At 38.3% G+C, this 55,451-nt stretch overlaps 2 protein-coding genes across 2 annotated transcripts; both read left to right on the top strand.

Annotated features, from left to right (window-relative positions):
- The first annotated feature begins 7,178 nt into the window (after positions 1 to 7,178).
- C22AH2orf66 (chromosome 22a C2orf66 homolog) lies at positions 7,179 to 13,036 on the top strand. Its single transcript, XM_003253878.2, has 3 exons — positions 7,179 to 8,233; positions 9,826 to 10,025; positions 12,051 to 13,036. Exons 1-2 carry the CDS (start codon positions 8,060 to 8,062, stop codon positions 10,003 to 10,005), a joined length of 354 nt encoding a protein of 117 aa, XP_003253926.1. The 5' UTR covers positions 7,179 to 8,059; the 3' UTR covers positions 10,006 to 10,025; positions 12,051 to 13,036.
- Positions 13,037 to 17,189: 4,153 nt separating this feature from the next.
- GTF3C3 (general transcription factor IIIC subunit 3) lies at positions 17,190 to 54,151 on the top strand. Its single transcript, XM_030803007.1, has 18 exons — positions 17,190 to 17,477; positions 19,075 to 19,186; positions 24,105 to 24,301; positions 25,778 to 25,901; positions 27,162 to 27,353; positions 27,868 to 28,033; positions 31,947 to 32,094; positions 32,609 to 32,681; positions 37,117 to 37,220; positions 38,727 to 38,898; positions 41,154 to 41,356; positions 41,674 to 41,775; positions 42,523 to 42,658; positions 44,633 to 44,870; positions 45,835 to 46,025; positions 47,739 to 47,863; positions 51,697 to 51,849; positions 53,727 to 54,151. The coding sequence occupies exons 1-18, from the start codon at positions 17,376 to 17,378 to the stop codon at positions 53,847 to 53,849; spliced, it is 2,661 nt and encodes an 886-aa protein (XP_030658867.1). The 5' UTR covers positions 17,190 to 17,375; the 3' UTR covers positions 53,850 to 54,151.
- The last annotated feature ends 1,300 nt before the right edge of the window (positions 54,152 to 55,451 follow it).

The raw sequence follows: 55,451 nt of genomic DNA, 5'->3' as shown, positions 1-55,451 counted from the left end.
AACATGGTGAAACCCTGTCTCTACTAAAAATGCAAAAAATTAGCCAGGCATGGTGGCAGGTGCCTGTGGTCCCAGCTACTTGGGAGGCTGAGGCAGGAGAATGGCGTGAACCCGGGAGGTGGAGCTTGAAGTGAGCCAAGATCTTGCCACTGCACTCCAGCCTGGGCAAAAGAGCAGGACTCCGTCTCACAAACAACAACAAAAAAGAAGACAATACGTGCACTGCTGAACATAGACCCTTGTCAGTAATTCTGCTTTTGCCCTTTGCCTTGTGATCTTTGCTGGACCCTTATCAGGAGTTTCTGATTTTGCCCTTGTCCTATTTCCTCAGAAGCATGTGATCTTTGTTCTCCTTTTTGCCCTTTGAAGCATGTGATCTTTGCGACCTACTCCGTCTTCTTGCACCCCCTCCCCTTTTGAAACCCTTAATAAAACTTGCTGGCTTTAAGGCTCAGGTAGGCATCATGGTCCTACCGATACGTGATGTCACCTCCAGCAGCCTAGCTGTAAAATTCCTCTCTTTGTACTCTTTCTCTTTATTTCTCAGCCAGCCAACACTTACGCAAAATAGAAAGAACCTACGCTGAAATATGGGGGCAGGTTCCCCCGATACTCAGGCTTTTAGAATTGGCTCACACTCTGGCCCTATTACATAAAAACGGCTGTAACATATTTTAAACAGAGGAAGATCTTTTATCCTTTTTAATATACCCCTCTAACATTTTTTTCTGACTTTTATTTTAGAGTCATATGCTGGTTTGTTACCTGGGTATATTGCATAATGCAGAGGTTTGGGATATGAATGATCCCATCACCCAGGTACTGAGCATAGTACCCTGCAGTTAGTTTTTCAACCCTTGCCCTCCTCCCTCTCTCCTTCCTTCTAATAGTCCCCAGTTTCTATTACTGCCATCTTTACTTTGCCATTTTTTAAAAAACAAAACTGATGATAGCAAAGAATATGACAGATTTCTCCATAGTGAATAACTACAGAATTCTGAGGGTCAACTTTATACTTACACTTAGTATAGATGCTGCTGAAAAGGACAAATGGTTCACCCTACTGCGGAGGTTTTTGAGAATGTCCTGTGTGTTTTTAACCAACTTCGTTTGACTCTAAGCCCCTATACCAATGGGGGAGAAGGGAAATTCAACTTCAATGGTTTCTGCTCCTTCCGTCACCTCCTCTGGGTCTCATAGAATCTGGAAGATTTTTGTGCACCCAGAATATGAGGGGTGAGCCCTTATTCTCCTGTTTGTCATAGTCACTATGGCTCCCTTGACCCACAGCTCTTTGCTTCTGTTCTGTTTATCACAAGAGGTTTATTTCTTCCTCCTTCTCTTTATTCCACCTTCAAACTGAAATCTGTCTGCTGTCACACACACAAAAAGCAGTTATTGCTATGAGCAGAAAGCTGCTTGGCCTGCTCTATTAATCATATGAGCAACCTTTCCCTTATTTTTGAAGTCCTCATCATCATTGAGGAGGCACTCTATAAATAATAATTTTCCTATTCACTTAGGCCAAGGAGAAGAAAAAAGAGATTAAATGTTATGTCCCTGTTCATGACACAGCTAACGAGCTGTATCAGCTCTGGTTTTTTTTCCTTAGTAGAGACAAGAAGGGTTTGAAAAGGTTATATAGTCCAATAGATGGTTTAAAAATTCCTCCCTACCTTGTTTAATTAGCATGCTTTCCCCACAATTAGCCTATGTTTGCATTTATATTATATTTCAATTTGTAATTCAATCAACATATATTTGTTGGATTTCTTTCATGTGTGTGGTTCTGTGCTGAGTACTCTATTTTCTTTTCAAATTCCACTTGAAAAATGCTAGCAAAGAATTTCATTCAGATGCCTCTGGGTGCAGAAGCACCTTTTTGCCTGCTACCACACCCTTTTGTCCCAACTGCTACTTTTACAAATGCACTACTTAATGAAGAGGCCAAATTAGATAATTTGGACCAGAAACTAATGGTTTGAGAACCTAAAATATTGTGGGTTTTTTTTTCTCTCTCTCTCTCAATTGAACCTATTAACCAAATAGTTATAAAATATCTACTTAGTGCTGTGTTGATACATTTTGAAGGAAATGTCATAATCAACTTTATCAATAGTACCTTCTGCTCTTTAAAAAAGAAATCTGAAATTAAGAAACTGGCCAGGCATGGTGGCTCATGCCTGAAATCCCAGAACTTTGTGAGGCTCAGGCAGGAGAATGACTTGAGGCCAGGAGTTTGAGACCAGCCTGGGCAACATAGTGAGACGTGGTTCTACAAAAAAAGAAAAAAGAAAAAAAGAGAGCCAGCCATGTTGATGTGTGCCTGTAGTCCTAGCTACTTGGGAGGTTAGGGTGGAAGGATCACTTGAGCCTAGGAGGTGGAGGCTGCAGTGAGCTGTGATTGTACCACTGCACTCCAGCCTGGGTGACAGAGTACGACCCTATCTCTTAAAAAAAGAAACAAAGGAATTAATTTTTTTTAACTTAAACATATAATTCTATGTTCTGTTAATCATCAGGGAAACTCCAGTGTTAAGGAACAAGACTATAGTATGTATATGTTGCCTTTGATCCATTGGTTCCTTTGAGAAACTATAAATATTTCTTAAAAATTTAAGAAGCTCTTAAAAGAACAAATGAGCTATGTTTTTATACAAATGGAACTATCAATTGTTCATAGATAAATGGCTATGAAAATCTGTTGTAATTTAGTCAGCCAGTATTTCCTGTTTTAAAAGTGCTTGCATATTGGGCTCAGTATTGGGCACTGGGAATGTGAGGGTGAGCACTGTCTAAGGAGTTAATAGTGTCGTGACTTTTTACTATAATCTCAGTAAAAAAATTTTTTTTGATATGTTTTTTATTATACTATAAGTTCTGGGGTACATGTGCAGAACATGCAGGTTTGTTATATAGGTATACACGTGCCATGTTGGTTTGCTGCACTCATCAACTTGTCATCTACATTAGGTATTTCTCCTAGTGCTATCTCTCCCCCAGCCCCTCAACCCCTGATAGGCCCCAGTGTGTGATGTTCCCCTCCCTGTGTCCATGTGTTCTCATTGTTCAACTCCCACTTATGAGTGAGAACATGTGGTGTTTGGTTTTCTGTTCCTGTGTTAGTTTGCCAAGAATGATGGTTTCCAGTTTCATCCATGTCCCTGCAAAGGACATGAACTCATCCTTTGTTATGGCTGCATAGTATTCCATGGTGTATATGTGCCATGTTTTCTTTATCCAGTCTATCATTGATGGGCATTTGGGTTGGTTCCAAGTCTTTGCTATTGTGAATAGGGCTGCAGTAAACATATGTGTGCATGTGTCTTTATGACAGCATGATTTATAATTCTTTGGGTGTATACCCAGTAATGGGATTGCTGGGTCAAATGGTATTTCTAGTTCTAGATCCTTGAGGAATTTCCACACTGTCTGCCACAATGGTTGAACTAATTTACACTCTCACCAACAGTGTAAAAGCATTCCAATTTCTCCACATCCTCTCCAGCATATGTTGTTTCCTTTTTAATGATTGCCATTCTAACTGGTGTGAGATGGTATCTCATTGTGGTTTTGATTTGCATTTCTCTAGTGACCAGTGATGATGAGCATTTTTTCATGTTTGTAGGCTGCATAAACGTCTTCTTCTGAGAAGTGTCTGTTCATATCCTTCACCACTTTTTGATGGGGTTGTTTGTTTTTTTTTCTTGTAAATTTGTTTAAGTTCTTTGTAGATTCTGGATATTAGCCCTTTGTCAGATGGATTGATTGCAAAAATTTTCTACCATTCTGTAGGCTGCCTGTTCACTCTGATGACAGTTTCTTTTGCTGTGCAGAAGCTCTTTAGCGTAATTAGATCCCATTTGCCAATTTTGGCTTTTGTTGCCATTGCTTTTGGTGTTTTAGTCCTGAAGTCTTTGCCCATGCCTATGTCCTGAATGGTGTTGCCTAGGTTTTCTTCTAGGGTTTTTATAGTTTTAGGGCTTATGTTTAAGTCTTTAATCCATCTTGAGTTAATATTTGTATAAGGTGTAAGGAAAGGATCCAGTTTCAGCTTTCTGCATATGGCTAGCCAGTCTTCCCAGCACCATTTATTAAATAGGGAGGTCTTTCCCCATTGCTTGTTTTTGTCGAGTTGGTCAAAGATCAGATGGTTGTAGATGTGTGGTGTTATTTCTGAGGCCTCTGTTCTGTTCCATTGGTCTATATATTTGTTTTGGTACCAGTACCATGCTGTTTTGATTACTGTAGCCTTGTAGTATAGTTTGAAGTCAGGTAGCATGATGCCTTCAGCTTTGTTCTTTTTTTTTTTCTTCTTTTTTGTTGTTTTTTTGGCTATGTGGGCTCTTTTTTGGTTCCGTATGAAATTTACAGTAGTTGTTTCCAGTTCTGTGAAGAAAGTCAACGGTAGCTTGATGGGAATAGCATTGAATCTATAAATTACTTTCGGCAGTATGGCCATTTTCACTATACTGATTCTTCCTGTCCATGAGCATGGAATGTTTTTCCATTTGTTTGTGTCCTCTCTTATTTCCTTGAGCAGTGGTTTGTAGTTCTCCTTTAAGAGGTCCTTCATATCCCTTATAAGTTGTATTCCAACGTATTTTATTCTCTTTGTAGCAATTTTGAATGGGAGTTCACTCATGATTTGGCTCTTTGTCTGTTATTGGTGTATAAGAATGCTTGTGATTTTTGCACATTGATTTTTGTATGAAGCAACTTTGCTGAAGTTGCTTATCAGCTTAAGGAGATTTTGGGCTGAGACAATGGGGTTTTCTAAATGTACAATCATGTCATCTGCAAACAGAGACAATTAGACTTCCTCTTTTCCTAATTGAATACCCTTTATTTCTTTCTCTTGCCTGATTGCCCTGGCCAGAACTTCCAATACTATGTTGAATAGGAGTGGTGAGAGAGGGCATCCTTGTCTTGTGCTGGTTTTCAAAGGGAATGCTTCCAGGTTTTGCCCATTCAGTATGTTATTGACTGTGGGTTTGTCATAAATAGCTCTTATTATTTTGAGATACGTTCCATCAATACCTGGTTTATTGAGAGCTTTTAGCATGATGAGCTGTTGAATTTTGTTGAAGGCCTTTTCTGCATCTATTGAGACAAATCATGTTGTGGTTTTTGTCATTGGTTCTGTTTATGTGATGGATTACATTTATTGGTTTGCGTATGTTGAACCTCAGTAAAAATTTAATATTTCAATATTATTAGATACTTTAAAGTCCTGGGGTTTAAAGAGAGTGATGTAATACAATTCCAGGGTGTTCATTTACTCACCTAACCATTGACATTTAAACGAACAAGCTCTCGCATTTTAACAACTACAACACTTTTCCTTGACTCTACTTTTTACTCTAGTAACTACCTTCTTTCTTTTCACAGCTGCATTTCCAAGAGCTTGCTATACTCACTCGTTTTCCTCTCCATCCACTCCTTTATAATCTGACTTTCTACTAAAACAGTTCAAATGCTCTATAGACCTAATTTTATCCAATGTGTCCCTTCTTGAAACACTTTCTTCTGTTGCTTCCATACTTTGCTGATTTTCCCTCACCTTCGGGGTGTCTTTTGTAGATTCCTGTATGTGGCTGTTACATGTTAAAATTTCTCAAAGCTCAAGTTTGTGGCCCCCTTTTTTCCTCATATTCTAACCTTTACTGAGGTTATCTCATTCACTTCTATGCCAACAACTCCCAAATTTACATTTCCTTCCCAGATTTCTCCTTTGAGCTCCAGATCTGTGTATCCTATTGCATACTCTCCATCCCCACCAGGAAATCTCAAAGCCTCCTCTAACTCAACACATTCCAAACGGAATGATGATCTTCACTCCTCCATGCCTGGGTTTGATATCTTGGTGAATGACACTGTAACCCACTCACCTGCATAACCCATGGACCTAGCAATTGGTTTTGAAACTCCCATCTCCTTAGCCCTCCGCCCCATAGTACCCAGTACATTAACAATCCCTTATAAATCTCTCTCAGATCTACCCATAATCTCTGCATCTGTGCTAACACTACCCTAATCCAAGTTAACATCTTTTCCTGCCTGGACTACTGTGTAACCACCTAACTGGCTTTGCGCAGCCCTCTTTTCCAGCTCAGTCTGTCCTCCCCACTGCAACCAGAATAACCTTTTAAAAATGCAAGTATGATCAAGCTGCTTAGATGCCTAAAACCCTTTAATCAGTTAGCATTACTTGTAGCCAAAAAATCATAATCTGACTACCTCTCTGGCCCCATCTTGCGTCAGGCTCCCCACTTGCTCCCTCTACGCCTGGCATAATTTCAGTACCTTTAAAGTGCCCCATTCCTAGCACAGCTGTTCACCTTGTTTGACACACTTCTCCCTCTGTCCTCCTCAGGTTACCTAGGTAACTCCTATTCAATTGACCGGATGTAAGGTTATTTCCTCACAGAAGCCTTCCTTGGCTCTCAGACTGAATCAAATTCCCTTTTTCTATACTTTCATAGCACTCGCTATTTCATAGAAATGATTGTTCACTTATATGTACACATTTGGTTGTATAACTATTTGATTAATGTTTATCTTGTCTGCTACTCTATTTAATGAGGGCAAGGACTGTATTTATTATTATCACCATTTCATCCTCAAAGCCTATTGCAGTGCCTGGCACATAGTAGGCACTTTCTAAAAGTCTGCTGAATGATTAAACAGAGGAAATGAACCAATGAAGGGCAGAGGTCATAGTAATTTGCCCAGGGTCAAGATGGCAAGACTGAGACTATAGCCAGGTTTGCTAATTTCCAGTCCAGATCACCAGCCTTCTGAACAAATATCTTGTCCTAAATTTTGTTCTAAATCATTGGAACCAAAGCAATGTCACAACTCAAGTCCAATTTCTTGCCCTACCATTTTCTACAGATGGCATTTATTCAGCAAGGGAATGTTGTAGGTATAGTAATTTTTCTTTTTTCCATGAAACATGTGTTATCTTCTTGCTCTATTTTGAACAGATATTATGATAAACGATGCCACCATTTAAAACTTGTAAAGCTTCTTGAGATTCTCAGAAAAAAGTACAAGGTATAGGTCCAAAAGAGTAATTTTGTCTCTCACAAAAGAATTTTCTGTTCAAAAAATGCTGTTAACTTGAAAAAGTCGTATGTCCAAAAGAATATTCTAATAGGTGGGATAATCATCATCATATTTCCAGCTATCATCCATCATATTTCCAGGTATATCCCTTCCCTTAAAAGTAAAAAGGGAGAAAATCACTTTGCTGTGTGGAAGTGCTTTGTGTGTTTTATAAAATCCACATAAAATGTTCAGTGGTTCAAGGAGTTGCTGCCACATTTCTAAGGCAAATAAGCTTATCCCTGAAGAAGCTTGAAGATCTGACTCTCAGGAGTCTTTGTGCTCTGGATGAAAAAGGAATCATGATTTTTTAACTCCCCTGCTCACGTCAGTGACTTCCACTGGCACCCAATCCATTGGTTATAAGTACCCAAGAATTGCCTTGCCAATTATAGGCAGGATAACCTAGGAGGACCAGCCAAAACCAAACTCCTGGTAAGCTTTATTAGCCTTTTCTATGATGTGTCTCGGTTTCCATTTCACACCTTGGAGTGGAAGACAATCTCTACTCACACTGGTGTGGTATGTGTCTGTCTGTCTCAGATGTGTGTGTAAGGTGTATTTCTCAGCTCAGGGTATCTGAAGTAATTTTCTTTTCTTTAAGACTGCTGTCTTAAGGCTTAAAAGTAATTTAAGGTTTTATTTTTTGTTATTTTAAGAATTGCAGTTTCTTTGGAGACAACAAAGTACTTTTTTTCCAAAGATGAAAAAGGCATATTCAGACTTTCTATGTTAAGTTCCATAATTGTTTTGCTTATCACTGTATAACATTCTCATTATCATGGGCTACTTTAAGCTAATCAGTTGGATTTTGGGGTCCTCATTTAGAAGTCAATCTGGAAAAAAGATGGCTGTAAAACTTAGATAAACCAGTATGCTATTTCTCCTTCCTTGTCTGCCTTTACAGATGTTTCCTCTCTCTCTCTCTCTTCCCTGACTATCTCTTTCAATGATCATTGACAGCTCCCCCATCCCCTGTTTCACTCAGCTTCACTCCACCATGACCAGAGCACCTCTCCTGCTACTATGTGTTGCCCTGGTGCTGCTTGGGCATGTGAATGGAGCCACACTAAGAAATGAGGACAAATGGAAGCCACTCAACAACCCCAGAAACAGAGATCTGGTAAGAACACACCTGGGGCCTGGGTTTCAGGGTAGAACTAATGCCTCTTTGGATTTATGCACAGCATTCTGTTTTCCAGAACATAGTGGAAGGGGGGCTACCAAGGGTTGAGAAAATTCTCCAACAGGATTGGACCAGAGTTTTACTACCCTAGTGGTTGGCAACCTATTGTTTCTCTGGCCAGTTTACATTTGTTTCTGTAAAGAGAAACAAATTTATATTTATAAACAATCTTATACACACATAGTACAATTCATTTGTAACTGATCTTATATACACATTGACTTTGTAGCCTTGATTTCTAATACATACAAAAAGTCAAGAGTGTAACAGGGAATTGCTCATGCATAGCTTAAATTGAACTGATGATAAAACAAGTTATCATATAACTAGCAATTGCCAAGCTCAATTGCAAAAATTGAAAGTTGACCCCGCATGGGTATCAATTTACTGGACATATTTTCAACATATAGTTATCTATAAAATAGAATTCAAAATATCAGTAAACATTCTCTTTTTAAAAAATGCCAAATACAATAAACATGCTGACATGACTATTTTGAAATATGGTTTTTCTAAAGTGAATGATGTGAAATATAACAACATAGGATTAAAATAAACTGAGATAAGAGACCAGCAGGATTTGTTTTCTGGTCACAGCTGCTGACCAAAACAGGATCTGGTCCAGACAGGATAAAGTGAAAACACTGGGTGAAACCAGCAGATGGCGACAAAAGTGGTCCCGACCTGCTCTCATTGCTCTTAGGATATGATACTCCCCTCAGTGCCATGACAGTTTACAAATGTCATGGCAATTACCTGGAAGCTACCACTCCTTTCCACGGCAATGACCCAAAAGTTACCATCTCTTTCCTAGAAAGCTTAAATAACTCCCTTCTATTTGCATTAACCCATCCCTTAATTTGTATATATTCAAAAGTGGATAAAAGCACAGTTGATAAGAGCCCATATGTTGTCAGCTCTGGGCGCACTACCTGTGAGTTAGCCTTGTTCTGGCAGGAGCAGTACCTTTCAATAAAAGATTGTTACCACAACCAGCCTGCCCTTAAATTCTTTTCTGGGCAAAGCTAAAAACCCTCCTGGGCTAAGCGCCAGTTTTGGAGTTTGCCTGTCCTGCATCAAAGCAAGTAGCACTTTGCACATCTTCTGTGTTCATTTCCTAATAAATCTGAAAAGAAACTATTGCAGAAGGCAGCGACAGAGATCTCATAATAAGGAAGAGGAGATATTGAGCTGCTTATTATGGAGTTCATTTTCACCTTTGACCTTAGTATTCAGAGATAGTTCACAATGAATCTTTCCACTGTGGTGCTGTTCCATAGTCTTCCTTCAGTTTTCACTAAGAATGGTGAATTATTCGGTTAGGGTTGAAATGTCAGAAAGAAGGTACAGAAGAGGGGAGGAGAAGTAGCTGAAGCATGTACTTGTATTTCTGGATTTTGATTTCCAACTTCTTGCCTCTTAGATTAGCCTTAAAGTCAATTCAGGGGAAAAATAGAGGGAAAAAAAATCACCTTTATTTTTGGTGTTTCATTTATATCTGGCATTGACCATTTTCTTTCTCTCTTTAGTTTTTCAGAAGCCTTCAGGCATATTTTAAGGGCAGAGGTCTTGATCTTGGAACATTTCCAAATCCTTTCCCCACAAATGAAAATCCTAGACCTCTCTCTTTCCAGTCAGAACTTATTGCTTCTGCATCTGCAGATTATGAAGAGCAGAAAAACTCCTTTCACAACTATCTCAAAGGCTGAAAAGTTTCTTCTGAGCTCAGGTAAAAGTTGGCTCTTTATTCTGGATCTGTCCAAACATACAAGTCAGCCATAAAGTAGATATTTTGAAAGTATTTATTTGAAAAAATAATTTTATTTCATCATAGAAATAAGTGCTCAGTTCTGCTTATACTCATCACTGTTAAGTATTTGGATTTGGTTCAGGTATTTTACAGTCTTGTTTTAAAAAGAAATGACAGTTTTTATTTTTTAAGCATAGTTATCCAGGCAGAGACATATTAAAATAATAGAATTATCTCTTAATAGGATTATTAAATTAATAACATGGCCACACTCTTACCTGTATCTTTTTCCAGACCAAGTGATATAGCTAAGTTATGTGGAAAATCTACATAAAGAAATATGTCAAATTGAGTTGTTGGATTAGATGGGAATTAAAAGTTAAAAGTATGGTTCTTTGGGGGATAAAGTATTATGCATATATTTGAGCTTGAACTTCCTCACCTATAGGAAGAAAAGGTTGACTATTAGTAAGGATGGCATTTTTCTCATAGAAAAAAATTAAAAATTTATTAAGATTTGAATTTCATTACTTTTTTTGTTGTTGTTGAGGTAGAGTCTCACTCTGTCGCCCAGGCTGGAGTGCAATGGTGCGATCTTGGCTCACTGCAAACTCCACCTACTGAGTTCAAAGGACTCTCCTGCCTCAGCCTCCTGAGTAGCTGGGATTACAGGTGTCTGCCACCACACTCAGATAATTTTTGTATTTTTTTTTAGTAGAGATGGGGTTTCACCATATTGGCCAGGCTGGTCTCAAACTCCTGACCTTGTGATCCACCCACCTCAGCCTCCCAAAGTGCTGGGATTACAGGCATGAGCCACCATGCCCAGCGAATTTCATTACTCTTATTACTTAGCATTCCTATCAAACCAACACCTACCATTTAAAAAGAACAAGTATGATTGGCTGGGCGCGGTGGCTCACAACTGTAATCCCAACACTTTGGGAGGCCAAGGCGGGAGGATCACGAGGTCAGGAAATCGAGACCATCCTGGCTAACACGGTGAAACCCTGTCTCTACTAAAAATGCAAAGAATTAGACGGGCATGGTGGCCAGCGCCTGTAGTCCCAGCTACTTGGGAGGCTGAGGCAGGAGAATGGCGTGAACCTGGGAGGTGAAGCTTGCAGTGAGCTGAGAGCGCGCCACTGCACTCCAGCCTGGGCGACAGAGCGAGACTCCGTCTCAAAAAAAAAAAAAAAAAAAAAAAAAAAAAAAGGACAAGTATGGTGCATTCCAAGCAAATACATTATGATTTCAATCCATTAGCTTTTTGTTTAGCTGAATAATAAAGGGAATGGAATCATAATTAAAATCTTTTCCCATTCTCCCACAAGTGTAATTTTGAAATTCTGAGGAAGCATGCCTTGTGCTTCGCAGTGTTTGTGAAAGGGTTTTCATTATTAGTTCTTTTAAATGTGATGATCAAAAATAATGATTGCTATTCTAAAAAGAACGTATAACTTACCATGTGGAATATGCCCTTGGATATTGTTCTAAAATGAGAAAATAAAATAGAAGAAACAGTAAGATGTTAATGAAGTTTTCTCTTGACTATTATTTACACTTAGGCCTCAGGGTATCAGAAAATAGTTATTAATACCATACTACCTCTCTTAGTAAAAGGCAGATAAATTGCTTGTAAGCCTCAGCTTCTTCATCTGTAAATTGCAGATACTAGTTTCTACCTTACAGAAAGCACCATAGAAAATATCAAATAAATACTTTCATGTGAGCATGGAATGAGGTAATATTTAAGGGCAGGAAACTGATAAAGCACCCAGTTGGTGGTATCGTAAAAGAACAGGAATTATTTACCTTTATGAAAAAAAAACAAAGCTTCTGATTTGGAGTATATTTCATAATTATGACCTCTGTGTTCCTTACATCTCTGGTGAGAAAATGAAGAAAAAAAGTTTTCATTAAAATATGTTGATTTGGGGGTCTTTGTGTTGATTGTGTAGTCTTCAGTTTCTATTTAATTATAACATTGTCTTGTTCTTTCAGGTGTCTGGCTATTTTAAAACTACAGATGAAGCTTCTCATTAGAAAAATTCAACCATTGTCACAGCTAAACTTTCGTGGAGTTTCTTTCCCCCCTCACTTTTATTTTTCAGTTTGTAATGATTTTATTCCACATTTCCATATTTACATATAAATCGCTGGAACTATGATTTCTATGCATATTTATGGAGTTTTTTTTCCTGTATAACCATAAATATTGATGTAGAGCACTGCATGTATTTGTAGGAGTTACAAAAACATCACAAACTGAAAAAAGATTATAATCTAAATTAGATGTTTCTTTAAGCTTCTTTTTAAAACTTGTCTTTTATATTTATTATCTTTTATCAACCAATATATTTTTTTAAACGGACATGCTCACTTTTAGTATAGTAAAATTCATTATATGTGATAGGGGGTTGGGTTTAAAATTTGTCTTCCTTTCCTAAAAAGAAGATGCATTCCCATGTTCAGCATACACTACTAAAAGACTTCACAGTTTTAGTTTCATAAGAAATGAGGGCAAGTGATAAACAGCCACAATTAAGTTAAAATGGAAGCAAACAACAACAAACATGGGATTCTAGAAGTTGTCAGCGCCTCCGAAGATGCTCTTTGCCAGAGTATTCAGAGGTGGACATTGTGCCACATCAAATATTCTAGCAATGCCCCACCCCTTGCTCTCATACACAACCTCCTCAGGAAGGAAAAGTAGAAACAGGTGATTTCCTCTCTAACCAGCCCCTGCCTCCTTACTCAAGCTCATGCTGTTATTCTGATTCCCATATTCACATTTGGAATAGCTGCTTTTCCTGTATCTTTATAGATAGCTGCATCATCTTCTCTGTGATTCCTGCAAAAGGAATGTTGCACTAAAATGCAACATTGTCCTAACATTAGTCTGTGCATTTCAAAATATTTTAATGTGGCTTTTTTTGGTCGATTATTGATATTGCATATGAAGAATAAAATATTTGTGCAAGAACAGATTTTGTGTCTGGTTTAAGATGTTCTATTGTAATTAGTCATATATGTGTCTGTTTCCCCTGAAGAGTCGTGAGGTCTTTGTGAGCAGAGACCATATCTAATTCACCTTTATTTCCCCAGCACCTAGTACAATGCCTAGCATGGAGCAAGTGTTCAATAGATACTTGTTGAATTGAAATAAACACGTGCTATTCATCCAGTCTTCACACAGTAATGGAAGCTGCTTTTAGTTAATGTCAAAACTTTTTTTCTTGCCACTTAAAAAATGTAAGTAATTCTTGATGAGCTATTCTTCAGAAAAGCATAGCTTATTCATATAAATGGTAGAGTGGTAGGGAGTTTTTCACCTCTGTCGAGTTCCAAGTACTAGTGGCTGGTTTTCCCTTTCTTACTACTATCCCTGCTCTGGGTGTTAAGACCTCCACAAAGGGAATGCTCATCAGTTTCAGGGCATTGAAAAGGAAGGGCGTCCACATGGGGCATTTAGCTATGAGCTTGCAAAGTTTTGGGGCACAGGCATTCATCCTTCAGCTGGATTATTATTATTTTTTGTTTTGTTTTGAGACGGAGTCTCACTCTGTCATCCAGGCTGGAGTGTAGTGGCACAATCTAGGTTCACTGCAACCTCTGCCTCCTGGGCTCAAGCGATTCTCATGCCTCAGCCTCCCTAGTAGCTGAGATTACAGGCGCCCGCCACCATGCCTGGCTAATTTTTGTATTTTTAGTAGAGACAGGGTTTCACCATGTTGGTCGGGCTGGTCTCAAACTCCTGACCTCGTGATCTGCCCACCTCGGCCTCCCAAAGTGCTGTCATTACAGGCGTTAGCCACCGCGCCAGGCCTGCCCTATCATTTCGACAATCAAAACCTCCCGGGGGCCAGGCGTGGTGGCTCACGCCTGTAATCCCAGCACTTTGGGAGGCTGAGGTGGGCGGATCACCTGAGGTCAGGAGTTTGAGACCAGCCTGGCCAAAATGGTGAAACCCTGTCTCCTGTAAAAATACAAAAATGAGCCGGGCATGGTGGCTCGCGCCTGTAGTCCCAGCTACTTGGGAGGCTGAGGCAGGAGAATCACTTGAACTCTGGAGGCGGAGGTTGTGGTGAGCCTAGATCACGCCACCACACTCCAGCTTGGCGACAGAGCAAGACTCCGTCTCAAACAAACAAAACCCCCAAAACCTCCCTACACACATTTCTAAAATTCACTAGTGAAATGATTTTGCTCTTGGATGAGAACTAATGCCAGAACATAGATGAAGTGTATGTAGTGTTTGCTCCAATGCAAATAAATGTTCTGCAGGTGTTTTAGGCTCTGGAGGAGTCTCTCGTACTTCTCTATATAGGTCCTCGGCAATCTCTCAACACTGAGAGGAGCCTCTGCTCCTCTTCAGTGAGTACCCCATTCCCCAGCACTTGGCTTATTGTCCTCTGTCCCAGATCTAGGGTGGCCAAGAACTGTTAAGAGTGTGAGCTTTTATCCTACTTGTAAGCTACACACTAGTTTTCTACACTTCTATAAAACTTGGCAGATACATGAGACACCTTATGTCTGAGACAACTGACTTTCTTACTGATGACATGGCAGGTAGCGACATGAGTTTTACATTCACGTCAGTTTTCCTTACTCCCCAAGCATCAACGGGGCCATGTGAATGTGGGTCCAGGGGTATGCAGTGCACAAGTGGGTTTGTGCCAAAGCTGAGGAACTCCAAACTTAGGAAATCCCCACTCTTCTAATGGGACTGCTAGCAAACACGCCCAAACTCTGCCCAGAGGGAAACATTTATTATACTGTTTGGAAAACAAATTTGCTCCCTGCCCCAGAAGGAGACAATAGCTCCACCATTCAAGGCTGTTTGATTTGAAAACAGCCTTGAAAAGCTAGCCTAGAACAAAGCTATCACAAGCTTTTTCAGAACAATGAAAAGGCCATGGAAAAATAGTCTCCCACATAGGGTCACAGCCCATCCTGGCTCTTTTCCCTGGCAAGAAGAAAGAATGTATGCTTTTAATTATATGATTGTGGTAAAAATTCAATGTTTTGCTTCCTTCAGACTTTCCATTTTGATTTTCCAAACAAGCCTGAATGTATTTTTATTATGGCCGCAACCATTCCACTTCATCTCAGGGTAATGTGGATACCTCTGACTCATCAGGTGACAAATCTCTTCCAAAGAAGTGGGGGAAAGAAAAACAGAAAGATCGAAATTTCAAGGTATGTTGCAACAGTCTGACCTCTAAAATAACTTTCATGTCATTAAGGTGTTCCATAGTCCAAAAAAAACCCCCAAAAAACAAAACAAAACACACACACAAAACAAACAAAAAACTACCCTTCTACCCCTTGTTCACTGCTTCCTGTTCTTCATAACATGAATCTATATCTCCAGAATTGTTATTCTCATATTCCAGATAGCCAACAATAAACAAGGTAGTCTAAGTCATTTGGGTCTTAGGAGAGTATTCTCCTTACAGGTAACCATCCTTCTCACTTGATTTCTTTTCTTTTCCCCTAGGAGAGTTAGGACTGAAGATTCCTAAATTCCTCTTAGACACAGTTCCTCCACTGTCTGGAAAAACTTGGGGGAGAATTTCCCTGTAAGTGGCTTAAGTGGATTACTTTAACACAGTCTACCCTGCTCACCTTCCGTATTTTATACCCAGGTAGGACTCTGAGGATCCTTCCTCATGAGAAAGGGGAAGACTTCTAGCTGCGAGATATTTTTTTTTCTCACTTGGCAGTCCTGCCCTTGCAGGTCCTGGCCCCTCATTCTCCCATTCTTTTGCTGTTTATCTCACCAGGATTGTCATAAAGATGGCTAGGTGATACTCTCCCTGTAACTTGTCTTTAACCTTAGCTTCATATTGAGCTTCATTCCCTTACTCCAGCTCCCTTGCCCAAGGTTCCAAAGGCACTTTCAATTCCATCCAATATAATTCACAAATGTGTTTTCAGCACAAATTATTAGGCCACACAGTAGGGTTTACAATGATGCATCAGTTAGGGCTGTTGCCAAGATGTTTACAGCTAGTGTCTCTAGAATTGGACAAATAGATAATTATAATACAAGGGAAAATATAAATCACAGGAGTGTGTAGAAGTTGAAAAACCATACCATTCAGAGGAGGCAGTATATTATAGTTTCAAGCATAGGACCTGGAGTCAGAAACCAGGATTCAAATCCTGGCTCTGCTACTTATTAGATAGAGACAATAGCGTTAGGAATAACATCCACTTAGAAGGAAGGATTATTTTGAGATATGTATGTAATATGTATAAAACAGTAGATGGCCTATGTATTTATTATATAGTAAATGGGCAACAATGTGTAGTAACCATATCAAGTATTTGGTTCTTTCTGAAAGTTTGCTGTTAGGAAAGGAAGAAAACTTGGGTGGGAGAGGTGGAACAGGAAGCCCAGGTGAACGTATTAACAGACTGAGACGGTGCTTGAGGAAAGGGAGAGTTTGAGGATTCCAGGTGGGAGCAGGGCACGGGGCGGTGGGAGCGGGGAGGAAAAACTGGCGGGAGTGAAATTTAAAGCATACATTGGGGGAGGATTTTAGCTTTCTGTAGCAGGGGAGAACTGGAAAGTGAAACATGCACATGGCAGAGCAAATGGTTAAATTAAGAAAAAAATATCACACAGCAGCGACCAAATTAATTTAAAGAACCTTCAGAAAAGCAAATGGATTGGGAGAGGCCGGGCGTGGTGGCTCACACCTGTAATTCCAGCACTTTGGGAGGCCGAGGCGGGAGGATCACGAGGTCAGGAGATCGAGACCATCCTGGCTAAGGTGAAACCCCGTCTCTACTATAAATACAAAAAATTAGCCGGGCGTGGTGGCGGGCGCCTGTAGTCCCAGCTTCTCGGGAAGCTGAGGCAGGAGAATCGCTTGAACCCGGGAGACGGAGGTTGCAGTGAGCCGAGATCGCGCCACTGCACTCCAGCCTCGGCGACAGAGCGAGACGCCTTCCAGAAAAAAATGGATTGGGAGAATGAAACTTAACACTTAGTGAAGAATTGAGGGAAATTACCTAGGCTAAAGAAAATATATTTAAAGCACTTTTTTTTTTTTTTTTTGAGCTATCTAATAACTTTGAACGAGGGCTGAAAGAAGCGGCCTAGCGAGTCGGCATAGGTCGCGCCTCCCATATATAGGTCCCGGCCTGGCGCGCACGCGGAACCTGAGTGCTGCGGCTACGGCGCAGACCGGGCGAGTTTCCCAGAAGGACGCCGGTTCCTTGCTCTTGCTGGCCCCTGCGAGGTAGCTTCTGGAAGGCGCTGCTCTTCCGGTTCTCTGTCCCGGTTCCTGGGTTGCACAGACAGACCCTGTAAACATGTCAGGGTTCAGTCCGGAGCTCATCGACTACTTGGAAGGGAAAATCTCCTTCGAGGAGTTCGAACGGCGGAGAGAAGAGAGAAAAACCCGCGAGAAGAAAGTGAGGCGATGCTAGGCCACGGTGCCCTTGACTCTCGTTGCCTTAATACCCTTAGGTGTAGGGGGACCCAGACGACCGCTTTCACTGTGATGGGGTGGGCTGGGACCTTTCAGCAGTTTCTTCCTTATCTTACAGAAACTTCGGTTTTCACCCCTCATCCCTGTGCTAAGCTCCTTAAAACGTTTTCCTCCACCGAAAAGCTTTCGTCTTGGTGGTAACCTCTTCTTTTTCCCCCAATACTACGTTTTTATTTCAGGGTAGCTTAACGCTGGTAAGTTAAACGGGAGGTGGGGAGAAGAGTTGGGAGTCAGTTTCAGGTTCTAGTCCTAGCTTTGCCACTAAGTCGTTTTGTGACGGTGGGTGGACAGCTCACCTCTCTTCCTTAGGCCCCAATGTCTCCTTTTCTGAACTGGAACGATTGAGCTCCTGTTTTTGAGGAGTCTCCCACTGGTGTGAAGTAATAGTCCATAAAAAAGTATTGTCCGATAAGAAGATAATCTTCACCCATACCTTTTTTTCCCCAAACTTAGAAATATCTGAACTTTCTGTATCTTCTTGCTTACTTCAAGTGCAAGAGAAAATAAAAGTAATGCAACCTTTTTAAGTTCGAAGGCAGATTTTTTTTTTTTTGAGACGGAGTTTCGCTCTTGTTGCCCAGGCTGGAGTGCATTGGCATGATCTCGGCTCACTGCAACCTCGGCCTTCTGGTTTCAAGCGATTCTCCTGCCCCAGCCTCCCGAGTAGCTGGGACTACAGGCGCCTGCCACCATGTCCGGCTAATTTTTGTATGTTTAGTAGAAACGGGGTTTCACCATGTTGGCCAGGATGGTCTCAAATTCCTGACCTCGTGATCCGCCTGCCTCGGCTTCCCAAAGTGCTGGGATTACTTCGCCCGGCCGGCAGATTCTTTAATAATTCATGCGACTAGTAGGGACTCATCTTTTTATTTATTTCATTTCATTTTATTTTATTTTCAGACAGAGTCTGGCTGTGTCACCCAGGCTGGAGTGCAGTGACGCGATCTCGGCTCACTGTAACTTCCGCCTCCCAGACTCAAGCAGTCCTACCTCAGCCTCCAAGTAGCTGGGACCACAGGTGTGAGCCATCACACTCTGCTAATTTTTGTATTTTTTGTAGAGACAGGTTTTCTCCATGTTATCCAGGCGGGTCTCAAACTCCTGAGCTCAAGGGATCCGCCTGTCTCGGCCTCCCAAAGTGGTTGGATTACAGGCGTGAGCTACCAAGTCATTTTTTATTTAAAATATTAGGATACAATGTGTTCATTAATGAAATTATTAAGATATTTTATTTTTATTTTTATTTTTTTTTTTACAAATGACAGATTGAAGGGTAAGATCTAAGTACTTTGAAATGCTTTGACAGTATTCAAACTTAGATTCCACCTACTGTGTATGTGTGTTCACAGCTCAAGTTTTGTAGGAATAGAAAATTAGGCAAATGCCCTATTCATAAACTGCCAACCCATGGTCACAAAATGCCTGAGTGGCAAAGCTAGGACTAGAACCAGATACTCTGTGGCTGGGGAGAGCTAAGTCTGCATTATTTTTTGGAATCATTAATTAATCTGCAATCACAGAGTCTTCAAGAAAAAGGAAAGTTATCAGCTGAAGAAAATCCCGATGACTCTGAAGTTCCATCATCATCAGGAATTAACTCTACCAAATCCCAAGACAAAGATCTCAATGAAGGTATGTTAAAATTATGTGCTTCCTGCAATGAATGTTTAGAGTATGTAAGCAAAGTAATTTAGTGAAACATTGTATTTTCATTGCAGTGATATTCTGTTGTTGATTACCTGGTTTATCAGGAACAGAATGCTTGGTTATATAGTAGGTGCCCAATAAATATTTGTTGAGTTATTGAATACCCTAATGGTTATTTTTTGTGAGCTCTGGTGTTGGAAAAGTGTTTTAAATTGACATCAGTATTTGTTTGGGAGCTTTTTAAGATTATTTTTTAAATTGGCCTTCTCAGTTGGTAACTAATCACTTCCAGACTATACTCACTCAAATTGTAATGAATTACACTTCGATATAAAGTGGCTTCCAAACCACTGCTTTAGCTACAGGGAGAAAAGATAGAAATGTTAGCGTGGAAGGCAAGTTGGTTGCCCTCATGGAACTTCACACACTGCATAGGTGTCTTGGTAGGCTACCTCATTCTAGCATCCAGTCCTCAGCTTTGATGTCCAGATACTAAATTTGGTTAGTGCACCCAGACTAATTAAACTCATCGTAGCCTAATTAACTAGTAAGCAAATTTATTAATTTTCAGTGATTGATACCCTTTTCCAGGGATCAGAATGCTGATAATATCTCAGGGTATCCATTTACTACCATATCAAGTTAACAGGGATGCTAAACTGTCAATTAGAATGTACCTTCATGTATAGGGTCTGATAACAACTGTCTGGTTCTAGGGGTTAGAAGTACAGTCTGGTTCTTTTCCCTCGAAAACAAATAAGCATTTACACAGAGAACAGACAGTCGTAGCATGGGCAGAAAACAATCAAGATTTGTTCCTACCTCCCTGGACCAAGTGGGGAAAAAGGGGCAAAGAGGAGGGAAAACTGGTGGTTACAGTTTCTTATTCTGCCAGGAAAGTGGGGTGGAAAAGGCAGCTGATAAAAAGGAATGAGATCATGTCCTTTGCAGGGACATGGATGGAGTTGGAAGCCGTTATCCTCAGCAAACCAACATAGGAACAGAAGACCAAACACCGCATGTTCTCACTTATAAGTGGGAGCTGAATGATGAGAACACAGGGACAAAAGGGGGTGAGGAAACAACAGACACTGGGGCTTTTTGGATTAGGGGTGTTGTGGGAGGGAGAGCATCAGGAAGAACAGCTGATAGATGGTGGGCTTAATATCTAGGTGATGGGATGATCTGTGCAGCAAACCACCATGGTACGTGTTTACCTATGTAACAAACCTGGACATCCTGCACATATACTCCTGAACATAAAAGATGAAGAAAAAAAGGCAGCTGACTGAAGTTGTTCTCACAATTTGTGTGTCCTTCCTTATCTGCTGAGGGGAAGAGCTGCTCTTTTTTTCCTCAGGTGTTTGAGTTGCTACTGTAGCAGCAGGCACAAGTGGGTGCCTGTCAGTCCTGTTACCTAAAGCAGCTCCCAAAAGCTAGCCATCAGGCCGTAAAAAAGGAGTGAACTGAGTCCAATTCAGGCTCATCATGAGCAGTCAGGCCCACAAGGACTGGTTGGCTTCAGCTCAAATAATGTCATCCGTCCTTTTAAGATGTGAAGCTCCTAATTTCCTAGTAAAGAATTGTCCCAGAACTCTACCAAGACTCTTGGTGAGTATGAACATGTATCCAGAGCAGAAGGGGTCAGTTTTGAACAAGCTTTGGCAGTCAGCTAATTGAAATATATGGTCACTAGTTGTCCTCCTCTGGACAGTACTAAATACACCACTGAATTCTTGCTCTTCACACCATTCTTACACACTATGAAGAAAGGATCATCTTTTAATTTCATTTTGAGTTCATTTGCTGATATATTAAACTATAATTTTTTTTTTTTTTTTTTGAGACAGAGTCTCGCTCTGTCGCCCAGGCTGGAGTGCAGTGGCGCAATCTCGGCTCACTGCAAGCTCCGCCTCCCGGGTTCACGCCATTCTCCTGCCTCAGCCTCCGAGTAGCTGGGACTACAGGCGCCCGCCACCGCGCCCGGCTAATTTTTTGTATTTTTTAGTAGAGACGGGGTTTCACCGTGGTCTCGATCTCCTGACCTCGTGATCCGCCTGCCTCGGCCTCCCAAAGTGCTGGGATTACAAGCGTGAGCCACCGCGCCCGGCCTATAATTTTTATATATTGACTTCGTGTTCAGCAACCTTGCTAAATTATTCTTATAGTTTGTATGTAAATTTATTTTGGGTCTTCTATGTATATAATTATGTCATCTGTGACTTGATAATTTTATTTTTTCCTTGACATCTTTATGCCTTTTGTTTCTTATTACATTGGCTAGGACCTCCAGCAAAATGTTGAACGGAAGTGGTGGCAGTAGGCAACTTTGTCTCATTCTTAGTAACGTTCAGTAATTCACCATCAACTGTGTTTGTGGAAAATTTTTGTAGATACTCCTCATGAAATGAAAGATACTACCTTTCATTTTTAGTTGACTAAGAATTTTTATTAGGAATGGGTATTGGATTTTATCAAATGCTTCTTTCTATCAGGATGGATCATACGATTTTTCTTCTTTTGTTCCTTTGTTCTTTTGTTTCTCTGATAAATTTTACACATTTCTTTTCATCTTTATTTTGAATGTTCAGAATTCTTGAATATGATCCTTATGACTTCAAAATAATATTTATTGCTCAGAACATGTAGCTTTTAAAATCTGTTCTTCATTAAACACCAATTATCTCATTTGAAGTATTTCACATAAGTGAGTATGTGTAAGAGTTTTTGAACACAGGCCAGGTGCAGTGGTTCACGCTTATAATCCCAGCACTTTGGGAGGCCGAGGTGGGTGGGTCACTTGAGGCCAGGAGTTTAAGACCAGCCTGGCCAACATGGCGAAACTCCATCTTTACTAAAAATAGAAAAATTAGCTGGGTGTGTTGGCACACGCCTGTAGTCTCAGCTTGTAGGGAGGCTGAGATGGATTGCTTGAACACAGAAGGCAGAGGCTGCAGTGACCTGATATCGCACCACTGCACTCCAGCCTGGGCGACAGAGCAAGACTCTATCTAAACAAAACAAAACAAATGCCGGGCATGGTAGCTCACGCCTGTAATCCCAGTACTTTGGGAGGCCAAGGTGGGTGGATCACCTGAGGTCAGGAGTTCGAGACCAACCTGGCCAACATGGCAAAACCCCATCTCTACTAAAAATACAAAAATTAGCCAGGTGTGGTGGCTCATGCCAGTAATCCCAGCTATTCAGGAGGCTGAGGCATGAGAATCACCTGGGAGGTGGAGGCTGCAGTGAGCTGAGATCGTGCCACTGCACTCCAGCCTGGGCAACAGAGTGAGACTCCCTCTCAAAAAGAAAAGAAAAAAGTTTTTGGCTGGGCACAGTGGCTCACGCCTGTAATCCCAGCACTTTTGGAGGCCGAGGTGGGCGGATCACCTGAGGTTGGGAGTTTGAGAGCAGCCTGACCAACATGGAGAAATCCCGTCTCTACTAAAAATACAAAATTAGCTGGGCGTGGTGGCGCATGCCTGTAATCCCAGCTACCCCGGGAAGCTGAGGCAGGAGAATTGCTTGAACCTGGGAGGTGGAGGTTGCGGTGAGCTGAGATTGCACCATTGCACTCCAGCCTGGGAAACGAGGAAAACTTCATCTCAAAAAATACATACATATTTTGAACACATATATAGAGAGATATAAATAAAAATATATCTCTCTATATATACATAAAATTTTAACTATTTTGTTGGAACTTTTCTAGAAATGTTACATGTCTATCTTTGTGTTTTCTGTTGCTTATAAGAGAATACTTGAAACTCAGTAATTTATAAGGAAAAATAATTTATTTCTTTTAGTTAGGGAGGCTGAGAAGTCCCAGGTGGAGTAACCATATCTGTTGAGGACCTTTGTGGAGACTCTCCAGAGTCCCAAGATGATGTAGGGTATCACATGGTGAGGGAGCTGAGCATGCTAGCTTAGGTCTCTCTTCCTCTTCTTGTAAAGCCACCAGTCCCACTCCCATGATAACCCATTAAATCATGAATGGATTAATCTATTCATGAGAGCAGAGCCCCATGACCCAGTCCTTCTTAAAGGCCCCCTCTTAAAGACCTCTCAATATTCGCACATTGGGGATTAATTTCAATATGAGACTTGGAGGGGACAGATATTCAAATCATAGCAATGTCTCTGCTTTAACAGAAAATTGGCTTCTGCACTTAACTTTTTCTTGATCATTCAAAGTCATAATTATTGACATTCAAAAGTCATTATATTATACTATGGTGGTATCCTGAGATACAAATGAACTATGTCATGTTATTTTTTTCCTGAAATAAAGTTATTTTAATACTAATAATAGCATTTAATGGGCGTTTACTATATGCTAGTCATACTGAGTGTATATATACACACACACACACTCATTTTGTCCTCAGAGTAGCCCTATAAATTATTATTAACCCTTTTTGCAGAAAGAAACTGATGTATAGAGCAGCTTTAGTAATTTCCCCTAGGTTACACAGCTAGTGATAGATGGAGGTGAAGTTTGGAACCAGGCAGCTTGGCTCTAGAGCCCTCACTTTTAACCACTATCCTATACCACCAGGGCTCCGTACTGCTAGCCTTGTTTAGTTCTTAGGTCTATGTCTTATAATTCTTCTATTTTTTTCCTCTGTATTATTGGGTGTGCTTCTGATTTTTCAGTTAATTTTGCCTATAAATCTGGATGAGGCCTAAAGGATGAGTCAGCTATTCCTATATAATAAAATACATGGCTTTGTGATAACTTTCTTCTTTGGTTTGGTTTTTGAGGGAGTTCATTTACTATTTTTTACTTTCAAATTTGGTGTTACTGGGGTAAAAATTTATACTTAAAAAATACTTGTTTTTCACTGAGAATTCTGCAGCTTCCACACCCCTCCCCCATCATCAGTGTCTCTTTTCTCAGGAGAAACATCAGATGGAGTGAGTAAGTCAGTTCACAAGGTCTTTGCTTCCATGCTTGGAGAGAATGATGATGATGAGGAGGAAGAGGAAGAAGAAGAGGAGGAGGAGGAGGAGGAAGAAACACCTGAGCAACCCACTGCGGGCGATGTATTTGTATTGGAGATGGTTCTCAATCGTGAAACCAAGAAAATGATGAAAGTAAATTTTTACTTATTTTGGTATTTGTAAACAATGAAGAAAGTAACATAGTAATTGAAAAAGAAGTCTGTTAAGTTATACCTGGGAAACAATTCAAACTGTACGAAAGGAAATACTATGACACAACTATTGTTATTTGTTTATTATGTTTCTTATTAGATAATATTTATGTAAAACCTTAATTGTAGCCGGGCATGGTGGTGTGCCTGTAGCTCAGCTGCTCCCGAGGCAGAGGTAGGAGGATCACCTGAGCCTCGGAAGTCAAGGCTGCAGCACTTCAGCCTAGGTGTCAGAACGAGACCCTGTCTCAAAAAAATAAATACAATACAATAAATAAATAAAGTCAAAGCAAAGTGGCTCATTTAAACCACTTGGGCCATTTATTTTTTAAAAAATGCTAGAAAGGTAGAATCTAACACACACAGACACACAGACAAAACCTTAATTACTGCATATGTCAAAATGGACTGCGCTTTTCCTATTAAAAGGTCCATACTGGTGAGGCACAGTGGCTCATGCCTGTAATGGCAGCAGTTCGGGAGGTTGAGGCAGGAGGATTGCTTGAGCTCAGGAGTTGGAGACCAGCCTGGGCAACATAGTGAGGCTCTGTCTCTACAAAAAACTTTTTAAAAAACTAGCGAGGTGTGGTAGTGCACTCCTGTCGTCCTAGCTACTCTGGAGGCTGAGGTGGGAGGATGCTTGAGCCCGGGAAGTCGAGGCTGCAGTGAGCTGAGATCACTCCACTGCACTGCAGCCTGGGCAACAGAGTGAGACCCTGTCTTAAAAAGTATGTCCGTGTCCATACTATAACTTGATACTTTTTTAAACAAGTTCATTTTGAGTGGGTAAATTTGAAAGAAGGGGGATCTTCAGTAAATTACATCATAATTCTGGAATATAAATCCATTTTGCAGCATCCAGCTCTACATTTGTTATTATTCTAATTAGTAATTTAGTAACTTCTGACCACTTTTTTTTTTCCTGCAGTTGAGTTTTAGACTTTTTTTTTTTAAAGGAGACAGTCCTGATCTGTCACCCAGGCTAGAGTGCAGTGGCGTGATCTTGGCTCACTGTAACCTCCGCCTCCCAGGTTCAAGTGATTCTCATGCCTCAGCCTGCCAGGTAGCTGAGATTATGGGTGTGCACCACCATGCCTGGCTAATTTTTTTTGTATTTTCAGTAGAGATGGGTTTCACTCTGTTGGCCAGGCTGGTCTTGAACTCCTGGCCTCAGGTGATCTGCCTGCTTCACCCTCCCAAAGTGCTGGGATTACAAGAATGAGTCACCACGTATGGCCAATTTTAGACTTTATAAACTTTAATGTTAAAGAGTCAATTAGAATTGGAACTATTTAGTTCTGGGTTTCAAAAACTGAAAATTTCAGTTTCATTATATTCTATATTTATTAATATGGCTGGAATTGAAATCTAAGACTTCACTATATTTTAATGTAAATGTCATTTTTCTTCCATACAGGAGAAAAGGCCTCGGAGTAAACTTCCCAGAGCTCTGAGAGGTCTCATGGGTGAAGCCAACATTCGTTTTGCTCGAGGAGAACGTGAAGAGGCGATACTGATGTGCATGGAAATCATAAGACAAGGTGTTTTCTGTGGGGACTTTATTAATAATAGTAGTTTAATAGTCTGACTTAAAACAAATGGGGGAGCACTTCACAGTACTATTTGGAAAATATGTTCAGAAGCTTAAGGGTGATTGTGGTAATGGTAATTGCCATTTTTCACAAGAAAATGAAAATCTCAGAGTATGATTCAATGAGATGTCATGAATACTTGTTGAATTTCACAGTTACTTTTTATCTAATGTTTCAGTTGAGAGATTTAGACTTTTGAATTGTCAGTATAGCAAATATATTATGTTAAAGCCACTTGAAGAGCTTTCTTTTTTCCTTTTGTTTTCTAGATCATGCAGTACTAGATTATGTTAATCTATTTTTTTGGTAAAAGGCAGTTTAAACTTGTCATCTTATCTCTCAGTTAAATGGTGCATCTTGGACATATTAAATGATATCTTCAGTGTGATTTTTTAACTACTTACATTTATTGTTTTGTTTCCTTGATGTTTTGCCAAATTATGCTCTGAAGAGTGGTTTGGATAGCTGTAATACAGTGAACTTCTATCTTTTCAATAGTTTGACATTTCTTTTTGGTTAGACTAGGGTCCTTTTAGAAGTCTTATTATAATTTCCTGGATTATTCATTAGGGTAATTTGAGGCTACTGCTTAAGATTAAACAGACTTTTTCCTTTAGTATATTTCATTTGGTTCCTACTTTCCAATATTATTTGTTCCTTTATTTTAGTTTATAATTGTTTTTGACAAAAATCTTTGACTTTAATACTTCATAATCTTTGACTTTTGTTTCAGAAACAGTATTTCAGAAATGTAGATTAGCCAGTCACTTTGATAATCTGTTTAGCTGCTGCTTAGTTACCATCTATCCGTTCATACCATACTCCTTGGTGTGGGAGCTAAATCATGAAGATTCAACCCCACTGATGTGGCTGGTGTTTATTGGGATGAACTTGTTGATATTGAGCCATGTTTATCCTAAGCAAAGGGGGATTTTCATGAGGAAGATGTGGTAGAGATTAGGATTTTTCATGAAATTATACCTTGCTTAGAGAAAGCAATGCTTTAAAAATGCTAAAAATGTATGAAAATAAAGCAGATATAATCTAGCATTTATTTTAACTTGCCTTAAGCAGTTTGTATAATTCTACTAGAGTGATTTGAAGAGTTTAGGTATTTAAAAAAAAGACATGCAGTTTGAACCATGGGATTGACATCAACTCAAGCCTCCTCTCTCAGCCAATGGAATTTATTTTTTTAATTTGTTACAGCTCCTCTGGCTTATGAGCCATTCTCTACTCTTGCCATGATATATGAGGACCAAGGTGACATGGAAAAATCATTGCAGTTTGAGTTGATTGCTGCACATTTAAATCCCAGTGACACAGAAGAATGGGTTAGACTGGCAGAAATGTCTCTGGAACAAGACAATATTAAGCAGGCTATTTTTTGCTATACAAAAGGTAATTTAAATGTTTTTTTTTTTTTTCACTTTTACAAGCTGTTACATAATAGGTTTTTTGATCATTGTATTTGCTACTCTGGGGTGTGATATTGGCTGAGATAAGTTTGTTTCCATTGTGTGTTGCTCTAGAGGTAAGTATTTGGGGTTCCTCTGTTCTCATGTTTATCAGGGACTTTTTGAATGTTGTGAGATAATACAACACAAAAGTCGGTAGATGAACAGTACCTTCAGTTTCTCACTAAGATCAGTGTTGGTTCTAAGCTGTTCCTTGAGGATTAACATCAGACTAGATTGACCACATTAAGAAGATTACTATTGAGATTCAGATTCTATCTGCTCTTACATCAAACCTAGTCAAGAGTTCCTGTGAAAATAGATTTATTCAGAATAACTCCCTTTGTTCCATTTGATGGATTAGTTTGCTTATTAAATTTTCTGAGAAGATGATGGATCACACCCAGGTACCATGCACCCCTTTTTGTGGTAAATAATTTGTATTTCTTTCTTTTTAGCTCTTAAATATGAACCTACTAATGTCCGTTATCTGTGGGAGCGATCAAGCCTTTATGAACAGATGGGTGATCATAAAATGGCCATGGATGGTTATAGGCGTATTTTAAACCTTTTGTCTCCATCTGATGGCGAACGTTTTATGCAGCTGGCTAGAGATATGGCAAAGTAAGTTTGGAGTGAAACAGATCTACTTGCTCCTGTTAATCTTGTTTTGCAAATCAAAGCATATATTTGGGATAGAATGTACTTTGCATTGAAGTTCAAGAAGTGTTTTGCCCTATGTGTTTTATTGTTTTGTTTTTTGAGACAAGGTCTTGCTCTGTCACCCAGGCTGGAGTACGATGGCATGTTTATAGTTCACTGCAGCCATGAACTTCTGAGCTCAAGTGATCCTCTCACCCAGCCTCCCGAATAGCTGGGACTATAGGTGCACGCCACCACACCCAGCTAATTTTTAATTTTTTTTTGTAGAGACAAGGTCTTGCTGTGTTGTTCAGGCTGGTCTCGAATCCTGACCTCAAGCATTTCTTCTGCTTTGGCCTCCCAAAGTGCTAGGATTACCCGTATGAGCCATCGCGCCCAGCCCTGTATTTTAGATGGTACCGAATTTTCAGTACTTTTCTGTTTCCAAGTCAACTGTGTCATTGCTTAGAAAATTGTGTATATAAGGTTACATTTCAAGTGCTCAGAGGCTTAAAAATGGGACATGTCCTAAAAGGAAGAGTAAGTTCTCAGGTTTCCAAACTTAGTCAAAAGTGTGTATATTTGCAATAATTAAAAATTATTTTTTATTGCAGATGTGCCAATGAAATGTTTTTTGTTTTTTTGTTTTTTTTTTTTTGAGATGGAGTCTCGCGCTGTCGCCCAGGCTGGAGTGCAGTGGCACAATCTCGGCTCACTGCAAGCTCCGCCTCCCGGGTTCATGCCATTCTCCTGCCTCAGCCCCTCCGAGTAGCTGGGACTACAGGCGCCCGCCACCACACCCGGCTAAGTTTTTTGTATTTTTAGTAGAAACGGGGTTTCACCGTGGTCTCGATCTCCTGACCTCGTGATCCGCCCGCCTCGGCCTCCCAAAGTGCCGGGATTACAAGCGTGAGCCACCGCGCCCGGCCGTGCCAATGAAATGTTAAATGATTTGGGATCATCTATTATTTTATCTTGAGCCAGTATATAATATTTTAAGACTATAAAAATTCTCTTTTACAGTTGGCACATTATTGACTGTGGTATATATTTTATTCTAAAATATGCCCTACTGCATTTACTTCTCTGGTATGCTGCGCAGCAAAACAAAGTAGGAAACATTTTGGCTGAGTAATGCCTTGTGATATGCTTTCCATTCTAGAGATATCATATGATATTTTGTTCTAGGAGTAACCATCTCCATCAGGGTACATTAGGGGTGACCCTATTAATTCCATGGCCTTTATCACAATGATACTTAGCTGTGAAACTGTCCCTTACCCTACCAGGGATGGGTTACATAGGACTACTAGAAAACATTTCTAGGAAATTTGTTGAGGCAAGGCAACCCTAAGTTGACCTCTGATGGAATACCATGAGCACTGAGGGTCTTCATAGGTTATTTGCTGTTAAATCTGTAGCTGTCACAGTGGTTAGTCCAGTAGCCTTTGACTTTGTGAAATGTTAGGTGGCCTATGATAGTAAATTGGTTTTCCACTTCTATTAGATATACTACTTTTTTGGGAAAGAGTGATGATTGTCAGTTCTGCCACTGCCATTGAGGTCTTTCCTACATGGAGTTCTATCACTTCTGTTTAGGCTTTCCCTTTGGTCCCTACTTTCCCTCCAGAAATATTATTGAATATATCTTTGGCACTAGGTACTATACAGGAAACCAGGGTATCCACTATTGAACAAGTTTTAAAAATCCCCTGCTCTTGTAAAGCTTACATTTCAGTGGGAGACATAGGCAATAAATAAACAGCTAAATATGTAGTACATCAGATGTTGATAAGTGATATGAAGAAAAACAAAGCAGGAAAAAGGGATAGGAATTTGAGGTATGGGGTGGGGATGTGTTATTTTAAGATAGGCTGGTGAGAGAAGGACTTAATTCTCTGTATTATGGTCATACTGACTAAAGGTGAACTGAAGTAGGTATGAGAACAGATATTCAGGGAAGAGTATCACAGGTGAAGGAAATAGGAAGTGCAAAGTATGGTTAGGGAAGCTGAAGAATTAAGGGGAGCAGTGCAGAGAGGTATCAGAGGAATAGATCATTTAGCCCTTTTGGGCTGTTGTAAGGGCTTTGGCTTTTATTCTGAACGAGTATGGAAGTCACTGGAGGATTTTGAGTAGAAAAGTGACATGGTCTGACTTAAATTTTAAGTGCATCAATTCTGGCTGCTCTTTTAGGAATAGATTGAACAGTGGAAAGGCAGAAGCATGGAGACCTTAGAAAATTACTGTAGTGATACATAGAAGGGAAAATGGTAACATGGACCAGGATGGAAGCAGCAGGAACTGGTACGAAGTAATCAGATTATGTATGTATTTTGAAGGCTGAGCTCTCAAGATTTTCTGATGTATTAAATATGAGGAGTGGGTTGGGGAGGTGGACAGGGTATAGAGGACTGAACCCTAAGGCACTTCAGTGTTTAGAAGTCAGAAGGAAGAAGAAGCAGCTGGGAGACTAAAAGAAAATGGCCAGTGAAGTAGCAGGAAACTGAGGACAGTGTGATGTTCTACAATTTAATTGAAGAAAGCACTTCAAGTAGGAGGGATGATCATCTGTGTGAAATACTGCAGATAGATCACGTAAAATGAGCACTGAGAATTGACAGATTTAGCAACAAGGAGATTAGAAATACTGGCAGAATGGGGAGAGGAAAAGTTGATTGGATTAGGTTAAAAAGAGAATGGAAAGAGGCATTGAAGACAGGGTATGGGGGATGGACAACTTTGGGGGAATTTGCAAGGGGAGTAGAGGAATGGGTTGTAGGGGTGGGAGAATTTTTTAAGTTGAGAAAAATTACAATTTATCTTTATTTAGATGGGAGTGATCAAAAATTGAGGGACACATTGAAGATTTGTGAGGGAAGAGACAATTGCCTGAGCAATATCCTTAAGTAGATTATAGGGAATGGGATCGAACTAGGGGTTATTTTCGTGTATACAATTATTTATCCTTGATAAAGGGGAAGGCAGATGATATGGCCAAAGATACTGGTAAGTAGGTAGATGTGCTGGAAATATGTGGGATGTTCTGATTTAATTCTCTTTTCTTGGTAAAAATGTTGAGCAAGGCCATCAACTGAGAGTGAGGACTGGGAGACTGCTGGAGGTTTGAAAAGATAGAGATGTCAATAGTTGTCTAGGACATTACTGCCCCACAGACTGGCAGTATTTGCATCACCTGGAAGCTTGTCAGAAATGCAGGATCTCAGGCCTGCCCCAGCTCTCCTGGATCTGAATATGCGTTTTTACAAGATAGCCCGTTGGTCCATATGCATATTCAAGTTTGAGAAGTACTGAAATAGGTAACTGTAGTAATACTGCTCATTAGTACCATGGACCTGCTTGAGGCTATTGGTCATCAGTTTAGAGTGAGACCAGTCAACGTGGTCAGCTGGGCAGGTGGTGGTGAAGAGTAGATATAGTTGGATTTTAACCAGGCTTGGAGTTTTATTGAGTGATTTTGATCAAGAGAGAGCAGGGCAAGAGAACTGAGGATGTATGCAAAGGAATAACTATAATGTTGGGCCATGGAGAAGGAAGAAAGTGAGCCCAGGCAGGGTGTAGGCGATAGTGAAAACGTGGTAGGACCTATGCTTTGTAGATCTGTTGAGGTAGAAGAGTTGGTATTGGATTACAGAGGGAATGAGCTGGAATGATAGGAGGTAGCATTTGGAGAGTGAGATGCTTGAAATTATGACACTGTTTTACTGACTTTGCACATTTTTTCTGGATCAGTTCTGAATATAATTTTAAGGAAATACACATTACTCTCAAATTCCAAGAAAATGAAAATCACTGTTCATTGTTAGATAGCCTAAGCAAGGAAATGAGTTTTATAATTAAGTAAATATTTATCCATTTTGCCACTTTTTTTTAGGAGTTACTATGAAGCTAATGATGTTACTTCTGCTATTAACATAATTGATGAAGCTTTCTCAAAACACCAGGGCCTAGTCTCCATGGAAGATGTTAACATAGCAGCTGAACTATATATTTCTAACAAACAGTATGACAAAGCTTTGGAGGTAGGAATGCTTATGTGTTTCTCTGTTAGGTTTTGAGTGTGTTTCTGTGTTCTGGAAATTTCTTAAAAATTGGCAGTTCTTCGTTTTAGTTATATATTAAATTATGTATATATTTAAAGTCTATATGGAAACAAGTGATTTCTAGATTCTGTAGCAATTCAGTATAAAATATGAAGTGTAGTTACATAAAAAATATTGCCATTATCACAGGTGCTAAGTATGTCTGTACTTCAGGGTAGTAGGACTCAACAGTCAGATGAATTGCTGTGATTTAGTTCTTAAGCTGGTTGGGGGAAAGTAGGTTGGTTTGATATAGAGAAGTTACATACATTGAGTTTGCATTAGTTAATAGGATATTAAAATGTTAATGTGTCACAGGGTTTCTCATTTTTAAAAGACTTTCTTTTTATAGCCCATCTTTATATTAGGGATTATTTGAAATAACTGTACAAATCTTTGCATTATGAAATGGTTTTTCATACATATTTTATTTCCTTCTTTCCCATTCTTTTAGGTAATTACAGATTTTTCTGGAATTGCGCTGGAAAAAAAAACTTCAGAAGAAGGCACCTCAGAAGAGAATAAAGGTTGTAGTTTCCCTCTGCTTAGGAAAGTGTATATAATCCTCTCTTGGTCATAAGGTGGTGTTTTACAGTGAAAATTTATTTCATACTGTGGTGAGTTGATAGTTCTCATAATAAGTTTTCCCAAGAAGCATTTTTTTCTCAGAGATTTCATATCTTGTGAGTATTGACTTACAAGTAATCTTTAAAAAAATTTGTTTTCAGTCCCTGTATGTCCATTTGAACATGGCATTTTTCATTGCCAGTCTTTTTCATTCACTTTTATAGTAAGAAAAACGAATTACTGAAGTTTATCAAAAACCTTTAGCACTGAAGCAATTTACTTTTCAAATAGGACCTAAAATACTCTTATTTAAAACATTCGACTTTAAGCTTAAGCATTTACATAATAAGTAGAAACTAATATGATTACCCTACATTGTTTGAAAACTCAAATCTGTAATTAGTGATCTGGTTAGAAAGTTATACCTAAGTGTGGCTTGCAGTTTCTTTGTACCACTCATTAACCTATTCTGTAAAAATATTAACATTCAAGACCCTATATCAAGTTGTAGCAAAATTGATCTTTATGAGCAGAGTATATAACCTGGCTCCTGTAAGAGAATTCCTGTATAGTACTTTCAATCCTTACCCTGTGAGGATTTTGATGGAATCTGTGGAAGTGAGTTGGTACTGAGTCCTGCCTGGTTCAAAACAGCTCCCTCCATGGCCTGTCATGATGCCTAAAAATTCCATCATTGTGTAATCCTTTGGGCTAAGGCATAATTATTCAAAAACAAAAACTGTTATTTAAAATATGATCCATCCTAAAGGTGAGTAGTAATTCACTTACACAAGCCAATCTGCTAATTCATAGAGAGTAAGGCCCAAGGTGAGATGTGGGACAGATAAATGTTGAAGTGGAAAGTTGTTGGGGAAGGGAAACCCAGTTCAGTAAGTTTCTTGTAAGGGACTGCTAGGTGTGTGGAGACTATGCAGATGAGTGTGATATTTCCTGCTCTCAAGGAAGTGGAGGGGGGAAGAGGCGTTCAAATGAGGTGCATACAGTTTAAGAGTTGTGTGATAATTTCTGTAGCAAAGTTGATGTTATGGGAAAATAGAGGAGGGCAGTATACAATGATCAGAAGATGTTTATAGAGGCCCAGTTTAAGCAGACACCCATGGGGAGTGTGATCCAGATTGAGTCACAGGGTGTAGGAGCGCTGCTTGGAAGAGCAGGACCAGATCACAGGCTGTGGTTGGGGCTGTTGAGTCATCAGGGTGGTGTGAATGAGTAGAATAAGGAGTAGAAATTGTGGGTGAAAGCATGGATTAGGGCATGTGAAGGAGGCTTTGCCAGTTTCGATACTTTACTAGGGCCTGGCCTAGGCACGAGCCAAGGCCCAATTAAGTTATTATTTTACTGTCATAATTTCTGTTTAAGATTTTTCTTGATTGTGTTGAAAATCTGTCCTTTGGAAAACTTGGTAGAGAAATACCAACTGTTCAAGTTTTAATTGTAGATATAATCATTTTGTTGTTTAATATAGTTTACTTCCCTCCCTCCCTCCCTCCCTCCCTCCCTTCCTGGCACATATTAACATAAATCAACAACAGGTTAGAGTTTAAGTAGTGGCTTCTTTATTTTTTAGCATGTAAAATAATGGTGCATCTGAAATCTGGCAGCTTAGAGTTGATGAAATAACTTTAAAGAAAAAGATATATCCAGAAGACTAGGAGATCAAAACAGATCCAAAGTGAGCAAAGGTAGTTTTTTAGTATGCATTTTTAAAAATGAGACCATTTATGGTAGATTATGCATTGTCTATTGACAGTCAGATTTTTAAATTCTTCTAAATGTGAAAGACCTAATGGGAGTTCAGGAGAATAAAGTATCAGTGACACAAAGACAAGCTTTTTAAAAGATAGTGTTGTTAAGTGTTAGTTAATAATATATAAGCTGTAGGGGCTATAAATATATATACTGCTTTCCTTAGCATTGTCAAGTTGCCATTAAAGTATCTAAATACTTACTCTCAATCTCCATACTTACCTGACTGAACTGGTAACAGTTTGTGTACTTGCACAGGTCCCAGACTAGTTTGAGTAGCACTGCCCTGTAGCATTATGAAGTGACCTTCTTACCTTTTTAAATATAGTTTGTCTGAATTCTACATTGTCTCATATTGAGATTGTGACACCTATTTTTTTTTTGTTTGCACCTGCCTGCTATACCTTTGTCCTTTTATTTTCAGCTTTCCTGAATCACTTGATTTTAGGCATACATCTTGCATTCAACATAAGGTTGAGTTTTACTTTGTGATTTGATATGAAAGCAGGGTTTTTGACCTATGCATCTATACACACTATATCTTTAAGGCCTATGCTGAGATTTAAAGTATTTCATATACTATAACTTTCTTGCTGAAAGTTAAAACACGTAGATACATTTTACTGAACAGTGTCTTAGTCCATTTGGACTTCTCTAACAAAAGACCTTAGACTGGATAATGTATAAACAACAGAAATTTATTGCTCACAGTTAGAGATTAGGAAGTCCAGGGCACCAGCAGATTTGGTGTCTGGTGAGGGCCCTTTTCTCATAGATGGTGCCTTCTTGCTGTGTCCTCACGTGGCAAAAGTGACAAACAAGCTTCTTCAGACCTCTTGTACAAGGGCACAAATCCCACCCACATAGTCACCTCCCAAGACCCACCTCTTAATAACCTTGGGGGTTAGGTATCAACACAGGTATTTTGGTGGGACACCAACATTTCAGACTGTTAGCAAACATCATTTCTAGAAAGAAAATCGAAGTGATACAGTTGGAATGTAGAACCCATACATGATAAAGATAGAATCCCATTTTAGTAAAGTCAAAGGCTCATTAAAATGACTGCATTGTGTTTAGTCCTTACTCAGACAGGTGACTTTAGCTACTGTCTACAGAAGAAATGTGCTGTGGATATAGCCTTGAGTTAGACATGGTTCTTGTCCTCATGGAGCTCAGGGCTTCGTGTGAGTAAATTTACATGGTAGGTAAATTCTGCTCTCTCGTTGAGCAGACTAAATATCTCAATTGGATTTCTGATACCAGTTATTGGCTTAGAGCTCAGTGATAAAAACAGTCTCTTAATTAAACTTGTCCAAATCCTCCTATAACTTGGTAATTTTAGGCAATATAGTCTCCCCTCAGTGTTCATGAGAGATTGGCTCCAGGATACCCCTCATACCAAAATCCTTGGATATTCAAATCCCTTATATAAAATAGTGTATTATTTGCATATAACTTATGTACCTTCTCCTATATACTTTAAATCATCTCTAGATTACTTATAATATTAATGGTAAAACCACAATTACTTCTGCACCAACCTAATACTTAATACAATGTAAATGCTATGTAAATAGCTGTTAAACTGTATTGCTTTTTAAGTTTGTATTATTATTTAATTTTTATATATATATATATATATATATATATTTTTTCCCCTTAACATTTTTGATCTGCAGTTGGTTGAATCTGCATATGTGGAACCTGAAGGTATGGAAGACTGTCATAATTTATATGACAAGTTCTGTAAAGCAGATACAGTTATTTAATTCTTGAAGTAATTTTTTTTTTTTTTTTGAGACGGAGTCTCGCTCTGTCACCCAGGCTGGAGTGCAGTGGCGCGATCTCGGCTCACTGCAAGCTCTGCCTCCCGGGTTCACGCCATTCTCCTGCCTCAGCCTCTCCGAGTAGCTGGGACTGCAGGCGCCCACCACCACGCCGGGCTAATTTTTTTGCATTTTTAGTAGAGACAGGGTTTCACCATGGTCTCGATCTCCTGACCTCGTGATCCACCCGCCTTGGCCTCCCAAAGTGCTGGGATTACAAGCGTGAGCCACTGCGCCCGGCCAAAGTAATTTTTTATTTCACCACTTAGGATACATCTGTAATGTCCTCTATACTTCAGGTTTTTCTGAAACGAAAACATGTAAACTTATTTGGAATTTATTAGACTTTGCAAACTACTTTAAATGTAGATAAAAATTCCTTTAATTTCCCAGGGCTTTAAAAATTATTTTGTTGTAATGAGGTTTTAGAAAATAACAGTATTATTTTATCCTTTTCTTAGCCTGTTTCTAGTGAACACTAAAAAGAGACTTTTCAATTCAAGAAAAAAAAAGAGAGGGTTTAAATATCCTCATTGTTTTTGTCTTTTTAGTTCTCCGTAGTTTAGTAGAAGGTGTGAAAGTAAGTTTTGGGCAAGTACATAAGGTATTAGAAATTGAATAGGAAGCATACTTGCTACCAAAGGACAGACTGAGAGAGACATAAGAACTTATTAATAGAGTTGGCCACACTAAGAATTGACTGTGGAATCATTTGCTTTGAATGAAATAAATGAGATCTTACATAGAAGATACACATCTTAAGCTTGCATATAGGAACTGCTTCTTGTCTATTCTCCAGCTCCTGAGAATGTTACCTGCACTATACCTGATGGCGTACCAATAGATATCACAGTGAAGTTGATGGTCTGCCTTGTACATCTCAACATTCTTGAACCACTTAATGTATGTAACAAGATCTGCACTTGAGATACTTCAGATCGTATGCACCATCTGTTTTCTTTAGATGTCAAGAAATTATGGCTTGACCCTAGAGTTTCACATTTATTAATAACCAAGGAGGTAACAATAAGCATCAAATAACTTTGTATGAGTATCTTATAAAAACTAAAATTGTTTTTGCAATTGGGCTTACAGTAATTTATTTTTCTTTTAAAATAACAATCTAAAGATCATAATTTGAGATTGTCTTTAGACCATTTGAGATTGTCATTAGACAATTAGATAATCGGTAATAATTCTGACAGCTATTCTTTTTTGTGGACTTTGGACCAAGTATATTATTGAAAAAAAAAAAAAGTACTTTGCATCTACTTTGTAAACCTTAGGATAAGGTATTGAGTAAAATATACAAATCCATACCCTCATGGGTTGGGATGCTTTTTTGTTTTAATAGGATTAGATAATAAAATAAATACATAACATATACGGGACATTGGCTGGTGATAAGTGTTCTGGAAAAAAAGGAGGAAAATAAGGAATATTGGGGGCAGGGGAAAGTTGCAGTTTTCAATAGGGGATCAGGTGACATTTGGCTGGGTACCATGGTGCACACTTATAATCCCAGCACTTTGGGAGGCTGAGGCGGGCAGATCTCCTGAGCTCAGGAGTTCAAGACCAGTCTGGGCAACATGGTAAAACCCTATGTCTACAAAAAATACAAAAAATTTAGCTGGGTGTGGTGGCACACACCTGTAGTGCCAGCTACTTGGGAGGTAAGGTGGGAGGATTGCTTGAGCCCAGGAGGTAGAGACTGCAGACACTGTCTCAAAAACAGCAAACAAAAAAGGTGACATTTGAATAATGACTTGAAGGAGGTGAGGAAGTAAACCATGGGGATATCTAAGGAAACAACTTTCCAAAAACATCAGCAAACACAGAAGCCCTGACGCACAGGATGTTGGTGCTGGTTAGAGGAAGAGCAAAACAGATTAGCTGTGTCTTAGTTCCTGCAATGCCTGTCTTTAAACAGATCCACAAAATGTGTTCACTGGGTATGAGTTATTTAAAATAAAGATGGCAGAAGTGAACAGAAAAATGACCATATAAAGCTGTTTTTATTAAGCCTTGCTCCTCCTTTTCAGCTTGCCTCTTATAACTGATAAGTAGGTTAAAAAGAGAGCTATAGACTTTGGGAGGCCGAGGAGGGTAGATCACTTGAGGCCAGGAGTTTGAGACTAGCCTGGCCAACATGGTGAAACCTTGTCTCTACTAAACATACAAAAATTAGCTGGGCCTGGTGGTATGCACCTGTAATCCCAGCTACTCAGGAAGCTAAGGCACGAGAATCACTTGAACCCAGCAAGCGGAGGTCGCAGTGAGCCAAGATTGTGCCACTGCACTCCAGTGTGGGTGACAGGGAGAGACTTCATCTCAAAAAAAAAAAAAGCTATAGATAGATGTGCACGTTTGTAATGAATGTTTAACTTGGGGCTTTTATTTGTGGTCTAGCCTCTCTTGACAACACTAGTAGAACAGAATCCTGAAGATATGGGAGACCTATACCTAGATGTTGCTGAAGCTTTTCTGGATGTTGGTGAATATAATTCTGCACTTCCCCTCCTCAGCGCTCTTGTTTGCTCTGAAAGATACAACCTTGCAGTAGTTTGGCTTCGTCATGCAGGTAACACTTTTTTGTGGGAGGAAGAAGTTTTAATCATATAAGCAGCCAAGAACTTACTTTCCCAAGATGGTAATAATTATTATAGTGCAAGTGTTTCAGATTGCAGGGGAGTTTTTTGAAAGTCAATATTTTAAATTGTCTTGCTAGGCTACTAAGTGATTTCCCCATCACTAATGCTTTGGAGGAACAATTTACTTAATGATGCCAGAGTGAAGTAGAAGGACTCACATTTCCCTTAGATGCCTGTCTTGAACCTCTCTTAACCATAGGGTCTGGTTTCTAGTAAAGGATTGTCAGACTTGGGGCAAAATCTAATTTTGAAGAGTTTTTATAGATTTATATTTAGTATGTTATATTGGGAAAAATTAATATATTTTTCAGTGCTCTTTGAGCCACGCATGCTCAAAATTGGGTTTTATCAGCCATTTATTACACTGTGCCTAAGTCCATAGTAATCTGAAGTGAATCATTTAGACTGGAAAAATAGCTTAAGAAACATGACTAAATCTTTTGAAGAAATACATGAAAGCAGAAAGTATTCTAATAGGATTTCTTACAGAGTCAACATAAAAGATGCATTAAAAATCGAATAGTCTTGGTTTCAAATACTGTGTGATGGCAGAAAACTAATGGCTCTTACATGAAAGCAAAAAGTATTCTAATAGTATTTCTAATTGAGTCAACATAAAAGACGCATTAAAAATCGAATAGTCTTGGTTTCAAATACTATGTGATGGCAGAAAACTAATGGTTCTTAAGTATTATATGATGACAACACTATAGAGAAGTACTGATTGGCATTTTGGGGCAGTAGTGCACTCACATCACAGATATGAACTAGGAAAGAGAGCACTTCATGATTAAGATAACACTTTTCTGTTTAGATGAATAAATATGAATACAAATGTAATACCATCGTAAAAAGCTGCATTATTTGTGAGATTTGAATTTTAAAGACATGAGCAGGATATTTTAGTTTTTATTGCCTTTCTACTTAAGGCTGTGATATTGGAACTGCTCCTGTGTTACTAATAGTGTATACTTTAAAAATCCTATTAATCATGATTCTGATAAATGCTGTTTCCATTTTGAGCCCATGTGGCTTGAGATGAATGAAAGATAAAATCTCAGAGTCATCTAAAAATGATAAAGAAATTTGGGATCAGTATATAAGAAAGATAATTAGAGGAATTCAGTGCTTGTAGTCTAGTAACAAAATAACAAAATGTTTTTAAAGTGAAAAATGAGAAAATGTAAGAAATGTCACTGTGATGATCCATCCATATTAGTGTTCTTCCTTTATTATCAAAATTTAACCTAAAGATGATGGTCAGGAGAGATTTGAGAAAGCAACTGGAGGTAAAGATATTTAGGAGATAGAGTGCAGTGAAAAGGATGGAAAGAAGAAATGCTTACAGAGACTTGTTTTCACGTTAAAATGATCGCATGTATTGATTGATTGATTGGGTGTAAAGTTTGAGAAATAGGGCCCAGTAACCTCACTTCTGAGAACTTATATTCAGGAACTAATTGAGTAGGATGAGAGGAGGTAGTTTCTATTGGGGATCACAAAACTTGGGAGCCTGGCAGGTAATAAAGATGAGTGAAGTGAGAGAGAATACTAGGGAGAGGTGGAAACTGAGGAGCCCTTTCTAAAGGGCACTTTCTCTGCATGGACTGATGTGTCATGTGGGAATGGGGCACCCACTGTGGCCAAATACAGAACTTTCAAAAGAATCCAGTACCCTGGATTTTATTAAAATCCTAATTTTAAGAAATGTAGGATGTTAGTAGTTTTTAAAACCACTGTGGGCTAATAAAACATACCTGTGGGTTACACTGGTCTGCCGATTGTGTGCTCTGGTTTATATATGTGAAGATATTTACTGCAGTATTATTTATTAGAGTAAAAATTTTGAAAGCAACCTAAATGGCAAATAATATAATTACATAATCAATTTGATTATGTAACCATTCAAAATGCCAATGAAGACAGTGTTTAAAATGTAATGCTCAATGAATAAAGCAGAACCCTAAATTATGTGTATATGCTGATTACTCCTTAGCAATTTAAATTTATTAGAGAGATCAATTGATTAATAGAGATTAGGGATAGTTTTAAAGTACTAGAAGTACGTATTCATTTCTTGTTATAATTTTTTATATTGCTATATTTCTTTTAAAATGGAAGAGTAATTTTGGCCAGTTTACAAATCTGTAGTTCGTACTTATGCTTTATTTTAACATCATCTTAGAATGTTTAAAGGCCTTAGGCTATATGGAGCGAGCTGCTGAAAGCTATGGCAAGGTGGTTGATCTGGCCCCACTGCATTTGGATGCAAGGATATCACTTTCTACCCTTCAGCAGCAGCTGGGCCAGCCTGAGAAAGCTCTGGAAGCTCTGGAACCAATGTATGATCCAGATACTTTAGCACAGGATGCAAATGCTGCACAGCAGGTGGGCCATGTCACATAGAGGGAAGTTTTTCTTGGTACATTATATTTTAGAACTTTCTTCTCCATTAAGGATGTCTCTATAGCTTATATCCAAAATTTTATTTTAGTGTATTCAAGTTTTTGAAAAATGATTTTAAGTATTGGGTTTCAGCCACTTATTACAAATTATAGTTTTTAAAATATTGGCTCTTAATTATTGTGAAGGACCATAAAGCAAATGTTATTAAAGTTTGGTTTTTAAAAATGTTTCTATGCAAATAAAACAATTTGTAGAAAAGGAATCTTGTTAGGCTCATCATCATGTGCTTATTTGTTTAGGAACTGAAGTTATTGCTTCATCGTTCTACTCTGTTGTTTTCACAAGGCAAAATGTATGGTTACGTGGATACCTTACTTACTATGTTAGCCATGCTTTTAAAGGTGGGTAATGATCTTTATGTTAGCCTTGTTGACTTTTTAAATGTTTAGTATTTCATTTAAACATAGATTATACTACTTTATAATTGTTTTACTTCATGAAACTCAAACTTTTTAAAACGAAAGATAAAAACAAAAAAGCTAGAGATTATTGGTATATGACTGAACGTTCTTGACAGTAGCTTAAGTGAAAATCTTCCCTAGTACATATTTAGAAAAGTGAGCACCATAGTCTATCAGATATTGGCCCTGTGGACAGTACTATGTGCCAAAATTACTCACTTTGCAAAAGTATTTTCCAGATGTAATATTCTGAGTCCAGCTTATTTGCAGGGAGGTAGCTCTGTGGGTGTATCTCTGGGGATGTGTGTGTATGCATGTTATAATGTTAATGTGAATTGCCTTTTTTCTTTCTGAGGTGAGGAATGTGACCCAAAATTCCTTTGGTAAGAGAAAAATAAGTCAGTTCATTCTAATTTTAGTTTTTTAATGTAGTAATTTGGTTTCCTTTTTTCTTACTAAGGGAGCTTTCAGTCTTGTGGCACCTGTGACCCATAGGTTTTCTTTAAAAAATTGTTTAGAGCTGGGTATGGTGGCATGTGCCTGTGGTCTCAGCTACTTGGGAGGCTAATGTGAGAGGATCACTTGAGCTTAGGAGTTCAAATCCAGCCTGAGCCAACATAACAAGACTTTGTCTCCAAACAAAACAGGTATTGTTTAAAGAATCTGAAATTTTCATCTTTATTTCAGGTAGCAATGAATCGAGCCCAAGTTTGTTTGATATCCAGTTCCAAGTCTGGAGAGAGGCATCTCTATCTTATTAAAGTATCAAGAGACAAAATATCAGACAGCAATGACCAAGAGTCAGCAAACTGTGATGCAAAAGGTAATCACGTCATTTGCATTATGTTATATAAAATTTGGCTGAATTGAAAAAGACTCATGAAGTAACACTGGACAGCAATCTAATTGAAAATATCCTTTTCAAATAAAATGAAATTTTCTAATCTAAATCTCTCATTCGATGTTAAAAAGGAAAGGCTAAATGTAAATACTTTAAATTTAAAAAATTAAAAGGAAAGCATCTGCTTGGATCTGTGAAAGAAGTAAAACAAAACTTTGACTTTTTAAAAAGAAAATATATTTTAAGAAATTTGTGAAGATTAGATGACAGTAGAATTTGTCCAGAGACTTCACTTATATGTATTCCATTCTCTATGAAATAATTTTTAACAAATGTAGCAATAGTCGTAGAAACTCCTTGAAAATAAGTTGCTGTGACCTAGTCTCAAGTAATATAACTTTAAAAGACGACAGCTTCTACCTCTGCAGCTTGTGTTTTTAACCATGTTTCCTTATGTTGTATTTTTCTCCCTGTGTGATCTGCCTGTTTTCTTTCAGTGATTCCTCACTGGAGGTCTATGGTTAGTTTTTCTTAGGCTCATAAGGTTTTGTTGTTTTGTTTTGTAAGTTTTATCATGGTGAGGATCACATTACACTGATGTACCAGGATAGGATGAACTAAGCCTTTTTGTGTTACATGCAACTTTTGTACTGTGATCTTTTCACTTTACATTTTCTCATAGACATTTTATCATCTTGCTCTGTTCTCTTCATAGTTATATTTAAGGAATGTGTAATATTCCATTGGATAGTGGTTCCATAATTTAATCATTTTCTTATTTTTTGGCATATGATCACTTTTGACAGTTTTCTTTTATAAGCAGTAATGTAGTAAGCATTTTCATACATACAGATTTGTCCATATTTTGATTGTTTAGGATAGATTCTCAGAAGGAAAATTATTGGAGGCAAAGACAGTAAAATTTTTTTATGGCTTTTGATATTCCTTAAGGGCTATAAAAGGAGGCTTTTTACGGAGAACTAAGGAAGAGAAGGAGGTTGTTAAAGAGACATTTTAAGGCAGAGAAAATTGAGATCAGAAAAAGATCAAGAACAACTTGAATCTCAGAGTATGAATTTGAAGTCTTTTGCTGAGCAAACATTTGAATGCCTGTATGTACGTAATCCTCTATCACTGGGGTCCCCAACCCCGGTGCCAGTCCGTGGCCTGCTAGGGACTGGGCCACACAGCAGGAGGTGAGCAGTGGGTGGGCAAGTGAACATTCCCACCTGAGCTTCCCCTCCTGTCAGATCAGCGGCAGTGTTAGATTCTCATAGGAGCGCAAACCCTATTGTAAACTGCCCATGCGAGGGATCTAGGTTGCACGCTCCTTATGAGAATTGAATGCCTGATGATCTGTCACTGTCTCCCATCACCCCCAGATGGTACTGTCTAGTTGCAAGAAAACAAGCTCAGGGCTCCCACTGATTCTACATTATGGTGAGTTGTACAATTATTTCATTATATATTACAACAATAATAATGGAAATAAAGTGCACAATAAATGTAATGTGCTTGAATTATCCTGAAACCATCCTTCTCAGCCCTGGTCCATGGAAAAATTGCCTTGCATGAAACTGGTCCTTGGTGCCAAAAAGGTTGGGGACCGCTTCTCTATGGGATTGCAGTCATAGAAAGTATACTTGTTCTACCCTGGAGGAGATATATCCTAGCTAGCATGGACAAATGCAGATGGAACTAGCTGGAACTTGTAGAGACCAAGTCCTAATCAGGTAGCCTGGGAACGCAGATTGTTAAACTGGCAGAGAAGAAGCAGATAGTATTGAAGGAGTGTAAGCAAGCAACTACCCCTTCTCATCTTTGTCTGGAGAGCATTGGCAACAATTTAGGCTCATGGTTATTAAACTTGTCTTAAAATTGATTATGTGAATTTTTCTAATACTGCTATTTCTGGAAATACAGTGTCCTAACTCGTTTTCATTGGTCTCATTTTAGCAATATTTGCTGTGCTCACAAGCGTCTTGACAAAGGATGACTGGTGGAATCTTCTGTTGAAGGCCATATACTCCTTATGTGACCTATTCCGATTTCAAGAGGCTGAGTTGCTTGTAGATTCCTCATTGGAATATTACTCATTTTATGATGACAGGCAAAAACGCAAAGAACTAGAATACTTTGGTCTGTCTGCTGCAATTCTGGACAAAAATTTCAGAAAGGCATACAACTATATCAGGTGACTTCCCAGTTATTTATTTTAATTAGATTCTTTAATAGAGTAAGTACATGCACTTTGATTTAGAAGCTACTTTACTTTTGGCTCTCCTATTAAACAATAAACTGGTTCATTGGTGATTCTCAGAGGCAGTATATAAGAAGGTGCACTCTAGGACCAGACTTTCTGGGTTCAAATCCCAGCCCTGATGCCTACTGGCTGCGTGACCTTAGGCTAGTTAGGTAATCTCTAGTGCCACAGTCTTCCCACTTATAAAAGGACATCATAATACTACCATCTCATAGGGTTATGATGAAGGTTAAAGGAGTTGTTATGCCTTTTTAACAATGCCTGGCAATTATTATTATTAGAGATAGAGTTTTGCTCCTGTTGCCCAGGCTGGAGTGCAATGACACAATCTCAGCTCACCGCAACCTCCGCCTCCCGGGTTCAAGCGATTCTCCTGCCTCAGCCTCCCAAGTAGCTGAGATTACAGGCGTGTGCCACCAGGCCCAGCTAATTTTGTATTTTTAGTAGAGACGGGGTTTCTCCATGTTGGTCAGGCTGGTCTCCAACTCCCGACCTCAGGTGCCTCAGCCTCCCAAAGTGCTGGGATTACAGGTGTGAGCCATGGTGCCCGGCCAATGCCTGGCAAATATTATGAGTGAGTTGTTATTCGGTACTGCAGCTATAGTGGGCAAGGAGAGAAAAAGTGAAACCTAAACCACTTGCTTCTGTTTTAGTTTAAAAGTTTTGTTGAAAGTAGAAATAAGATATAGAAACACTAACTTAAAGCAACATTTTCTGGGAAAAATCTTTCATTGCGTAGGAGAGTTTTGCTTTAAATAGATTGAAACTATCTGCTTTTCCTTGTTGGAGGGTGGTACATTTCAGTGCTGGTGGGACAGCACTGAAGGGTTTCATTTTTAGAAATCAGGAAGATTTTTACATTATTTTCTCCCTCACCCTCTTCCTGCAATTTTAGGATAATGGTAATGGAAAATGTCAATAAACCCCAGCTCTGGAACATTTTCAATCAAGTTACCATGCACTCCCAAGATGTACGACATCATCGCTTCTGTCTCCGTTTGATGCTGAAAAACCCAGAAAATCATGCCCTATGTGTCTTAAATGGACACAATGCATTTGTATCTGGTAGTTTTAAGCATGCTCTTGGTAAGTGTCCTGGCACGTGACTTTGTCAAGCATAAATAGTGTGGTGAAGAGCCTAGCCTCTGGATTGGAACTGTCTGGGTTAATTAGCAGCCCCACTGTGACAAATTATTCTACCTCCTCCTGCCTCAGTTTCTTGATCTCTAAAATGGAGATAATTGGACCTACTTTGTAGATTATTGTGAAAATTAAATGAGTCAATATAAAGAACTTAAAACAGTGCCTGGCACATATAGTAAGTGGATATAATAGCAAAAATGATAATTACTAATATTAATATTTGTTATTCTTATTAAGCTTTGGTTGTAAAAGGCTGATGTAGGTCTTATAAAATTCATTTTAAAGGTCAGCAATTCTCCCTGCTTAGGCCTATTTATTTTTAAAATGATTTTCATTAATTATGGATGCTTTTGCCACCTGATTTTAATTTGCCATAATGCAAAACATATTCAAGATTTGCTGAAAGTTTATTCCTTTAGGAGATAAATCTATATTAAGATTTATTTATGTGGTGCTTACTAATTCTAATTAAACTCAAGGAAACTTCATTAATCATTTATAATAAGGAATTTCTGTAATAAGGAATCAGAAGTAAACAAGTATTACTTGCAGAGTCTCCTTTAAAAAAAAAATTAAAGAAGAAGCAAACAGGTGGAAAAATACCTAACTAAATGTTTAAACTTAAAATTAGGCATGCATGTCTTACTACCTAAAAGCCGGTGTTCCCAGATTTACTTCTTATGAGTAAACTATGGTTTTTGGCTATTTAATACTTTCATGATTTCTTGTGTATGGCTTGTATTTTTATCATTGTTCATACAGTAACCTCAAACATCAGATGCGGAAACATTCCTCTTTTGTGTGTGCTTTGTGGAATTGTTTTATATTAAGAAAATATAAATAGTTTATTTTCCTATATTAGAAACTTTTACAGAAGGTTAAAATGATAGACAAATGGCAGTCTACCATCTTTGCTGCCTAAGAGAGTCTGTGGTGCCATTCCTTCCAAAATAGAAGCCAGAAGGAATAGAAATTTTTGTCTATATGTGATACATTGTATGTTATTCCTTTATGAGAAAAATTCTCTTGCTTAAATTCCCCTACTGCATATGATTAGGCTTTTGACAAGAGATGATTGTATATATGGAATACATGTAATTCGTAAAACTCCAAATTCTTATTCTGTCATTGGATACATTTAGCTTTCTCAGAAAAAACAAATAGTTGCTACATCTGGGAAAACAACACCTGTAGTCTAAAAAACAAAACAAAGCTTTCCTCTTCTCACTTCCATGATCCACCACATTTGAATTTATAAAACAGATCAATTGATTCTATAAAAATGTTCACCAAGACACACCTCCTCCATTCTTTTCAAAATAGATTTAAGGTCATAAAACAGATTTAATGATTGCAGCTTATAAATTGTTTATTTTGGAAGTATTACTTTACATGGAAATGTCTAGCTGTGCCTAGAAAAAGTTAATTTACTTCCTCATATGAATCTTCATGGTCAGCACACATTCATGGGGAACTTATTTTAATTATATTTTATACATTGTTTTAAAATTCAAATTAATAGGTCTCTGGTTGCTATTTAAGATAGAATGTCCACCTTATGTATGTTAAAATCAGTAATATTTGGCCTTAAAAGTGTTGAAGAAATAAAGAACTCTGTTCTTGTCACACCGTCTGACACCACTGCTTATTTTCCAGGACAGTATGTGCAAGCCTTTCGCACTCACCCTGATGAACCTCTCTATAGCCTCTGCATAGGCCTAACCTTTATTCATATGGCGTCTCAGAAGTATGTGTTACGGAGACATGCTCTTATTGTACAGGTAATTCACTCAAATTTCTCGTTACTTGATTTTATGTTTCTTAAAAATGAATATACTTAATACTTTTTTAAAAATCCTGCTTCAAAAGTAATACACAGTGCTCTCAGTACACGTCGGGGGTCCCCAACACTTAACCCCCGTGTTCAGCACTCAGTATATAATTATACTCATGATTAAGGCTTATTACAGCAATATAGTAAAGGTACACAGCCAGATCTTTAGGGACAAAGACACAGGCAGAATCTGGAGGAATGCACTGGCAGGCTTCCTTATAGTCTGGTCCTCAAGGTCTCTAGCCATCTTAGGTACTGAAGATTCAATTAAAGTAGTTGAAAAAAAAAATAATTACACAATAATATGATTGTGCCTGTTTCCTTACACCATCACCAACAAATTGTTCTTTTAAAATTTTCTTTGTGGTTCTTATAATTTGAAATTATGTTTCTTGTTGTCTACCTTAATAGCTTTTTTTTTTTTTTTTTTTTTTTGAGACAGAGTCTCGCTGTCCCCCAGGCTGGAGTGCAGTGGCACAATCTCAGCTCACTGCAGGCTCCGCCCCCCGGGGTTCACGCCATTCTCCTGCCTCAGCCTCCTGAGTAGCTGGGACTACAGGCGCCCGCCACCTCACCCTGCTAATTTTTTGTATTTTTAGTAGAGACGGGGTTTCACTGTGTTAGCCAGGATGGTCTCGATCTCCTGACTTCGTGATCTGCCCGCCTCAGCCTCCCAAAGTGCTGGGATTACAGGCGTGAGCCACTGCGCCCGGCCTAATAAATAGCTTGTCTCTTCTAATAAAAGTATAAAGTCCAGCAGATCAGAAATCTTTTCTGTCTTGTTCACTACTTTGCCTTCAGCATTTTCATTTCTGTGACTTCATTTTTGTATGTTTGTTGTTTCCAAAATATGATATGGTATAGACATGTCTTATTAAGTAGTAGGTGAGAAAAGAAAGAAAATGTTGACTTGAATGGAGTAGCAGGGTCTAGTAAGGGGCCGTTTGTTTCTTTTAAAGTAAAATGGTTAAAATAAAGCCTGCATTAAAATGGTGGTAACAGTTGAAACCAGGTATGGGTTCATTAAGGTGGTCTCTTTACTGTTGTATATTTGAAAATTTCTATAATAAATTTTTTTAAAATCCTGAAAAAAAACTTCTAAATTTTTCCTTTTTTATATTCTATCTATCTACCTTTTCCTCAAAGCTTCTTTTTCTTCCTTAATGGATACTATTTGCTGTATTAAGTAATGTAGGATCGTGTATAAATTAAACGTAGCACTCATTGTGTGCCAGGAACCGGGGATGTAGCAGTGAGTAAATACACAGGTGGAATTTCTTGCCCTCATAAAATTCTGGTAAAAATTGATAGGAAAATTTTATGGATTAACTCATTAAATGTGTAAAATATGTAGTTTTTGGGCTTGGTAGGACAAAAATTCATGTACTTCAAAGTAATATGGAAGCTAAATTTCAAATTACTTTTTTTTTTTTTTTTTTTTTTTTGAGATGGAGTCTTGCTCTGTCACCCAGGCTGGAGTGCAGTGGCAGGATCTCGGCTCACTGCAAGCTCCGCCTCCCGGGTTCACACCATTCTCCTCCCTCAGCCTCCCGAGTAGCTGGGACTACAGGCGCCTGCCACCATGCCCGGCTAATTTTTTGTATTTTTTTAGTAGAGATGGGGTTTCACCTGGTCTCGATCTCCTGACCTTGTGATCCACCTGCCTCGGCCTCCCAAAGTGCTGGGATTACAAGTGTGAGCCACCGCACCCAGCCTCAAATTACTTTTATAGTTAAATAGGTTTCAAATGGTTGGAGGTAGAGATGAAACAAGAGGTAATGAGTATATATGGAAGTTCATTGGACTAATCTCTTTTGTGTATGTTAAACATTTTCCATAAAAAAGTTTCTGAGAAGCAGGTTTTATTGTAAATAGCATCATTTCTGAAACTGTTTTAATTTCTCTTATTTTTCTTTCTTCCTGCTACAAGACTATGGTTAAGTTTTCTATTATACTACCTAAAAAAACACAATTTTTTATGGTTTATTATCTTTCTTACCTTTATATTGTATTAAAAGTAAAATCGTTAATGTTTCATTACTTCTACTTTTATTTAATATTGTATAGACGGTGAGTACATTGGGCCCTTTAGTGATTAATTTGATTTAAATGTTTGAAATGTAACATAATGTCAAAAGAACTCTTCTTTTCAATTTAAACTGTGTGTTTTTGGCCGGGCACAGTGGCTTACACCTGTAATCCCTGCATTTGGGGTGGCCGAGGCGGGTGGATCACTTGAGGTCAGGAGTTTGAGACCAGCCTGGCCAGCATGGTGAAACTTGGTCTTACTAAAAATACAAAAATGAGCCAGGTGTGGTGGCGTGTGCCTGTAATCCGAGCTACTCGAGAGGCTGAGGCAGGAGAGTCGCTTGAACCCAGGAGGTGGAGGTTGCAATGAGCTGAGATCACACCACTGCACTCCTGTGTGATAGAGCAAGACTCCATCTGGGAGAACAGAACAGAATAGAACAATAGAATTTGTTTTGCAGTTTTTAAATTTGATAATTCACAGTACCTATAAAGTGGCTACCCACATTGGCTAGTTTTTAAATCACTAATTATTATTTGAATAGTCTTTCAGATTATCCTCTTAAATTTGTTAAACATTTCTTAAAAGGCAGCAAGTAATTCCATTATTGTATTAGAGGACCTACAGGTTCATTTGCATTACAACAATTCATCTGAGATTACTATTCCTTTTTCCTCATATTTTTATCTTTAAATTTGTCTTGTCGTTTTTAACTATGAATACTTGATATTTCTTTGCAATGAACAGTCGAATAGTCTGCTAGTACTTAAGAGAGCTGTGTGTTTCAGTGGAATAGAGGTCATAGTCACACAAATAGGTTATTTTATTATGCAGAAAGTATGATTTGTGTACTGAACACAAGTATTACTACCCCAAAATGCATTCATTTAAAATAATTCATTTTTATTATTTACCTATTTATAAAGGAAAATTTGTGACCACTTATTATATAGCAGATCATCTAGAGAATAATTATTTTATATTCTATATTCATAAATTAGTTGATTTATTCTTAATTATCTGGTAATATATTTGATTACTTAATTAGGACTCTTGGACCTTTGCAATTTGTAATTTCAGTGAATGATAAAAGCTGAAGCTCTATTAAAAAGGAAAGTGAATATGGGAAGAGGTAAAGAAACAAGTTGCTTTTTGGCCTGTGTGACCCACAGGGAGCCAGCGTCATTGTAGCTGTGCTCTGAAATAGTTTCTCCATAATCTTTGAGTCAGAAGCTTTCAGGAGAAAAAAATTCAGTTTTTTGGGTTAAGAGGTTATCAAGGTCCTAAGAAGTAACTTATAAAAGGTAAAATTTACCCTAAAACGTTAAGTATACTTAAGTGAATTTGCTCCTGAGAGGAAACCTTTGTACATTATCATTATTTTATATCTTGCTCAATCTTTTAGGCATCAGTCTCACATCAAAAAGTTTATTGGCCTATAACAGCACAAGCCAACTTGAAATTATTTTTTAAAAGTTTTGTGTACTTGTAGATTATGAATCTCTGGTAGCTAGTTGTAACATTTGGCTCTGTTTTCTGTGAATATTTATCCCTAGCTAAAAAAAGTTCTTACATCTTCAGAAGAGCTATAATGTTGACACCTAACTACACTGTAATACTACACAGTAATAGGACACTAAGCAGATAGGTTTTTAAAAAATATTTGTATTTTCAGCACCTAGTAATACAGTGGTCTGGTACATGGTTGTCAAATCAGTGAAATATTGAATTATCTTTTTCTTTTTGGTTAGGGCTTTTCCTTTCTTAATCGATACCTCAGTTTACGTGGGCCCTGCCAGGAATCATTCTACAATTTGGGCCGTGGCCTTCATCAGTTGGGGCTGATTCATCTTGCAATCCACTATTATCAGAAGGCCCTGGAGCTCCCTCCACTTGTGGTAGAGGTATTGTGCATTTTTAAAACTGAGACACTTCATTTCATCTGTCTGTAGATAAGGGCAGTAGGCTAAGTCCAGCCAGTAAATTATAGCTTGTATATTAAAATGTGTTTTCTCTTATTCAGTACGTTTACGTAATTATGTTCAGGAACAGGTAGCACTTCGACATCTGAGCCTTATGACTTGACCAGCAACCATATGAACATATACGGCTTGTGGCTGTGAGCATTTTAGTTCCCAAGGTAGTTCCTGTGCTTCACAGACAGGAACTGGTAGACATAACGTCTGAATATTGAAGAATATTGTGACTGTTCCCAAGTGTAACTTACATGTTTCTTTATAAAGATGAAAGACCAGTATTAATGTAGTTTTTTTTAAGATAGGGTAAAGTGTTGACAATACTATGATGATCTGTGTTTAAATCCTGATTTTTATTTTAAATCCTGAAATATGTTAATTTTTAAATGTATTTTAACATAGCACTGTATTAGAAAAAAACTTTTAAAACTCATAATCCCTGTATTCCCTCACAATTGTTGTTGTTGTTGTTTTTGTTTTTTTTTTGAGACGGAGTCTTGCTCTGTGGCCCAGGCTGGAGTGCAGTGGCACAATCTCGGCTCACTGCAAGCTCCGCCTCCCAGGTTCACGCCATTCTCCTGCCTCAGCCTCCTGAGTAGCTGAGACTACAGGTGCCTGCCACCACGCCCAGCTAATTTTTTGTATTTTTAGTAGAGATGGGGTTTCACCATGTTAGCCAGGATGGTCTCGATCTTCTGACCTCGTGATCCACCTGCCTTGGCCTCCCAAAGTGCTGGGATTACAGGTGTGAGCCACTGCGCCCGGCACAATTGTTTTCTATTACTGTTCAAACAAATGAGTATATATTTTTATAGTGATGCTATTTTTATATATAAATTTACTATTTGAATATGTATTTAATATGTATCTATATATGTATTTCATACATATTTTATATTTATATATGCATATATATATAAATAGGTGTATATGCATATTCATATACACATGTATATATATTTTTATAGGTATAAAAACACTTGTTTACTCACACCATTTATTCATCTTTGCATTTAATACTATAGTCCTGTCAATATTACTGGAGGCAGTTTTCAAATATACCTAAGAGGTTGTTTATACAGTGTTATTTCATCAATATTGTTACATCCTGTTACTTGAGCTTTATAGGTATCATTTTTAATTGCTGCAGATTTTTTTTCAGTTGACCCAAAGTTTTTGTATTGGGGAAGATTAGAAACATAGGTCTTATCTGTTCCATTGAATTCATTGCTTTGTTATGTATGTGGGAAAAACTGTAATACCCTTGAGGTAATATCAGAGTCAATTTGTTGTATCCCTCCTAAACCTACACTTTCTATGCCTTTCCATGATAGCATAGGAATTGTTTTCCCATCTGGTCATTGGTGTTCATTTAATACTATGTTATTTTTACACAGAGAAGTTTTTTATGAAGTCATACCAATCTTTCCCTTTATAGTTGCTACTTTTGCTATCATAAAAAGGACCTTTCCTATCCAAGATTATATTATCCCATTGTATTTTCTTTTATGGTTTCTTTTTTGGTTTCTTTTTTAACTCTAAAATCCAAAATTCATCTGGCGTTTATTCTGCTGTAGCTTGTGGGTGAGACTTTAAATTACTGGCTAGACATTTAAAATATTTCATGATGCTGTTAACTGAGTCAGCATTGATCCAAGGTATATGCTTAGTTTTATAATTTTTTTTAAGTACATGAGCTTTAATAGCTTTTGAAAACTTACACTTATAAAACTATTAATTTGCCATAAAATTGTCCCAGTTGACAGTTGGAAATATTAAACATAAAGGTATCTTTTTCTCCCTAGGGTATAGAAGTTGACCAGTTAGACTTACGAAGAGATATTGCCTACAACTTGTCTCTCATTTATCAGAGCAGTGGGAATACCGGAATGGCTCAAAGGCTCTTGTATACCTATTGTTCTATATAAAGCACCGCAACTGAGAACGGAGCAATGGCAGCTGCTGTGTGAGGACCAGTATCTTCTGTCTCAGGGCTTATTATTATTTGTAACTCCAAAATAGAAATGACAATTTCAGAATTACCTAACAGTGTATTTATTTTTAATATGTGATAATGATCTTGTGGTATATATGCAAAATTATTCCTACAAAAATTTGTATATTGTTCTGTCATTTTCCTTTCACATTCTATAGTGAATTGTTCCCAGTGCTGAAATGGACATATAAGCCTTTGAGCTAGCTTGGAGTTGAATACACTATTTTTCACTCACACCATTTATTCATCTTTGTTATTTAATACTATAGCTCTGTCAATATCACATGAGGCAGTTTTTCAAATACATATAAACAGAGCTTGCTTATTATTAAAGGAAAGACAAAGTGGGACTCTTTATGATGTCATGACCATGATAACTAAGCACCTAAGAAAATTATTATTTAAAATAGTTATGTGGTATAACTAAATAACTAAGCACCTAAGAAAATTATTTAAAATAGTTATGTGGTAGGTAGAAAGACAAATAATTTAGTTTTTTACTTTTCACCTGCATGTATCTTAGCTCCCTAAACTGAAACATGGGAGGCTGGGCTTAATTCAAAATATATTGCTCCAAGGCAAATAAAAAAAATGCTTTATCTATATTTGTGGCTTTCTGATGAAAAAATGAGAAGAGCTTGTTCAATAACAGGACATGGTTTCCATTTCAAGATCACAAGGAATATAAGACTGGGCAAGTAGTATGTATGGAATAAAGGACATACTGCTGATAAAGTAAAAAACTTTTTTTTTTTTTTACTCATCTCAACTATTTATTATATGTTTTTGAATTTAAGTTAACAATACTTTTTAGATACACTGTTAGCTTAATAACAACTTTTTAGGGAAAAATAAATGCTGTAATTAATGTGCACATGGGTTAGTAACACCCAGCCCAATTGTGGGAGGGAAACAAGTAGAGGCTTAGGATCAAAGAAATAAAATTGGGACTTATTAGAAATTCTTACCACTGTTTCTATTGTACACAAAACTTACTTTCTAGTTGAGCAGAATTTGTATGCAGTAAGTAAATACATTGTGCACTCTGTGTGTATAATTTAAATACATTTTATTTTTATAATTGAGGTTGTTTCACATGCTTATTTTTTACTTCATGCCATTTATAGGTAATGGTAGAGGTAACTGAGATACAGTAATAAGTTAGACTTGTGTGTTGGAATTCTGTGGAACTGAGCATTCTGTGCTCTGAGTTTCTCTCTTAAATTAGCTCACTGGACTGTGGCTCCAGTGTCTACTAAATAGCTGTGGAGGAAATTAGTCTCCCTAAGGGGAAAAAAAAAAAAGCTGATATTGCATAGTTTTGTTTAGCTTTTAAAATCATAGCTTCCATTTGCTGAGTTTTTACTCTGCTACTATATGCTAAGTACAGTGCTAAACACTTTGGATATGTTATCTCTGATTCAGGGAACTGCAAGGTAGTTATTATTGATATTGTCATCACCACCTTGTATCTAGAGATTAAATAGCATGTTCAAGATCACTAGCAAGCTGCTCCTTGCTCAGAGATTTTCCT

The sequence above is a fragment of the Nomascus leucogenys genome, chromosome 22a, assembly GCF_006542625.1.
Source record: "Nomascus leucogenys isolate Asia chromosome 22a, Asia_NLE_v1, whole genome shotgun sequence".
Lineage (NCBI taxonomy): Eukaryota > Metazoa > Chordata > Mammalia > Primates > Hylobatidae > Nomascus > Nomascus leucogenys.
The sequence above is the reverse complement of the archived record's forward strand: the minus strand, read 5'-3'. Positions and strand labels throughout refer to the sequence as shown.

What these genes read in the sequence shown, in the direction of transcription:
- C22AH2orf66 (XM_003253878.2), top strand. Translation starts at nt 8,060, where the DNA reads ATGATCATTGACAGCTCCCCCATCCCCTGTTTCACTCAGCTTCACTCC. An exon ending in ACCCCAGAAACAGAGATCTG is followed by an intron (nt 8,234 to 9,825) that starts GTAAGAACACAC and finishes TTCTCTCTTTAG; the next exon opens with TTTTTCAGAAGCCTTCAGGC.
- GTF3C3 (XM_030803007.1), top strand. Translation starts at nt 17,376, where the DNA reads ATGTCAGGGTTCAGTCCGGAGCTCATCGACTACTTGGAAGGGAAAATC. An exon ending in AGACAAAGATCTCAATGAAG is followed by an intron (nt 19,187 to 24,104) that starts GTATGTTAAAAT and finishes CTCTTTTCTCAG; the next exon opens with GAGAAACATCAGATGGAGTG. An exon ending in AAGGCATACAACTATATCAG is followed by an intron (nt 44,871 to 45,834) that starts GTGACTTCCCAG and finishes CTGCAATTTTAG; the next exon opens with GATAATGGTAATGGAAAATG.